The 70438-nt window shown below is 41.9% G+C and overlaps 5 protein-coding genes across 5 annotated transcripts; 3 read left to right on the top strand and 2 right to left on the bottom strand.

The window, feature by feature from the left end:
• Positions 1-19260: 19260 nt before the first annotated feature.
• Positions 19261-21588, bottom strand: LOC310996997 (microfibrillar-associated protein 3-like). The gene is made up of 2 exons (XM_083986564.1): positions 21465-21588; positions 19261-20075 (listed from the first exon to the last, which is right to left on the bottom strand). The coding sequence occupies exons 1-2, from the start codon at positions 21508-21510 to the stop codon at positions 19315-19317; spliced, it is 807 nt and encodes a 268-aa protein (XP_083842690.1). The 5' UTR covers positions 21511-21588; the 3' UTR covers positions 19261-19314.
• A 1706-nt stretch (positions 21589-23294) lies between these two features.
• fam114a2 (family with sequence similarity 114 member A2) lies at positions 23295-32215 on the top strand. The gene is made up of 14 exons (XM_083986291.1): positions 23295-23549; positions 24220-24428; positions 24737-24836; positions 25278-25379; positions 25478-25581; positions 26706-26843; positions 27332-27496; positions 27618-27741; positions 27834-27919; positions 28228-28326; positions 28789-28913; positions 29005-29077; positions 29913-29966; positions 31004-32215. Exons 2-14 carry the CDS (start codon positions 24240-24242, stop codon positions 31103-31105), a joined length of 1461 nt encoding a protein of 486 aa, XP_083842417.1. The 5' UTR covers positions 23295-23549; positions 24220-24239; the 3' UTR covers positions 31106-32215.
• A 1425-nt stretch (positions 32216-33640) lies between these two features.
• Positions 33641-37930, top strand: cnot8 (CCR4-NOT transcription complex, subunit 8). Its single transcript, XM_083986068.1, has 7 exons — positions 33641-33754; positions 35032-35239; positions 35332-35525; positions 35690-35851; positions 36062-36206; positions 36337-36447; positions 36684-37930. Exons 2-7 carry the CDS (start codon positions 35123-35125, stop codon positions 36810-36812), a joined length of 858 nt encoding a protein of 285 aa, XP_083842194.1. The 5' UTR covers positions 33641-33754; positions 35032-35122; the 3' UTR covers positions 36813-37930.
• A 510-nt stretch (positions 37931-38440) lies between these two features.
• Positions 38441-54226, bottom strand: gemin5 (gem (nuclear organelle) associated protein 5). Its single transcript, XM_083986156.1, has 28 exons — positions 53993-54226; positions 52954-53108; positions 52075-52256; positions 51831-51982; positions 51577-51675; positions 51291-51423; positions 50567-50732; positions 49125-49337; positions 48499-48584; positions 47493-47575; positions 46266-46402; positions 45642-45715; positions 45242-45423; positions 44020-44159; positions 43731-43902; positions 43426-43632; positions 43280-43336; positions 43065-43199; positions 42796-42891; positions 42312-42449; positions 41886-42033; positions 41574-41693; positions 41248-41458; positions 40672-40938; positions 40415-40577; positions 39788-40241; positions 39195-39282; positions 38441-38612 (listed from the first exon to the last, which is right to left on the bottom strand). The coding sequence occupies exons 1-28, from the start codon at positions 54132-54134 to the stop codon at positions 38448-38450; spliced, it is 4365 nt and encodes a 1454-aa protein (XP_083842282.1). The 5' UTR covers positions 54135-54226; the 3' UTR covers positions 38441-38447.
• A 278-nt stretch (positions 54227-54504) lies between these two features.
• On the top strand, positions 54505-57631 carry mrpl22 (mitochondrial ribosomal protein L22). The gene is made up of 7 exons (XM_083986562.1): positions 54505-54535; positions 54634-54676; positions 55316-55451; positions 55614-55679; positions 56354-56431; positions 56540-56609; positions 57329-57631. Exons 1-7 carry the CDS (start codon positions 54511-54513, stop codon positions 57538-57540), a joined length of 630 nt encoding a protein of 209 aa, XP_083842688.1. The 5' UTR covers positions 54505-54510; the 3' UTR covers positions 57541-57631.
• The last annotated feature ends 12807 nt before the right edge of the window (positions 57632-70438 follow it).

The following is a 70438-nucleotide window of genomic DNA, read 5'->3' on the forward strand; positions in this document are numbered from 1 at the left end:
AGGTGGAAAAAGTAAATGAACCCTTGGGTTAAATAACTGGGTCAGACTTCATTTGGCACCAGTGACCTCAATCTGAAACAAACTCTTCCTTTGAGAGCTTCAGCTAAGACATGTTCTCAGGCTAGTGTGAGCGGGTCACCTCGGTCCAGTCTCTATGGATTACGTACAGTAAGGTCTTGGCTCTGACTGGACCGCACACTCTTTGTCTAAAGTCATACTGTAGTGCATTGATCTTTAGGGTCATTGTCCAGTGGACATCATCCAGATTATCTTGAGCTGCTAAGGCCCAGAGGCAGCAAAGGCCCTTTCATCCTACTTCATCTTTGGGGTAATGGTTTCATGTCAGTAGCAGTGTAAGATGTATTTTTCAAATTAGCAGATAGTTCTTGTGAATAACGAGTTTGTTCTTTTTTTTAATCTTATAAATTAAGAGCAGCTCTAACCCACAGCTCCTGTCTTTTTTCAAGGACTGGGCTCATTAACATTGACTCGTGACTCTGATTAGTGTTTGCTGATAGCAGAGGGGTTTGTGTCCTTTTTCTACAACATACAATGTGAATGTTTGAATGATGTGTTTGAAAAGTGTTGGATAATAGCAAAGTGGTGACTTGTGTGTTATTGGTTAAGAGACTGTGTTTTCTCATAGTTGAAGCTTATGATATTGATTGACATATAAATGTAGGCAACTTCCTTCCCTCTTCCTTTCTTGTCTCTGCATTGTGTGTTATCTAAGTACATCCACTCTCGAGTATCTCTACAAATTGCTCTTTTGTTTAAAGGTCTAAAGGATTCTATAGCATTCCCCAGCAAGACTGAAGAGACTCAAGGTTTAGCAAAGCAGATTGGGTAGTCATACCTTTTACAGACCCCACACAGCTCTAAATCTGTTTTCATTCCAATTATATCTAAACTTTGCAAAGACAATCTGTTACAAACTGACTGTTTTTTTTGTTTTTGTTTTTTTAAATATCTTACAGTTTCATATCGCTCCAAGCTGCAATGGCCAGATATCAATTGTAAAAACCTACCATTGTTGCTCTCGCTGTTAGCAATTTTTGTGATGGGTCACACTGTTCTGACAGGTCACAAGCATTGTAAGAAGCTTTGATTGCATTCACATTGTGGGTTGCAGTTTCATGCAATACTTTTTTCTTTTTCTTTTTTGATCTTTGATTCTTGCAGTGAACTAAGAAGCTGAAAAGAAGCCTCAGCTGCATGGCTAAAATTAACTCCTTCCTCGTTTTGCAAAGAAACAAGTAGATATATCTTACCAAGGCCTGCTGGATGATAAATTAGACACAAAAATACAAACCTGACCCTCGATATATTGGATGAGTTCCCCTGGTTTCCTAGCTCTGTAGGAAATAAATGGATTAGTGTGATGCTCCGTCGTGTGTCTCTGTGTCCCTGACTTCATCTAACCGACTAAATTTCTCTCTTTACATTTTCACAGCTGCACCTGCTTCGTCTCCGTCCTTGTGTGTGCCAATATGACGCTGTGGCACATCACAAGCACTAGCATCTGTCAAGATATCTTCTAAGACTTCCATTTCTGATGTTCGGGGACCGAAGGTGGTTAATGTTTAATTAATGGCAAAAGGTATCTCTGTAAAAGGCCGGGGTTGTCTGTCACGCAGCATCTGGAGGAAAACAAACAGTGTGAGTAAAAAACCTGCTGCCTTGTCATCTAGATCTCTGGAGCCTCTTTTTGCCTCCATCATGTGCTGCGCTCTCTGCCATCCATCACTGCTCCCACCGCCGTGTGTTCATCTGGATCCATTTCCTCTCCTGCTGATTTAGGTGTTGATGATGAAAACATAACTGTCCTTCTGTGAGCTGATGCATGTGATTGTGTTTCGGCACTGATATATTTATTTGTGTGTTTTGTGCAATGGGGAAAGGTGACTGCGTGCGTCGACACATCAGCATATGTGAGTAAATATGAATGCTTAGAGCTGCGTGTACTTCTCAGCGCATATGGTGCTGAAGTAAACAAAAGCTAGAGGGCCATATGTCATCCTGCAGGTGCTGAAGTGCCTGAAATCCTCCAGATGCCTTGCAGTAACTGCTGGGTTTGTGTGGCTTTCTTTGATTGCTTTCAAGTTTAAGTACGAGCGATTAAGAGAAAGCACCTAAGATGGGAAATTTAGATTTAGGGCCAAATCACACAGTTGTGCTTTAAAAAGTCTGTGTGCGATTTCTGCCTTAGCACTGGGCTCCGTTTTCTCAACTACTTAGATACTTGACTTTATGTCTCTTCAACCACACACTCTATTGAAACGTGGATGAACTTGTCTCAAGTCGGTGTCACTTACATTCTCGAGTTTGGAGTTATTCAACCAGATTGGTCCTTGACTGGTACTTTTCCTTCAATTGCCGCCTTGCTAAACTCATCATAGTTGTTGACATGATAAATCAGTGATCCTACTATGCACACAACTTTAACTGGTATTTCTGGTACAGTGCTGCTAATGCTGGTACGATCAGGGATGGCGCATAAGTGTGCACCACCTCCCTTAGTGCAATTATCTGCTCACATGGTGTCTCTTACCACTATAGGTAGGAGAGCTCCCCTTTCAATGTGGTCTTCAGGAAACCAAAAGTGCCGCAGACAACTATCCCTTCTCTGCTATACAGCTCGGTTTTCCATTATAACTGCATCATGTCTGCAGTAGTGGGTGTAATAGAGATGGGTGGAGGTCAGAGTTCAGGGAGCTGGAAGCCAATTTTGAAAGCTATTTCTAATATCTTGTTACTTGAGATAGACTAGACTGGAGGACACTGACGCTGTATAAGAGGGGAATGAGCAGACTACTTTCTGACCTTTTTAATCCTGACCCTAACCCGTCAGCAATATGCACCATAATTCTGGAGATACTCGACCAGTCTATGGTAGTGAGTGCCTTTACTGTGCTGGGGGAGCTGCACCAGATCCATACACTTATTCACAAAGCCAGAGCCTGGAGATGTTTGATGGGCAGGTAATCATAATCTATTTATATCAGCCAATACCTTTATTTATTAAACTCTGTCATCTTGCACACCTTTCTAAATTTGCACATCATCCTGGATGGCACAGGATCAATAACCTCTGTCTGTCTGTCTGTCTGTCTGTCCCTCCGGTCCGTCTTCTGGACAGTCAGTCATTAGTACCCAGCTCCGCTCTTCCTCGTTCTCTCCAACAAAGTCTGAGGAAAGAAATCTGGGCATTTTGATTGATGAGCAACTCAGGACTTTGCATCTATTTCTCCGTTAAACATCAGACACATCAGGTGTGACTCAGTATGCCAATCACCTCCTTGTACACTTGCTCATCCTCCTGATATGCCCAGAAGAACTTTTGTAAAGAGAGTGAAATAAACAAATGGTGCCTGACTAGTTCAGTCTAATGCGTGCCGCCCGGCATGGCCACTACCACAGGCTCCACCTACCTAAAACCCTTAATCAGAGTTCTCTTTCACTGCAATCTCCTAATAAAAGCCCATTAGCGCTACCTTTCATATACCTCAGATAGAGGTCTTCCATCATGGGGACTGTATACTGTGTTCCAACACTATACCAAGAACATTACAACATTGAGACATCAAATGTAAAACCTTTCTAGGCAATTACAGGTTGTTATAGCTCCTATACAGTATAAAGGTAGATGTGCAGTGTGATTGCAGGTCAAGGTTCTATATTTGTACTGTATCAAAGCCTCAGTCCACAGAAAAATGTGCACATCAGTATTCAGAAACTGAGTCTTTAAACCAGCTGTGAGGACTTCCTGCAACTTTGTGATGTCACAACAAAAGCAATCAACACCACTCAGTTTCAAATCACACCCACAATCCAACCCTGCAAGATTTGGGCTCTCTGAGCTCTGATCTAGTTATGGATCAACACTTGAAATAAAACATAAAAACATTTAATACAATAACAGATTGGATATTCAATGACCTTTTTGAAGGGAGGTCTTCAGTACTTTACTGTTTCCATAGGTGACCGTTTTGGTGATAGATCAGCCATATCTGATTTATTTAACAGGTTGTTACTGTTTTTTTCAGTGTTGTGGCTGATTTTCAAATGAATATTTCTAGGACAGTTATTGTTGCTGTGAGAGGGAGGTAGATATGTCCGAAGGCCGCTACGGGGATATTTTTCAAGTGTAAATGTTTGCTACCTCTGCAAGGGTGAAAAAAGCAGTTTGTGATATCAAAAGATTCTGTCCTTGTTCAGAGAGCGGCTCTCTTCATCGTTGTCTGATTGCTGTTTCAATTAACATATCTAGTATGGATCTCAAAGAGAAAAGCCACATGCTCTGATCAAAGGAGAATCCACACCCTTTGATTAAGTCAGAGCCAAACAATGAGCCGGACCTGCAGTCCTTTCATCAGCAGGTCACTGACAGCCTTTGAATCACAAGCTTTGTTGGGGACTTTAGCCTTGATTTATAAAGACCTTCAGTTTACAGATTTAGTAATTAAGAAAAATCTATATAGGGCATGGGAACTACGCTGCAACAATGAATAGATACCACTCACATAGATTTATAAAGAAAATCAACACAAAACCAGCCATGATTTGACAAAGAAAAAAGCAAACCATCAACCACTGTGCTGTCATTCGTGGGTTGGTAATGAAACATGAAAGCCCCAAGGAACTTTCAGTTTTTGTTGATTTTGGCGGCCGCTTTTGCAAAAGCGGTAGCATTTTGTCAGAATGAAGACTGCATTTCCCATGAGCTCTAACACGTATTGTCGTAAATACGCTTGTCTGGCTCGCGCGTCAGGGCTCGACTACTTTTTTGTGCGCAGTTTTAGGGAAATTACTTTGGAAATGTAAAATACTTATGAACAGCCTCTAGCAGGACAGCGGAGCAGGCTGACGTTATAGCCCAGGATGGGTGCTCTGTGGGTGAGAGGAGTGGAGAGACTCGGCTGGCAAGAGCATGATAGCCGCCTCGCTTTCACCCACCGGGTGTTTGCAACTCGGGGCCAAGGAGTAGAACCGAGGCTCGGTCTGTAGAGCACCAGACCCACTGAGGTTAGTGAGACCGAGCTGCCCCGCCTGCCTCAGCTATCTCCGGTGCGGAGGAGCTTCTCACTCTGTGGCTGCAGCTGTAGCATGACAGGTAGTCTGCAGGAGTCTCCTGCTGCAAGAAGTTGTGCACCATTTGTGTAGCGACAGTGATATGCACATTTTCAGTGAAAAGGAGGGGGAAAAAAACATCCCGATTGAGCCCCGGGGGGTTATTAATTATGATCCTATACATATTTTACGTCCGCGGGAGGACTTGAGGTCTTGAGCCCTGTTGTGTGTGCCGTGACGTCTCTAGTCTGAGTGCCGTAAATAGTTTTGTCTGTGGTCCAACTTGACCACTGCCTCCCGGTTTCACTATTTAGAAATACATCTTCACACCGATGGGCTCATTTGCTGTTGCAGGTCACACAGAGACATCAGCAGAAATGAGAGACTTTTGCATATCCGTTTAAAAGTTCATTGTAGAGGCTTTAAAATGATAGTGTGATCTTTTTGAGCACCTATTCGAACTGAGAGGGATTTGGGGTCAAACATTGCCCTCACACAGTAATAATGAGTTTGTGTTTTGTACTGTTAAACTTTTTTCCAATAGCATTATGGTGGCAACGTAATCACCGGCTGGGTTCTGTGCAGAGGCAACTTTTCTACAACATTTGTACTGAAGACCTATATGCACACTTATAGGTTAGAGGACTGCTTGAGCTTACATAATGTTAATATATCTTATTTAAATGTTTTTTATTCATTCATAAGTGTATTTTTTGCAATTGTCTTGTGTCTAATTGGTATTATACTACGTCACTTATTACATACACTTGTCCCTGTGGACAATTTAGGATTTGTTTAGTATCGATAGTTACGACTTACCATACTGTACAATATGAACAACATTTCCTCATTATTTATTAGTAAACATATTCCCTTTACAGTTACATTTCCATCAATCACATTTTCTGCTGCAGTGCATACAGTATTAGTCAGATGACATTTGGAAGGAACAGGATTGAATTTTGACAAATGCACATGAATCTCTAACTAAACTCCTCAGAGATCTCACAAACTACAGAGTAGAGGGTATTTTTTTTCCTCATGAGTGTGTCGCAAATAAAAGCCTAAAAGAAGCTGTCAAAATAACTGTAATTCCCTCTGTCACACAGATAAATACAGTGATGCAGTGAGTAATAGTAGCTTGTTTGCTGTAGAAGGTCAGATGCACCGTTCTCTGCAGCTGCACTCAAGAAGGCAGCAACGAACAAGAAAATATATCTTAAAATAGCCTTGATCCATTTTGACCAAAAACTTTGTACCTCTCTAAATTTTGTTCAAACAACCAGAGAATGTTTAGATGTGTTATGGTTTTGTTTGGGCAGATGCTCTGCTCCTCAGTGAACTTGTTGCACCTGCAACTTTTCAATGTCAAAAAAGTCAAAAAAAGTCATTGGAATTCAGAAAGTCACAATCTATGACACAAATGTAAATTAAAAAATTGAGAAAAAAAGTGCTAAAGGTGCAACATTTGAACATCACATCAGCATTCAGAGCACGAGCCTCCCCCAGGCCACATTCATAAATATGTTATGAGCAGGGCCTGCCATGACTATACAGACCGACAGTGATGGATATGCAGGGTGAAGGGGGTTCTTGTGAGAGCAGCATGTAAAGGATGACTGGGCTGGAGTTAGTAACGCACCATTAACTGACTCCTCAGGATGTTCACAGACTGGGAAGAGAAAGAAACTCGGCCAGTCAGGAGGAAATCAATATGAGGTACATCAGTATGTGCGTCGGTGAAAGAGGAGGGTGTTGGCCATATCAGGATCACTCACAGCAAAGTGTGATGAACACAGTTTTCTATATGCTTCTACTGAACAGGTTTGACGCCACATGTGTGATGTAAGATGGAAAGACAACTGAACCTAACATATTGCAGTGGAACACACAGGCTGTATACACACAAACATACACCAGACTTAGAAAAAAAACATACATAGTAAGTGATCCAGAGCTGCTCCAAAATTGAAAGACTTCTTCCCTCGTCCATGTCGCACACCTTCTCAAAGTTTAGTCTGTATCGGCTCAGTACTTGTGTAATTCTGCTGACAACTCATCTTTTAAAATTTTGTGCAAATGTCCATTTGGACTCAAGACAAACACTTTGAACTTAGTTGGTCAAAGGTCACAGTGACCTCAGGAAAGATGGTTGAGCCCTTTACAATTTCACATTCTTAATATTTTATATGACTCTGTATAAACAGGACATAAGATGCAGAGGCAGAAAACCATGAGGCGCTGAGTATATGTAAAGAAACTGTGTTTGTGTTTGCAGTGTGTGCATGCGTGTATGAATCAGCACAAGGTCTGGAGATTACAGGTGGGAGGTTTTTATTTAATGTTTTGTTTACATCAGCTGTTGTTCCAGTATGGCGTTGCCTCATGTATAAAAGCTTCCTGAAAATACTGTATGTATGTTTCAAAATGAAGCCAAAGGACAAAACATATCCTGACAGGGTTTGACTCGAAAACCATCAGATCCGTTGTGTAGGATGATATCCCTATATACTTGAGGCACCGATGAGACTCTGTGGGACAGTCAATTGAGTGATGCCATCAAAGTGGGTGCCCTCCTTCTTGGGTGTTTCGCTGATAGGCCCACAACATCCCAGAGGGTTCAGCAGTAAATTCCAGCGTCCCAGGTTCACTCTGTAGATGCCATCAACTCATTTGAAGGCCCAGGTGGAGTCCTTTATTTTCATCCACAGCCACTGGCTCCCCTTTTCAGCAGCCTTAGAGAGGTCTTTGACTGCCTGCCCGTGGGCCTTCCCTCGAACTCCCACAGCCTATCTCCACTGGGCGTGTCTTCGCTTTCCAGCCTTGTTGTTGAGTATCGGATGCGAGTCCACAATACCTCAGCTTCTTCTGCGCATAGGCCTCCTCCACTGCACCCTCCGAGGACATCGTGAGCTCAATGATGTAGATGAGCTTGAGCGAGACTGACCACAGACATGGTCTGGTCGCAGGTTGGTGGATGCGATCTCAGCTGGGAAGCAGAGTTTCTTGTTCAAGTCTGCCAGCAGCTTCCAGTCCCGTGCTCTGCCCAGCTGCCCGGTGTCTGGTCTTATGGTGGTGAGGCTGGCCTGACCCTCTCCCTCCCGAACGAATGGTGTTGGCTGCCAATGGGATGACGGGGGAGGAAGGGTGTTCACGCTTGTCTGTTGACTTTCCAGCACTGCTGCAAGACACTTTAGCACCTGGTTCTGCCACCAGGTGTAACAGCCTTGGGTGAGGCTGGTCTTGCATCCCACTAAGATGTGCTTCAGTGTTGTTGGACTTGGACATAGAGGACACGTGGGGTCTTTGCCATACCACTGGCTTAGGTTTGCAGGAAAAGCCAGGACATCGTCGGCAGCCCTGATGGTAAAGCTCGCCCTGAATGTCTTCATCTCCCACAGCTCTTTCCGGGAGATCTTCTTCTTCTCCACTCCTTCCCATGCCATCCACTGCCCTTGCTTTGCCTGTTCCACAGCTTGTGCACACCTTCCCGCTTCCTCTTCCCGACGTACCTCCTGGACCACCAGCTTGTGTCTCTGAGATGGGGTGGCCTTGCTCCAGGCTGGTGTGCTGGCCCTAAGGCCAAGACCACTCCTCCCCTCCTGCACTTGGCCCATGCTCTCCCTGTGTCTGAATGCTGCCTTTGCCTGCTCAGTTGCGGCCAATGGGGTCCACTTCCTCCCGGTTGCCAGGGTGGGGGCAGCTTGGGGTACAAATGGACCACGCGAATCCAGTAGCATCATCTCAAGACTGACTTTGGCGCACTTGTACTCCTCTGTCAGACCGGAAATGGGCAGGTGTAACTATGCTGTAGAGCCCAATACTGCTGAGGCACCTGGGAAGACCAAGCCACTTCCTTGCTGCAAAAACCAAGTCATCACAAAGATGGTTGCTTCATCATTGCCAAGATCCACTTTAGTTTTCAGGGTATGATTTTTCTCTCAGACACTCGGGAAAACCTTGAGTAAAGACAATGTAACCTAATCGGTGGAGATGCAGCATCCACTCTGCAGGTAGAAGAGACTGATGTTTCTCTTCACATCTGAATAGTCTTTTCACTGAGTTTCCTGTGATTCACCGTGGCTTATTGCGCATTTGCCACCTAAATTAACTGATACCAACAGTGAGCGAGAGGCCTCCCAGGTTTTCCGTACAGTTTCGCACGAAATAAGACATTACAGAAATTGTCAATGTCATACAAGAGTAGCCACTCAGGGGAGCTTAATGAGAACATCAGAGAAATGAACCTAAGGCTGTGGATGGTGAAGAAATGAAGCATTAAAATGATAGCACGTCTCGTGGGTGCAGAGAGGAAAAGACGGCTTTCATTCAGCTCAGAGTAACACAAGGACACTCTCCTTTAATCTTAAAACCCAGGATTCATATCCCTCTCATCTGCAGCCATCCTCACTGCATGAGTCCACTCAAACAGTCCTGCCACGAGGGAAAGAGCAGCCAGTAAGATTTAGCATCTTCTTTAGATCAAACTTTAATATAATTTCTGGTCAGAATTCTGTATTTCACACAGGGGGCTGCCTAGCAGTTTTCTCGTTGTTTCCCATGTCTGTGTGGTAAGCGTTATTTCACCACACATTGTACTAGTGTATGTGACTTGTAACTCGTAACTTGCCTGGATCGCTACAAACTCGTAACTGGTGACTTGAAGTCGTGACTTACGGGTTCAAAAGCCTGCCTGGAACGCACCATTATTTCTGTCTTCAAAGTGTTCCAGATGCACCATGTCAGAATAACCAAAAAACATAGCAGACTAAGGGACAAACAAAGCATTCAAAGAGCTTCACACGTTAAAACATTACAAAGGCACAAAAACAATTAAAAAAACATTTTCTAATCATGAAAACAAGTCATTTAAAATCAAAGAGAAACAACAACATAAGTAACAATTATAGCTGATGCGCAGCAATGGTTGAGGCCGGGCATTTTAAGAGAAACATTTGCGGTAAAGTAGGTATTAGGCTACCTCAACATTAGACAATCTCTGTTGTCATGGTTACAATTATTACTATGAGTGTTGGTGGATGTAATAAAATAACATGAACTGATACATTCAACTGAATACCATTGTCATGTGTCATCTTCACCCACCCACTCCAACCTCCTCCTGATGTGAGTCTTTGTCTCTTTTATACCGTTTCCCTTTGCTAATGTCGTAATTAATACAACCACTAATACTGCCTAAGTGACAGTCGAGGATAAAGAGGGTCATTTCAATCGGTAACAGAGGGGCAGTTTGAGGATGTACGTTTCTCCATGCATGACATATTTATGCCATCACATCAGTGTGTTGGTGCATGTACACATAAGATCATATTAACTCAAATCTCATGTGATGGGTTCACCAGAAATCTAAAGAGTGAAATAACATGTGTTAAGAGCAAATACGACACAGATCCATGTGGTTGTATGGTGTATCTCAAATGCAGTGTGCTGTGATGCAGAGGTTTAACAAAACCACAACCCTAAAGCCTCGCTGTACTATAGCTTCCAGAAAACCTCCTTAAAACACAGTGTAAATGCAAACTGTATGTTAATGTAATGCCACCAAACACACACACTAAACTCAATTTGTCTCGTGTATTTGAAAATTGGGCACAGATTGTATAATTGACATGCCAGTTGCCATGACCTAAATATGACACAATATTATTGCCTTGCAGCTCATATAGAGCCCATGTTGGCAGGCCCTAAAATAATGCCGTGCAGCCTGGGACTGCCTCTGACAGCCTGGCTTAGACTGATTTATGTAAATATATCCAGAGCTAAAATCCTCCATTTGAATAGTGGCTTGAATAGTAACTTGCAGACATTACAGTAATGTCATCCAGCAACTTCCAGAGTCTTATTTCACAGAGGACCACATGATACCTGCCTGGGAAAAAGATGGAGAAAGAAGGTGGTCAATAAATATTTCATGAGTTTCATTATTGCATATTTATAGTGTGTCTGCCACTCAGTAAATCTGTCTGAGTCTGTGCTGTGAAACAATCTCTAACCCAACCACCACAAAGTCATGCGGTGCGGCGCAGGGATGGGCCGAGTTTTCTCATTTAACTGTCCTGCCAAGTGAAGCCCATGGAGCCGTAACCGCCAACGAAATGACAACCAGGGCGGACGCTCACTGGCTGATCTGCTACGGTGTGAGGTTTTGTCTTTGAGAGAATCAGGTCACAATATGCAAAGGAGTAAAAGCCTTGGTAAATGAAACTACATTTTCTATGTGGCTGCTTTTCACAGCTAGTCTTTAATTGCTCAGCAGCAGAGTGAAGAGGAAATTATGTGGAAGTCTGTCAGTAAAGATTTGAGCTCGGACAAGTGAGGAAGCCTTGAATGACTGAGCAAACCTGCTTTGGGGAAAAAAAGATAAGTGGAGTTGTACTGAACATGATGCATATAAAAACCCAGCACATATTTATTTATTTATGCCAAATGAAAACTTAAACAAAAAATGGATATTAAAATATGGGTGTATATTGAAATGCACTGACACATGCAGATGTGTCTCAATTGGTTGGCTGTTCACTGATACCACCACATGGTATCAAATTTGATAAATCCAATGCAGATGTCTGAAGTAACGCCTCCAGAAAATGTCAACTCTCTGCAAGGAGGCTGGAGGTGAAAAAGAAATGAAGTCAGGAGGTTTCAAGGTAGAAACCAGAGCTATAGCAGAGGATGCTATGTCATGTGTTCGGCAGCATGAATGAAGAAAGAGAAAATGGGAGCATAACATGTGCAATAACACGGTTTGAACATTTTAAACGGTCTGGAGCAAAGGACACACGTCACAAAAATCATTACATCTGCCTTTGTTGCTGGAGAATGATAATGGAAATGAAGGGGCCTCTGGGACAAACTCTACACAACCCACAGCCCTACTTGCAAGCACTTAATTATAGTCAGAGTAATACTCACATAATGCAACAAATTATAGGCTACAACAGGCTTTGTTTGCTCCTTTAGGACTCTAATTGCAATGGTGCAACGAACAAACCAAGAGCTCTGAATACAGGTAATTTCCTGCTCCAGTTTTCATATTTCCTCCCCTTGATAGTTGAAGCATTGACCATTCGTCAGTTTTCTCCAGCCAAGCATCCTCAGATCTGCACAGGAAGTCAAACTTTCACCATCACCAGGAAGTGAGTCAGTGAATTGGGCTCAGAACGATGAGCCTTTTTTGATTTGAAAGGTTTCAAACTGAGTTAAAGGTTCTGTGGGACCAGCGGGACCATCATTAATGAAGGGAAAGGAAGTGATACCTTCACAGAAACCCTTGATCCATCAGTGGGTTCACAGTGTGGCGGCTCTCAACGTACCTCATCCATCAGATAAAGCATGATTCATAGACATTGTCAAATTAATATGAAAAAAATGAAATGTCCTTTCTATATGTTCTCTCAAAAATAAGACTTAATTTAGACAAAGAAACCTTAACCCAGGGCACTGTCTGGGTTTTTATTCATGTTAATAGATCAGGAGTTGCTTTTTCTACACAGTTCTCTCTTCATCCTCTATTATGAGTCATATCCCAATCCCTGTTTACTGGAAATGGTGCAAGGAAACATAAAATCTGGCTGTAAAAAAGGTTAAATTGATTGGCTCTTGATGCTTGTGCTCGAGGTTTCTGCCTCTTAAAGAGAACATTTTCCATTTCCCAAGCCAAGTGCTTGTTCATGGTGGAAATCATCAGGCTACTGTAATCAGTGTCACAAAGGGTACAATCTAGAACCGCTCTGTGTGACTAGTGTCTTGACATAATTTGTGTTGTGATGTGGTGCTTTATATGTAAATAATTAAATTGACTTGACTTGTATCTTCCTTTCTGACTCACCATTACACCACTGAGTTCACAGCTGTGATAAATTGATTTCCGGTTACTCTGACAACAAGAACAGAAATGTCACACTGTTCTTTGCTTCTGTATAAATTATTTTTAAATTTTATTTTATTAATACTTTTTCTGTTTATAAAGAAAAAAACTGTCAATGAGATAGTGATAGTTTCATATTATATCATGTTCCTAAGCATCTGCTTACCTAACATGCACTTAGTTATAACCTGTACAGAACACGATTCAGAACATAATGAGAATAACAAATTAATAAAGAATTCATAATTACACTGGAATAAATTGAGCTTTATTTTTAGTTAATGTTTCCACTGCTATGCTCAGTTAACAGTGAACCTAATGGGAGATGTTTAGGACACACAGACCCATTAAATAAAGTGTTTAAAAAATTCAACTAACACGTCTGTCCTTGACCTCACGAGATTTGAGGAAAAAAAAAAACACCCAGAAGCTTTTAATGTGCAGCATGGAAATGATGCTTTACTAAAAGAATCCCATGGTGCAGTGGGCCAACGCTCCAGGTACTGGTGACCTACATCTCCCGTCGAGGCTTCATGGTCGCACAATCAGGCCCACTCTCTTCCTCCTAAGTCACAACCTTTCAGCTACAACCTTGGACTGACTAATGTCATCGCCTTCCATTTCCACACTTTCCCTCCAGATGTTTTCTCTCTGTGCAGTGTGTATCTGTCAGACATTGCAGGAGCCGTCAGAAGACCTGACCCCAATACTCTCACCGGGGTCCCTGAGAGCCCAGAGAGCCCAGTCGAGTCGTCGTGATGCTGCAGAAGCCATTATTTCCCATTAGTGTATGACGGCAGGGCCGTTTGTTACAGCGAGACCCTGTGGAGTATCAGGTAAGTCACTGTGCCCCTGTCCCTTTCTTGGCACATCTGCTGTTTGTGGGGCTCCATTGCTGGACATTGACCAAACTGGAGCTTCTATGGTCACACATTTTGCTGAAAGGTTATTTAAAAATAATTTTAAGCTATTTTTAAGTTTTCTGTTCCATGGTTTATTGGGGAAACCCATTAGAAATTTGAAGTCGGAATTCAGAACTGGAAAAGATATCACAAGTGTTGACTGACTTTGAGTTAGCCTAGGATTTGGTAGCATGTCAGAGAAGCAACTCTTTTGTTAGCCATCATCATTGTTAGCTAATACAAAGTATGGGTAGCCTAACAATGCATTTAGACTTGATGACCAAAGTTAAGCCACAGATTCAACCATGAACCAAATTAAGCACCAGTTCAGTTTGTGGAATGTAATATCTGTTGCTGGTCATCCAAAAACAGACAAACCATGACACATAAGACATAAACATAAAAGTACAATATTTCTTATATTATTATTAAAGCAGAAGTAAGCGGAATATTTGTGTTAATCTAAGTCTTAAATAGTTATATCTTCCGACGGCAATCACTTACATAGAGTGTTTGGTCCGAAACACAGGTCTGTCAGTCACTCTGCTCTGCTATAGGCCGAGGAGAAAATGTCTTGTATACTTCCTTGTATCCTACAACCTTTATCCAATGAGGAGAGAGAACGGCATGAAGGGCTGTGTGTGCAGCCAAGGGATGCGCGTGAATGTGGTGACATAGGGACGAGGACCAATAGATCCATGACGAGGGCGGGGGCTGCTAACTAACGAAGTTAGCCAAAACGACCGGATTGCTTACTTCTGCTTTAAGGTATAAAATCTGCTGTCTGTTGTTTATTTCCTATTTTTAACAGGAAGTTCTCATAATTTGTGTAATTTGTAAGATTTTGTTTTCCATTCGATTTTGTTAAAGCCACCACAGAATAAAGTAAAGATCATGGCTAAACCATAGCCTATTGATATCCCATCCACATATTTTGTCTATTCCAAGTCTTGATCACCAGCTGTACGGCCTGCTCTGTGTTTTACTAACTTGTTTGATGTGTCTGAAACTGAAACAGTGATGATTATTTGACCACCCACCTACTTTGGCCATGTATAGGCCTAATGTGTTTTTGTCTATGAGATTAGTCTGACGTTGTTTTGCCTTTGTCCGAGCAGAAGGACAAATCAGCTATAACCCGCTGCACCAAAGGTAAAGCAATTAATCTGTTGTCTTTACAGAGGGAAGTTTAGAGTGTTTGTCTGTCCTTCAGTGCACAAGACAATCCAGCTCAGAGCTGAGAGGACAGCACTCTGTTTGGGATCATGCCAGAAAATTATATGAAAGTAGACACACACACACACACACACACACACACACACACACACACACACACACACACACACACACACACACACACACACACACACACACACACACACAGACAAACACAGCAGAGCTAATCGCAGCTGCTGCGTCTGCACCAAGCCCTCTTGTCTAATGACCAGATATGACAAGCATTTCTCTCTTCATGTCATTTAATTCATAACTGTCCTTGGATCTGTTTTTTTCTGGCTGCTTCCTTCAAGCTGATTGGAAATAAAATAGAGGTAGCAGCATTTTTTTTCCGGACCCAATTTTATGAGCAATTTAAATTCAAGAGGTCCAAATGTAATGTGCGTGCTGACTTCATTCATTTATGTAAGTGTGCATAATCAATCTCAGGGATGTTCTGTCTTGGATTTGGACACACAAAACACACAGGTTGATTTGAATGTGTCCTCTAGGCTAACCAATCCTTCATATACCCCCCCACCACACACACACACACACACACACACACACACACACACACACACACACACACACACACACACACACTACCTGTCGCTTTCAGCCCGATCAATTTGTTCAGTTTACCCTGATGACACAGAGGACCCACTGGAAATATCCTATCCTCAAAATCTTCTTCCCGTCCCCCTCCTCTCTCTCCTTAAACGTCTGCCTTGGCTCTGCATGATGAATGATCACTTGGGCCAATCAATTCTATTTAGATAAGCCCCAGAGAGGACAGGAGAGGGAAGAAGGATGGATTTGTGGAGGATTCAGCATAGAGGCCCAAGGTTATTGTTGTTTGGGCTGCTCTCCAACCTGATACTTCACAGGTGAGGCGAGATTACTTCTGTACTCCAGGAGATGAACCTCTGGGAAGGTACAGTGGGTTTATGAAACCTTGATGCATGATTTACTCAGAAATGAGGAAAAAGCAAAAACAAAGTGTTGTTATAGGTAAAATACAACTGAATTTCTTTATGGCGTTCTTTTCATGCTTTGAAGCAACCTTTAGTAAGCAATTTTTACCTCATGTTTAAAGCCAAATCACTATGAACTTTGAGTAATTCCCTTCAACAGTCTGCAGACTCATGAAACATGTCCACAAAGGGCTTAATGTGTCTTCAGAGAGCCCTCATCACCCCCATGCCCATGGTTGGACATGAGGGACAGCACTCAGCCCTCATGGACTCAAAAAGGAGCACACTTCAAAGTCTGCGAGTCAAACTTCTGCTTCTTTTCTTTTTTTATTTAAAATGAGCTCCTTTGCACACTTTACTTTCTTCCTCCCTCGGCTGTCAAACTTTTTCAGTGCATTTTCATGTAGACTCATTCACCCGAGGCTTGTTCAGCTGTCAGTTCCAACACTGTCCTCAACACTTTGAGTGAACAGGATCTTGAAATCACTTTGACCTGAAGATGTGACACTCGGGCTTTCAGCGGTAACTCTCTCTCTGCTCCTTCAGTCATGAGGTGTTCATCAACAGCTGTTAATGTGCAGAACAACAGCTTGGGAATGTTTTAGGCGTTGTATGAACCTCGGCTGTAGAGGTGATGTTTAACCCCATAGCTCCACCCAGTGGCTCATCAGCAATGGTGCAGGGCGAGGACCAATGAGACAAACATCTTTCAAGTTTTTGTGTTTATTTAGTCAGGTAGGCTATAGTTGTTTTTTTTTCTTTTTTAACAGTTCATGATTTTTAAATATAAGCACCGTTAAATATGAAATAATTTCACACAGCAACACCACAAACAACCCAGTGCTACAAAACAGTGTCACAAAAAACACATTTTGTTCAACAACAGTGAAAATCTTGATCTGATTCACAGTTTAGACAACTCGCATGAGGTAATTGTCTGACTTGTAGCTCTGAGGCACAGGTTTTTATTATTAATTGATTTTTATTTCATTTTTTTTGCATTTCTGGTCAGTTTGGTCTGTTTTATTTCTACCTCTTTAATTTTAGCATCATTGAAAATCAATAAATAAAGATTAACCCTTACATACTGTTTAAATTTGATACCTTCACAGTATGGTTCGGGTCAATTTTGACCCGGACCAAGAATTCCCTCATAGTAAGTGTCTATATTGAATTTTAAACTACAGATCTATTTAGAATGTTTAAATAGCCTATGACACATAAATTAATGTATGATTAAGTGTTAAAAAAAAAAATCAGAGAGCAGGGAGAGTGCATTTTTTAAGTTTTACAACACTCGTTTTTGGAGAAAAACTTCTACTATTACACAGTATTACATCCTGTTCTACATAAGGCATAAACACATAAAAGCCACAATGATTTAAATATATTTCATTGAATTTTAAAATGGCATGAACATTGTGGAACTGTTGGAATTCATAATATGACCATGTTTAACCATTGCGACCATTAGGTGCTATATGTTATAAGGTAGATGCTATATCATAAGAAATCATAATTATCAATATTAATTCAACATTTACCACTTAGAACACAAAAACATTAAATAATAAAATGCTTATTATTAAAAAAAATGCACTCTCCCTGCTTTATATATAATATGGTTTTCTTTGGCATTGTCTTCCTGCTCTGACACATCCTCCACCAAATCACTATCAACCTCCTCCTTTTGGAAGATCAGATAAAGGGCCTGGTTGTACCAAGTCTTGTTGCCATGATGTCAGTCACTGAAATGGCAGCTCAGGAACCTCTATGTCATGACCCCCCACCACAACCCTCCCAACGCAAATTGATTCAAATTTGTTACTTTATAGATTATTTTATTACATTGCAGGTGCAGGTGCTTGCAGTTGCAGATCTCGTGTCTGTGTCAAGGCACCCCTTGACCTCAGATGACCTCTGTTCCATTTGTGCACCATACTGTATGATCACTACTATGCTGTTTTACTATTTCACTGTTTCGAGGTTTCCCCATGCCCCCTCAAAGACCAGCAGGTGTCTGTCTCTGTGGGAACCTGGGCAAATGTGGTGGGAACACAGGCAGTTCTCGTGACAGTGTCGAAGTCCCCCTTGAACTCTGTTTCTGTCACCACTGTCCCATAAATTATACACACAAACATGGCCTGTACAGTTCCACAGTTTCAAGATTCCCTAAAACCACAATTTTACTTGATTTGACCCATACTGGTGGATCTAAAATCCATCTAAACAGATACGGGTCAAATTTGACCCGAAACAGCCTCAGTGTTTAAAAATGTGTAGCACCTGTTCAAAAGTATACAATTTAAAAATATTTTCATTTTTGTGTATTTTGGGTCACTTTAGGAAAAGTCATAAAATTTCAGCCTAAAAGAATGATGTTTAGGGTATTTTTTCTGCTGTCAAATGTCAAAACGGGTCAAATTTGACCCGAACAGTATGTAAGGGTTAATGTTGTTGTTGTTGTTGATAATGATTATGGTTTAAAAACAGAAAAAGAAAAGGTGAACCTGCAGTTTTCCACACAAACAAGGACAAATAAACTGAGAGATTACACTCAGAATTTAAAGAGAACGTTCCCATGTCTCCGTTACGTGACTGACATGAAGCAGCGCCATGACGACGACTGACACAGTAAAATGAGGATATTTCATTACGATGTTTTGTTTGCGGAGGCTGAGCGACTGTAACAGTGAACAAAAGTGAAGCGTCGTCATGTGGAGGAGGAGGAGGAGGAGATGAGCTCTGATATCTGCTGCTGCTCAGACTGAGAGCAGACAAACATAAAGAACACAAGATAGAAGGAAGGAAGTCTGCACACAAACAGGAAAAATAAAACCCCCATCTATATTGATGACGAGAGGAAATAGAATTGTGGGCTTGGATGCGGCGGTAAAACTTTACGCCATGAGGCCATTAGGTCTTATCTGGAATCACAGAGAAACAACTGCAGCTGTTGATCTTTAGTTAGACGTTCTGCGCTTGAGAACACAGTGTATGTGTGTGTTAAAGTGGCTGTAAGAAAACTCACTGCAAGGGAATGATTTGAAGCGAGAGGGAAGAACACGAGTGGTAGTTTGATTTCCTCAGATAAAATCAAGGTTTTTCTTTGACGCTTTCAATAGAGCAGAGTTTTAACTTTTTTTTTTTCCTATAATAGCACAATAAAACTCAACATTAATAAGCACAAAATCTAAAGTATGAAAAAACCTCACAGTTATTCTTCATCTCTAATTTGCAGGTAGACGTGGTCTGACACAGGCTACATGCTGCTCTCGTAGCTCACACTTGTTCGTGAGCCAGGTGTCAGCACGTGGAGGTTCTTCTCCGCCTCTTGACTCTCGCTGAACACGTCCTCAGAAACAGTGTGGACTGACACTTTGACGCCCACGCTGCGTCCATCCTCCGCTCGCCTTTCACTCGATAGCAGCGCCCGGCACACCTCCTCTTCTTCCTCTCTGTCCCTGTCGGAGCAGGGCGGGCCTAAAATAGCCTGACGGTTGCCGGGCAATGCTTTCTCTGCGTGGTCAGCCGGCGTCTCCGCGACCTCCTCTGCGAACGTCCTGCAGTTCAGGATGAGCGGCGGCAGGGGGACACTGCGCGCCAGCTCCTCCATGTGCCGGGCAAACTCCATAGTCTTAAACTGCGTGACCTTGGCGAGCTCCAGCGTCTTGGCCGACGTGATGATGGGGATGCGCTTGGCGACCTCGAAGGCCTTCTGCAGCTTCTCGGCGCCCTCGGTGCGGAACAGCTCGTTGATGGCCTTCTCCGTCTTCTTGAGGTGGCTGCTGACCATGCAGAGCCGCGCCACGTTCAGGACCATGGTGATGGCGAAGGCCACCAGGCAGACGATGACGTAGTACAGCCCCAGGCCGCTGTCGGTGTAGGCCACGCGCACAGTCACAGTGTAGTTCTGGGTCCCGCCGGCACCATCGGAGGCCACGCAGGTGTAGCGACCTCGGTCCTCGAAGGAGACCACGCTGATGTTCAGGGCGCCGTTCTCCTGGATCTCCCATTTTCCTCCTTGAGTTCAAAAGAGACAAGACAACAAAGTTTGACCAAAAACTTTTAGAAGAAAGAGCAGAGGTTTTCACATTAATAGCTTATTTAATGAAGCATCAAAATCATTTACACAGGCCAACAAACCCAGTTAACTGTAATTAAAGTTCAGTTTTACATTATTGCATTGAAACTCTTGCACGAGTGATTTTTATACATTAGATTTGATTCAACAAACAAGACAAGCCGTGGCAGCATTGAAGTGACTTGGACTGAGGAAAGGCAAGGCAAGGCAAGGCATCTTTATTTATATAGCGCATTTCATACCAAGGCAACTCAATGTGCTTTACATAAAGACAAAACATTTTAAAAAAAAGAAGCTTAAGACAGAATAAAAACAAACAAAACACTAAAAACAGAGTTAAAAGCAAGAGCAAATAAAAGTAAAAGAAAAGAAAAAAAGATAAAGTTTTAAGTTCTCAGCTATAAGCACATGAAAAGAGAAATGTTTTTAATTTAGGAAGCGTTAAACTGACAGTTAATGATCAATCACATCAACACGTGATGGAAATGATAAATCTGCAACTGATGTGATTTGACACCTGAAAACAACTGAAGTTAAAAACATGATAAAAGTTTAATCTTGTTGATACCAAAATAACACAAGTAATCTTTGTTTGTCTTATTACATTCAACATGTAAAATATAATGTGTCACTGATTACGTAACCTCATGATTAAACAGCTGTGTAGTATCAGTATCATGAGCAGACGTTTTTGACAACTGTAAATTTTGATGTTGTCCTATTGTGTTGTATTGCGTTCCCACTGGTCTGTAGTGTTTGTTGTTGGGATTAGTTTCTTCTGTTTGATCTATTTTATTGTGTAATTACTCTGAGTTATTTTCAGGTTTAATCCTTTATATGATGCAACAAACTGCTTGGGTTTACTTCAATTTATTTGATGTTGAAAATAACCGTAATTTTTTGCCAGGTTTGGTACAGTCTAAGTCTGACACATAGATGTATTCTTAGTTGAAATTCAACACATTTACAGTATGTGGTGTTTCAACACTGCATAAAAATACACATTAAAAATCAAATGTCCTTCCCTTTTCCTTGTGCAACAAACATTAAACAAAAGTTCATTATATAATTATTTTGTTGTATGTTTCTGTTGTTTCTTTTGATGTGATAATATTTGGGGATTTTATGGTTTTGGTATAAGGAATGTATAAGTCTTATAAGTCTGATGACATTTCTTTACCTTGATAATAAGGATAATGGAAATACAGCTCATGGCTACTGTACTTGTTTTGACTTCCACCTACTTTGACAGTGTCAAATTCTTTTATTTTTGTGTAGCCTTAACATGCCAGAGTGGTTTATGAGCTTCCATGCAGGACTCGTCCTACCTGCTCCCTCGCCCAGTAGATCTCCTTTTGGGCTGTACCACTTCATGTCATCATGGCCTCTGGTCACGTTACACTCGATCAGCGTGTTGGATCCCTCCTTGACCACGATGGAGGAGTTGTTGGACGGCTGTAGGAGGGACGCTGCCCTCTCCTCCGACCCGTTGTGAGCTGCTTCTGCTGTCCAGCCACCAAGCAGGAGGGCTGTGAGGAGCAGTAGTGACGGGTGGCGTTTCTCACGTGAAAACATGTTGAGGGCAGACGTGGTTTCAGCTCAACATCTAGACAAGACAAACCTGCAAAACCGGAAGTATTAACGGTTACAGCTCAAGCAACACAGGGAAAGTTTGGCCTTGTTGATTTTCTTGAGGAATTACACCAGTTGTCCAAAGCCCTAAGTCCATAGCTAATGCAATCATAAACACTGAGACGTTATCTACAAATGTAGCTAATAGATTGTATGATAAAAGTTTTAGTCTGTGTTTGTCTCATCACTTGCCATGATTAGCCTACTAATTATGAGACTTAAAATTGTGATGCAAAGGGTTTAATAACTTGTGTTTTTTGTCCCTTAATAATGTGTTTGGGCTTTTAGCAGATATATGATTGGTTAATGTGACTTTTGAATACCTCATAAAACTGCTGGTAAAATGAACTTAAGATGCAGTATGGAGACAACTGGTAGTAATGACATGAAAACAGCAGTGAGGAAGCCAGTTAATTGGCACAACAACAAAAATGACAACAATAATTATAATGATTAAGTAAAAATAACAATTGTGCATTAAACTGCTTAACCATTTCAATTGGGCTACAAACTGAGTTTCTCTATGACTAAGCTAAAGAGTTATTTAAAAGTACTATTATTTAATTAGTTCAGTGTTAGCCTATTATGATTTGAGGGGGAAATCGTAAATCATACAAAATTACATGAACACTGACCACTGAGAGCTACAGTGAACACCCACACAAAATCAACTTCATCACAACAGCCAACACCCAGCACCTGAGGTAGCTACCTGAACCCACCTGCTGCTCCAACACCAACAAAAGATAAACTCCTATTAACTTCATGTAAGTTTAAATATATTTTTCTATTTCTTTCTTCTTTTTTTTACTGCTATTTTATCGTTTAAGGCAGAACGACCACGATGTCTCTAAGCAAATGCGGCCACTTCCTTGTTCAGAACAGGTAATGGTAAGTAGCAGGTGAGTGGGCGTGGCTTACTGTCAAACAGGCGCTTTTACAAGTGTGACACACTACAATGAGTTTTTGCCATACTTAAAAATGACAGAAAAAAATTGAGTTTCATAGTTTTGTCTATTTCGATTTAGCAGCCTCTTATAATTTATCATAAATAACTGTTGCACCTTCTCAGAGCTTCTTCCTATTCATTAATGGGTAAAGTAAAATCCCCAGCTATCTTCTTCAGCCCAGAGGAACACGTAGGATTAGTGAATGTGGTGAATGGAAGCTGTCCTTCAGCATATATTTTTTTGTCATTATTCAAATATGCTAGAAGAAATCAGTGGTTTTATTTTGATGTTTCCAGTCTTACTGTAATCTATTTCCGATATTTGCAAACTACGTGATTGCGTCAAGCTGCCTACTGAACGGTAGTGATTGTTGGGTAGTAGGGATGCTTTACTTTCAAAATAAAATCACAAAACTGTGCTACTATTTAAATGTCCGCCTAGCTTTTCGTGTATTGTTTGATTGTTTTAGAATCAAAGCAGTTTTCGTCTTTGTGGCAGTACATATTCCGTTTCAAATCTACCTTTGTCATGAGAAAACTTTTATCTTGAAAGTATTGAAACGGAACTCGTCGCCAACTGTGAAAACAAGCTCAGTGAAAACAAATGTGACGTGGCTAATCCCGTTGGACAAAAAGAGAGAGAGAATGTGAACAATTTATTGGTTTTCTGAAAAGTTTAAAGAAGTTTAATGTGTATGAACTGAGCCTAAAACCGAAATAAAGAAGATAAACATTAATCGTCGGGGATCTTTGGGAGAGAAACTGTTAGCAGGCTGAGGTTACGGTAACTTAACTGCTAGCATCGAGACTTGACAGCTGAGCGACAGACGGGGTAAGTTTGTAGTTTAACTGAGTAAGTATGTGATGTTTTTCCTGAATAAACGTGATCTTGAGATGAGTAAAAATGAACATGCTGCCAGAAATAAACTGAAGCTTCATCTGCTGGTAGTCGTTAAGTACAGGCACGGACCTAGCTCGCCTCAACTACTACCAGAGCCCACAGTGAAGCCTGCATGTGTCACTGTGCTTAAAACATAGGAGTGATAATGCAATAACACTGTAAAATATTCATAATACAAACCAATAGAACATTAAACCGAGTTTATATTATTTCATATTTTATATTCCTGGTTATCAGTCATGTGATTGTGTGGTGTTTGCTTTTTTTTTTAGCAAACACCTCCCATGTACAGTAGCTACACAAGTCATAAACAGCTGTGTAGTTGACTGCTGTTCCCTGGGTCTCGAAATGTAATACCACTGGATGATTTTGTAAATGTGAAGAATACAATATTTTATTTCATCAGATATCAGAGTATTTTGGATTTAATCATGGAAGAATGATTTACTTCAGCTTCATTTTTCCATTTGGACTGTAAGCACTTGATGGCTGCACACAAATCAATAAAAAAACACACACTGTACTGTATGCATGAGGTAAGTTGGATATTCATTTGGTAGCTTTGATAGCTATTAACCTTGTTCTTTTTTCACATTTGAAGGCATGTGCTAAGATACAAAGATGTCTGACAGTGAAGCTGCAGCAGCAGAGGATTGGGAGATGGCTCCAGAGACTCAGGATGCCTCTCCTACTGAAACGCCTGACAATGCCACAGACGTGGCCCCGACGAGAAAGGCCAGGAGGAGACCGGAGGCCACACCTGCAGCTGAAGCTGAGGAGCCACCAAAAGTAGAGGAGCAGCAACCAAAGGTAGTAATGAAGAAATCATAGTTTATCTGAGGCAAAACTACAAATTACAAGGAAACGGGTGCTTAACTGTGACCTCCTGCTTTTACACTGAAGACCACCCTGTGTTTCATAAACATTCAGTCATGTAAAAAACGATTTAACACAGAAATGTTGTATCAGTAAATATTCCATCCTCCCCAGGGTCATCCCAAATGTCGCTTCTGTTTGTGCACAAATTAATTGATTTTTTTTATTTTTCTTCTTCCCCGTGTTTCCTGCTTTCTCTGTATTTTTTCTTCCTCCTCTCCATCCTCCCACCCCTCTCTCAGGCCTCCGAGGAGTCCACTGTGGCTCAAGCAGGTTGGGGATACTGGGGCAGCTGGGGAAAATCCATCTTGTCCACAGCAACAGCTACTGTTGCCACTGTGGGTGAGTAAAGACCACTTACCACAACCCTTTTGGTTTATATACAATATATGATGTGTTTGGTTACTTAAAACATTTAATTGGAAAGCCAAATCCAGCATCTGTCCATCCATCCACTGAGAGGTGACAGTTCTTACCACTGTACCACCATGCCACCCCATGAGCACCTGGTCGTCTTTACTGTAAATCATATGATGTGTGTTAAGTAAAAGATTTAACAGCTCAGAAAATGATGTTTCAACAAAATCCAGACTCATCATTTTGGTGTGAAACATAATTGCATGAATGCTTGTTTCTATGTTGTTACTTGAACTTGAGCAAGTGAGGTAAGGAGAATAATCTGAGTAATATTTAAAATGCTCCCCCCCCCAAAAAAAAAACAACAACAACAAAACCTTTTCCTACACTGTGTATTGTTATATAACATGTCTCTTGTCTGTCCAGGCCAAGGACTCACTCAGGTGATCGAGAAGGCTGAGACGTCCCTGGGAATCCCCAGTCCGACTGAACTGTCAGCGCAGGTGGAGGAGGAAGAAAAACAGCAGGGTAAGACATTGACACACTTTTCAATCAGTGAGTCCCTCTTAGTGATTAAAAAAAACAACAACTTTTGTAACAAGATCGATGTGTTTCGTGTCCTGTAGGGGAAGCCAGCAGTGAGACAGATAATACAGCAGGAGATGGATCCTCAGCGGCGGGAGGAGCAATGGGAATGTTGTCATCACTTACCAGTGTCGTCCAGAGCACCGTAAGATTTTTGTTTAAATTCTCTTTGAAATCAGTGAATGTACTAGAATATTTTTGCTGAAAGGTTTAAGTTTAAGTTTTTAAATAACATTTTGAGGAACCTACTGAGCTTTAGTGGGGAGAGGAAAAGCTGATTTTAGTGACGGCCAGACGTGAATTAAACCCTAACATGACCCAAGACGTAAACTGATCTGCTTCAAGAACTCATTTGTTCCTTCTGCTGAACAGCTCCTGAGGCAAGGTATTCAGACTGGGGAGAGAGTGCAATAACCTATCAAAGGTCAAAGGTTTCTCAGGGACTCAAAATACGCACATATCCACTCACTTATAAAATATAGAATGAGATTCTATAAAAATAGAGAGTAAGGTTTCTGAATAAATAAATAGATTAAAAAAACAACAACCAGTTAAGTGCAAAAAAAATGCAACAGTGTGAACGGTGGTCAGAGCAGTGCAGTTTCAGCTGTTCATTAGCCTAACAGCTAGTGGGAGGAAGCTGTTGGTCAACCTGGTAGTTCTGCACTTGATGCTTCTGAACCGGTGTTTTTACTGGGTCATGTCTGTTAAATCTGTTTTTAAACCTGTTTGTTTTAAACTTGTTTTTTAATCTTGTAAATTGTTGCCTGTGTCTGGCTGCTGTTTATGTGTATTTCTTTTTTTATTCAAATATGTGAAGGCACTCGAGTCCAAGACAGATTTCCACATGGGGACAATAAAAGTATGCTCTATGTTCTAATCAGAAGAGAGAAAGCTTAATGCCTCTCTTTTGATTGGCTGACTGTTGTCTGAGTGATCAAATTAAAAAGAGCAGATATCAAGTAAAACCTCAGATGAACCAACGACAGCAAGTTAGGATGGTGGGTCCAGGTGGGCAAGGCTTTGTGGAGTTTGTTCTGACATCACAAAGTTACAGGAAGTCCTGACGGCTCGTTTTTTAGGCTCAGTTTCTGAACACAGGCTGTGTGTATTTCTCTGTGGACTGAGGTTTTGATACTTTCAATCATAAAGTACAACAATATAAGTAAAACAATATAAAACTTAATCACACTACACAGGGAGATCTACCTTTATGCAGTGTGAGACTTAGTGTGAGACTATTAAGACTGTGACCAAACCTTTTCACAGGGGAAGACGGTGATAACAGGTGGGCTGGACGCTCTGGAGTTCATAGGGAAGAAGACGATGGATGTGATAGCAGAAGGTGATCCCGGCTTTAAAAAGACAAAAGGACTGATGATGAACAGGAACTCCACTCTGTCTCAGGTAGGCGGAAAAGAGAAGAGATTGAGCTAAAATAAGAAAATCAATTAATTAAAGCAGAAGTAAGCGATCCGGTCGTTTTGGCTAACTTCCTGTCAGCCGATGGAGTTAGCAGTCCCCGCCCTCGTCCCTACGTCACCACATTCACGCGCATCCCTTGGCTGCACACACAGAGAGGACCGCCCCTTTATGCCGTTCTCTCTCCTCGTTGGATAAAGGTTGTAGGATACAAGGAAAGTTTTCTCCTCGGCTTACAGCGGAGCAGAGTGACTGACAGACCCGTGTTTCAGACCAAACACTCTATATAAGTGATTGCTGTTGGAAGATATAACTATTTAAGACTTATATTAACACAAACATTCCGCTTACTTCCGCTTTAATCTTAGATTCACTACATCTAATTCAGGCGAGATGACACAGCTGGTTTTAAAGCTTGCTGGAGTTACATGTCATCTCATCATCTGTCACTTCTTCACAACTCTGTCTCTCAGGTGTTGAGGGAGGCAAAGGAGCGAGAGGAGCTGCAGACAGCAGAGAAAGAGTCATCAGACTCTGAGAAGAAGGTGGTGGCTCACTATGGGATGCTGTTTGATGAATTTCAGGGTCTGTCACACCTGGAGGCTCTGGAGATTTTGTCAAGGGACAGTGAGTCCAAGGTGTGATGAAAGCTTCCTTCCATAATATGACACCTTCAGTGGCTGAAAAAAAACCAACTGAAGATGTTTTTATGTTTCTGGCTTTGTTTCTGTGTGTGTGTGTGTGTGTGTGGGTGTGTAGGTGAAGTCGGTGCTGACCACCCTATCAGGAGACGAGCTGGTGCAGCTCAGAGAGGAGCTGGAGAATATCAAGGAATCATTCTCCCTGGTCGAGTTCGACGATGAGGAAGTTGATGAGAAGAAAGGTAACGTAACGTTTCTATGCCACCGTGCCACAACGGCGGCATCAGCTCCGTCATCATCTGAAAACAACTGATTCCCACATTTCTGATTTCAGATGAAGACGGCGCCGAGTTTGAGAGAGAACTAACGGAAGCACTGGAGGGTCTCAGCGTCTCCACCACGGCCGACAAACTCAGCAAAGTAAGTCATCAAAGCTGAGCTTGTTAATCTGTCAGTGATTCAGCCTCTAACACTTTTTGGGAGGCTAAGACTTGTGTTGTTGATCTGGTTTGACAGAACAACAGCAACATGTAACAGAGAAGTTCAATCAAAGATAACAACATCACAGATCTGAGCCTTAAAGGTTGAATCAAAAGGTCTCTGACAGTCCGGACATGTTATTAACTGTGTCACTTATTGCAGACCTATTGTTCCAGATCCCATTAGATTGTGCGCGTCCTGTTTTTATTGTGTCCACCCTAATGTTGTTACTCTGTGTTCTCCAACAGGCCTGTAAGAGTTCCAACAGCCTGATCGGTGACATGATGAAGCCAGAGAAGGAAGAGGAAGAGAGCGAAGAGGTGGAGAGGAAGACGCTCTCTGTGGAGGTGTGTCAGTATTACCCCCCCCCCCCCCCCCCCCCCCCCCCGCCTTTGGACATAATTTGCACACTGTCTGACAGGACTTGGTTACAGGATGTCAGATTCAGTCATCTTGTTTCTTAAATCTTGCAGTCCAAAATCTTTTGACATCTTTTTCATTGTTTAATCTTCAAGACACAGTGAAAATACACATCACAATTTTATTTCCTCAAATAACCAGTTTCATCTGATAAAATCCAGAGATCAAAAAAGGAGGTGGAAGCAGAAAAACCTTGGTATTAAAAAAATTAAAATTGAATTTTTAGATAGCTTCTGGTAGAATATTCTGTTTTTGGAGGGCAGGGGCTTCAGCTTTAGTCAGCATTTTAACACAGCTTGTGATTCATGCTACTTTTTATGTTTCAGTCCATGCACTGTGTGTTTCCTGGTTCATTTAGCTGTGTGTGTGTGTGTTTTCTACCCTATCAGGAGGTCCACGCTGCAGCCATCAGGAGTCTAGCGGAGCTGACGGCTCGCTCTATTGAGCTTTTCCACAAACTAGCTGAGATGATCCTCTTCTCCAACAGCAGGACAGAGGCCGGCATCCTGTCACAGTAAGACCAGCTTGACGTCCAATCGCTGCAGAACGTTGACTGTGGTTTAATCTGTGCCCTAAATGAATGTATCTGTGTTTGTCACTCTCAGGTTAACTGTGGTTTTGTGTAAAGAGATCTCTCTACTTTCTAAGAAGTTCACCTCCTGCCTAACAACTGCAGGGGTAAGTATGACCATCATAACTTCTGAGTATCAAAGAGTGTTTATGACGTAAAACATATCACTTTGTTTTAATGTGAAAATGATAGAAGACAGCAAAGGCCCTGTTCTCTTTGGTTTTTGACTTGGACCTTAAAGTGGCCAACAGTGACCCACCAGAAGATGTCAGAATGTGTCCTGCCTCATAAGGGGGATGCAATGTCTAACATATGAGAGGAGACCAACTCAAGTCTGGCCTTAATAGTAAATAGAATAATTTTTAAAATCAATCCTAAAATGTAAAAGCAGCCTGTAGCGCTGCAAGAACTGGCATTATGTGGATGCTCTGGACTAACTGCAGGTGATGGATTGATTTTTGACTGAGTCAGGTGCAGAGAGAGTTGCTGTAGTGGAGGCAGGAGGAGATAAAAGCCAGGATATGGTTCTCTAGGTCTGGGGCAGAAATCAGACAGTTCACCTTGGCCATGTTCCTCAAATGATAAAAACATGATTGAACAACTTTTTTCACAAACCCTGTGGAACAGAAAATTAAAAATACATGTAGCGAGTTCACAGTAAGTCTAGTAAGTCCATGGATGTTCACCTAGTTCACCCTAATGCCATTTAACCAGTTAAATAGGATTTGTTCCATCCTCTTTTAAATCAGATTCATTCTTTTGTTTATTTCCAACCACATTTTTCCATCTGTTAAAATGTTGGTCTCTTTGTAACAGAGCTCTAACACACGCTGCTCTTTCCACCTTCAGGATTTTCACTTTCCAAACAGCTTTTGTCATTTTGACACATGATTGTTGTTGTTCAAGCCGAGTCTCATTTGATCTCAACATTCTGTCTTTCAGTCGCATGAGAAAGGAGACGTCCTCAACCCGCTGATAACAGGTGTCTTCTTAGAGGTATGTGTCATCGTGTCACTACAGCAACACACACAGACACACACAGAGGTTGCAGTTTACACACATCTCTTCTCTGGCCTCTATGAACGGTCAGTTTGACCTTGAAGAGCTTAACAAAGCATTGATGTGATTATACAATGGAAACATACAGAAAAAATACTTTCATAATTATACAACTCTTTTCCAGTTTGTGCAACAACTGCACAGTTCACAGTTTTGACTTACTTTATTTGTATAGTACCTTGAAAAACAAAGTTGACAAAGTGCTTTGAAAACAAAGAAAAGCAGGAACAGGCGAATGGCAAAAAAAACAAACAATATAACAACACACAGCTGGAGAGTTGGGGCAAACAAAGGCACATCAGAAAGAGGCACAGACAGGAGAAAAGACATACTATAATATATTCAATATAAACATCAACAAAATTTGACACTGTAAAAAAAATGATACAAAGGTAATAGAATATGTGAGGTGTTTGAACAGTCGTTTGATTCTGGAGATGGCAATCTCAGCCAGTAAATCTGACACAGTGTGGAGTCCCACAGGGTGTAATACTTAGTCCTCTTCTCTTTGCTCTACTTCTAGGGCAAGAAAAGGCAGCAATTTATAATTATTTTCATTAGCAATTAATCTGTTGACAATTTCCATTTCTCATTCTGTTTGAAATCACAAGATCAAAATCAAAACCTGAGGAGAAACAAAAAAAAGTGAATTGCACTGAAAGTTTTATTTTCTTACAACAATTTTAAAAATCTCTAAAAAGGGCTGAAATAAATTCCCCTGATGAAAAATCTTTTGTTTTGATAGAAGTAAAGAAATCTACTGTGCTTGTTTAATGATTTTTATTATTGCAAAAGTCCTGTGTAAAGTGGACACAATAAACAAACATAAGTAATATGGTAAGAAGATGCCTATTTTCCTGTTGTGTTATCTCTGCATATAAGTTATTGGGATACACAGTCACACAAATGGACACTTGAGATTATTTCTTATACATCATGCCTCATGTTTACATGTTTGTGTATCTTTCTCGCAGGCATCCAACAGTGCTTCCTACATCCAGGATGCGTTCCAGCTGCTCATGCCCATACTGGAGATCTCCCACATCCAGAGGAGAGCTGAGTCCACGGAGCAGTGAGCCACCAACATCTCCTCTGTCCTCCATCGCTGTCGTCATCAGACCAGGACTCATAACTGACACGTCTCTGACACGAAACTTTTCTGAAATCAACTGTCAGCGTTTATTCTGTCTGGCTTTTCAGCTCAGGACAAAATCAATTTCACAAGAAGAAAGAAGAAAGTGTGTTCTTGTCAAACAGTGTTAACTTTTTAGTGCATCACATTAGATGGACTCATGTCCATTGTAATGGGAACAGAATGCATTTGTGATAAACAAGGAGCAGCTTTCAGTTCTTTGTTTTCTTCCAATGTATAAACTTTTTTTTTGACTGTACTCATATTTACTCTATTATGTCTCAATTCTGCCTCAGAGAACACTTATCTTGTAAAAAAAAAAAAAAAAAAAGCCACACATGATGTAAATGCAGGTGGGAACTTGTTGGAAAAACATGTTTCTCAGTCTCAACAAAATAAATAAGACATTTTAATGAAGTATTATCTCTTTAATGCAGGAAGACTGTTTTTGACTTTGGTTATCTATGCATACTTTCTTAACATACTGTCACTGAACATTTTGCTGGTCCTAGAGCAGTTGAAGTGTCAAACAGCTGAGTTTTGACTGAAATCCTAGAGTCATGAATCAGACAAACAGACAAGAGTTGCTCAGTCACACAGCGTGGATGTATACTAACAAGGCCTCAGCTCTGAGAAGATGCCACTTCTTAAAAACACTAGTAACAGCTGTCAGTGTCGTGAGCGTCCAGTTTGCATGGAAGATGTGTTTATTTTTCAGACTATAAGTTCTTGTATCTGCAGCTTCCTAGACCTGTTAAAGACTTGAGACAGACAGACTCTGAAAGACTTGGACATTTTAACAACATTTTAAATCCATCTGTGTAAAAGTTTAACATAATCTCAGAAGTTCAGGTGTTTATTTATCTAATAGAGGAACTTCTTTTTGAAGATTGTGGTGGTCGACTTTCAGCCTTTTACCTACAGTTGGATTCTGGTGTCTGATAATCTAACAGATGTGTGTCGTGGCTGTGTAAAGTGATCTATTTCCAAGCAATATATTGCACTGTGTATCAGGTATTTGACATGGTTTTCAAATAAATGTGCTTTCTTATAGACCCAATCTGTCATTGACTTTTATTCTTGGTTGTGGAGGCTGCATATACTGTATTGTGTAAACTAATTTTGATACTGGGGCTCCTTTAACAATTTGGGTTTTTTTGTTCCTGTTCCCATGTAGTGAAATCATAAAAACTTCAGACAGCAGTAATGTTTCAGTAGTTTGAAGAAGAACATTTCCTTTACTGAGCACAAAGCCAGACCCCCAAGAAAGATGGTTTTGGTCTGGACAGTCTGGATTTTTCTTTTATTTATTTTACCTTTATTTTACCGATTTGGGATTAACTAGAACATCAGCTGCAAAGTGAGATTTCCAGGTGAAAGCATCTGACCTCTTGATCTCCAAGGTTTCAGGGGAAGCAAATCTCTGCACCCAAGATCCAAAATATCCTGAAGCCTATTATTAATAAAATCTACTTAACATTTTTTGGCGCCTCTGGTTGTACCTGGGTCTAGGCAGGTGTCAAAGGGAGACAGCCTATGTTCCCAGACCCTGAAACAACCTACCAGTGGACCCCAGGTTAGCCAGTTCACTAAGTAATTTTAAATAAATTGGTGGACATATCTTCCATTTTCTGTTGGGCTTTCCCTACTGCAACAGATTTGTTTTTATTTATTCTGAGAGGATTCTTACTTTATCAGATCGATTAGTCAGGTCATATCAAGTTATATCCTAGCGGCAATTCACAATAGAAGTTATCTCTTAGCTATCATTCCGACTATTATTTCATCATTATTCCTCATGTTTTAGATGCTAATTCTTATTCTTTTATTATTATTATTATGTAACTGCAGATCTCTCATGGACAATAAATGTGGAGGATAAAAGCAAAACATTTTTGTGTTGAATGCTTTTTATATACAGTCTATGGTTGAATGTCATTTTGAGCAGTTAAACATATTCAGTTCATATTCAGTTCATTTCATGCTCTGTTGCGGAAATTGATGTCTAAATTCATCTGTCAACTGAATGACACACAAAATTCTGTCTTAATGCTGTTGTCCAATCCTGGTCTCAGTGCTGTGAGATACCAGTCAGCCATGTGGAAACACTGGTGTGACTGTCTCTTTTAAATTTGTATGTGTGTGTGTTTGTTTGTCTTTTTGAATGGACCTTTAGTCTAACAATAAAAGTCTATCTATCTATCTATCTATCTATCTATCTATCTATCTATCTATCTATCTATCTATCTATCTATCTATCTATCTATCTATCTATCTATCTATCTATCTATCTATCTATCTATCTATCTATCTATCTATCTATCTATCTATCTATCTATCTATCTATCTATCTATCTATCTAATTCAGTATCTTTGGGGGAAAAAAAGTAACAAAAATTGAACCCACAGGACATAAAAGGACATAAAGGTTTTTGTCGTGTCACTACTTCCGCCAGGACACGAGGCGGCGATGTGCTGACTCAGCATCCGCCAATAAACACACCGAAGAAGCAGCAGCAGCAGGAGAAAGCGAAGAAGAAGACACAGTGGCGCTATCAGCTAGCTTGGCAGGTTACGTCGAAGAAATTATCAGGTAAAACCGACTCATTTTTCTACTTTTCTCATTTCCACATCAGCTCTCTGCCGTGTCCGCCATGCGTGTAACTGTCTACATACACCATTGAGTGAAAAAGCAGAGGCGCTGCGTTTAATGTTGTTTAGCTTGCTCGATAGCGCGAGGATTAGCCTGCTAGCGTTAGCCTCTGATGCTAAAGCCACCAGCCAGCGCTTTAACCGCTCGCTGCAGCGTCGTTATCCATTATTAACCAAACTACAAAATGCGCAGTTACTAAAACCTCCCGAGCCGAGTTGTTGGACTTTATTGACTCTTCTCGCAGAGTTTAGGTTAAAATGAACGCTCTGCAATGTGGTGCCACTTTGTTCTTTACATGTTGGGTCAGATAGCCTGATGGTATAAACAGCCACCAGTTAGTTCTCCTTAGTGTAACTTAATGCTAACACAAAATCAGTTCTTTCAAAAGAAGAAGTTATTCTTAAGAGCCATTTAGATAGAATAGTATCGACATGTTTTGTCTGCGGCTGATAGGAGAAGTTGAGGGTTGAGAGAAGTTTCAATATTGAGACACTACAGCAGATGTTGTAGACAGAAGTACAAACTACAATTTAGGCTACTCTGTGGTCATCAAGTCCAATCATCACATCTCTTAAAACGGTTTCAACTAAAACTCACACTACCATTTCGATTTAAGATTAATGTTTGTTACAGGGTTGTTAAATGTGTTAGTTTTAGTTAGGTGGTGCACCTGATGTAGCCTAACTGAGCGTAGTGCACCAGTAACAGCACTGCATGTGTTGACTCTGATCTCTAGGCTTTCACCTACATTAAAACACCATCACAGTCTTCACAGTGTGTTTTACTGATGTACAATGTGCACTAAAGGCAACATGATAATCAGGGTTTACCGAAACTAAACTATCCTCTTTGTGGCTGCTTTGAAAACCCACTTGCTTGTAGCATTTCAGCCAATACAGTTTCGTTGATTATGAATTACATAGACTGTTTATTTGACTGCCTTAAGATTATTTAAATGCTGTCAAAGCATGACTCTTGATATAAGAAGGACATCATCCATACATTTAACTTGTTTCACACTAGTACTCAAATGAAGCCTCCTAAATACGTTTGTATTGCTTATTTAAACTCTCGTTTTAGCACTATAATTGCAGTAATAGACTTGCAGTAATAATGTTTTGTATTTACTCCTTATTTTGATGATGTTTCATATTTGATTTCTTTAGTTGTCAGACTTCTCTCTGCTTTTATTAAAATTGACTTTCTTCCTCTCCCAGAGTTGTCTTTCCTCATCACACCGCCTCAGCTTCGTCACCTTCACGAGCACTGCAGGATTATTGGAGTATCCACTCTCTCTGACCTGCCAACATGCCAGCCGCGCTTACAGATTCGAGTCAGATAATCTGTGAAGTCTGGGCGAGCAATGTGGAGGAGGAAATGAGGAAGATCCGGCAGATTATTCAAAGCTACAATTACATTGCCATGGTAAGCAACGTTCACGTCACGAATGTTGAAGTTAAAAGGAACAATAACTGCAGGATAAGTGGAAATAACCCAGTTAAAAATGGTTTCACCAGGACACAGAGTTCCCCGGCGTTGTCGTCCGACCGATTGGCGAGTTCCGCAGCACGGTGGACTATCAGTACCAGTTGCTGAGGTGTAATGTCGACCTCCTGAAGATCATCCAGCTCGGGCTCACGTTCATGAACGAGGACGGAGACTATCCCCCCGGCACGACGACGTGGCAGTTCAACTTCAAATTCAACCTCACGTAGGCGACCTCATGCTCTCCTTTTTCTTTCCCCTCGTGTTGAAAGGGTGTTATGTTTTATTTTGTATTTTCCATTTCACACTGTTATGGCTTTGTTGGCAGAAGTTGGGATCAGCTGACAGTTGATCTTGACAATGACTCTCTGTGTTTTTTGCCCTTCATAGAGAAGACATGTACTCGCAGGACTCCATAGACTTGCTCCAGAACTCCGGCCTCCAGTTTAAAAAGCACGAAGAAGAAGGAATCGACACGTTGTACTTCGCTGAGCTGCTCATGACGTCCGGTCTGGTGCTGTGTGAAAACGTCAAGTGGCTCTCTTTTCACAGGTCTGTTGTTTGGGCTGATTTCAGCTTTTATACTTACTCTGCATCCTACAGTGTCTTTACTGTTACACAAACAAAACTGCTGCTTAATGTCACTCTCTCGTAAAACAAGTATTATACCATTACACCCCTTTACGCATTTAAAAGACTTACAGTTAGGATTTATATCAGCGACTGAGGCAGCAAACATATCCCTGGCTCTGTATTTTGCAGCGGCTACGACTTTGGTTACCTGGTGAAGCTCCTGACAGACGCTCGACTCCCTGAAGAGGAACACGACTTCTTCCAGATCCTCAACCTGTTCTTCCCGGCCATCTATGACGTCAAGTACCTGATGAAAAGCTGCAAGAACCTAAAGGTGCAGTTGCCTGGATAACAAATACACCGGGGAAGGGGAGAGTAATAATTCAAGTGTGAGACTCCACACTGAAGTCATTAACATCCACCAAATCACAATGTTGATGTCTGACTGCTGTGTGTCTGTGCAGGGAGGGCTACAGGAAGTGGCCGACCAGCTGGAGCTGAAAAGGATCGGGCGGCAACATCAAGCTGGATCAGATTCTCTGCTCACGGGCATGGCTTTCTTCAGGATGAAAGAGGTACGAGCACAAACGTCCACTAGCCTGGTCTCTGTCATTGTTCACTGCGGATGTGTCAGATGTAGTTAGATGGAGTTTTTCTTCAGGATTGAGCTCATAGAAATGTATTAACCACACATCAGAATCAATGTTCATAGTACAAAATAAGACTAGTAAAACTATAAATAATTGTGTTAATTATGTTGGAAAACTCAGCCAGGTGGTCAAAGTTAAACTTTTTTTCCTCTTTTGTTCAGCTTTTCTTCGAAGACAACATTGACGACGCAAAGTATTGTGGGAGATTGTACGGCCTGGGCTCGGGCTCCACCCAACCCCAGAACGGCATCTCCAGCTCGGGCCAGGAGGAAACGAATAACAAGCACTGACTGAGCGCTCAACCTCTCAAGTGGAACTCGCACTTGTTTTAAAACCCAACCAGCAGATTCCTCTCTCCCCCCCTGAACTCCCTCAGCACTCGACCCCTGAACGAGACACAAGTAAACATTTCTTTAGATTTCCCTCCTGAGTGACTGTAAAGTGGACTCGCGGTGACAGTGGACCCTTCACTGGCTCACTCGTTTCTTTTTAGTCACTTGTACCGAGTGTACGACAGTGTACTCGGGACACTTTTTAAAAAGTCCTTCCTCATTTACAGCATTAGTGACGCCCTTCTTTACAGCATGGGACCAGCTCCTGTTATCACACTGTGATCTCAGACCAAACTTTGACAGGAACAGCCAGATCCTTCAGTTCAGACCACAGATCTCATCACCAGGGGGACTCATATCTTGTTGCAGGGATTTTATTTTTTTAAGTTAATGCTGGAAGGGCCTGTAAATTAAAATGTATAATTTTGATGAGAATAAAATGTTTTAGCTCTTTTTCCACTTTCAGAAACTTTTAACAGTGTATGACTGTGCTCGGTTATGCATGTGTTTCGATGGGGAAAAAAACTACTACTACTGTTCTGTATATTCACGCACCAAACCAAACTGTCCACCGTCAGGTTTACAGATCTTGTGGTTACTGTTGTTTTTACATTCTACATTGTTTTAAACAGTTGTATATTAAATTGTTTTGTATTTTGAATGTAAATGGTAAATATTTGATGTTATTTTCTTTCTAAAACTTCGCTGTTGCAGCTCGACTAGCATTTATTTTTGAAAAGGTTCATGTAGTTTGTGGAGCAAATCCAACCTGAACCGGACACAATTATCTTCAAAAAAGAGATTCTTGAAAAAAATAGAATACAATCAGTGCTGAAACAATTAGTTGATTGACAGAAAACAAGTAATTAATTTTGAAAATCAACTAATATCAACTTTTGTTCTAGCTTTTCTCCTTCTTACGTCTTAATTTCTATCTAAGGCTCTGGAACTTAAAGTTAAACTTTGCTTCACTTATTTGATTAACAGGTACTCAGTTTTTCAATCACTGAGCAAAATGTCTTGTCAGAACACAAAGATGTTAAAAGTTGCAAAACAAAACAACAGAGCTTCACATTCGAGAACCTGAATTGATAAGAAATGTAAAAATAAAGACATTTGTTGATATTTTAAAGAAACTTTTTCAGCTGTCCTAAAACAAAATGTTTCCGGTAAACAGAAGACAGAACGGAAACTACATCTGACTGACCAATAATTTAGTTTTTTACAATCTAACCTGACATTTTCACAACTTTGAATAAGCCTGTGATTTAGACATTATCCTGTATAATGATCCCTCTGGATATCTGATATTAAATCTATAACATTTACTGAAGGTACAAGCACAGTATTTTTGAGAATCTCAGGCCAGTAGAAACCCGTTTACCAGTGTTGACAATGGGCCATTAATGGAGGACATGGGAGTAAATTAATTCACCATTAAGTCTTTCGACAAATGACATAACTCAGCTGTAAGAGGTCAGCCTCCCTCACGCACATCTGGATGTAGAATCAAACAGACTCAGGACGCTGTATCACTTTGTTATTAAAGATTTTTTTTATTCAACAAACATCTGTACAGTGGAAGTGCTTCGTTCAGGTGAGGAATCGCTGGGCGGCTTTTAGGACAGACGGCGCTGATCCGTATTTACGGAGCAGGTCTTTGGCCTTGTGTTGCATGGACTCGGAGGCAGACTGCAATGACTTGGTGAAGTGCAGGAGAACCAGGCAGCATTCAACAACATCTGGATGAGGATACATCTGCAAGGAGACAAAGACACATATGAAGATCGAGGCAAAGAGGTGTGGTGCATCCTTAAGGAGTTCATGAAAGAGGTTGAACACCGTATGCATATTTTTCAACATGATTTCATAATTCCCACAGGGGACTGAGTTTCCCTCTAGCGCCACCAGCAGGTTGACATTTACAGTTCTCACTAAAATCGAGACTTCCTCCCAGGATCTCTTAAAACTTTTCATCTGGTGCTATCATCAGGTCAGAATTTAATTTTCCTTCATCACCAAATACCCAATAAGATAACAAAAACAAATTTCATCGCTATTGGTCTCAGCCCCACCTTTTCTTAAATGCTAATTAGCCAATAGCAGCATGCTAACATGCTAAAATTCAATAGAGAATCTAGATGATCAGTATGCTGTTGTTATTGTGAGTGTTTTAGCTCAGTGCCCTGCTGTGACGAACTGGAGCCACACTAGTAGCTCATGCTGGGTCATTTGATAAACAGCAGTTCATACAGATGTTACAGATGGTGTTCACTTCCTCAGGCCGTCAGCCTCTTTTAGCTGTAACTGACGTGTGTGTGTTGTGTACTGGGTTTGTACCTTGACGGTGTGTGGCAGGTCGGCCAGATGTTTCTGCTGCTCCGACATCTTGCTGGACAGAGAGAGGAAGGTCTCCTGGTCGTCAGTCCTGAGGGGGAGGAGAGAGAAGAACGGTTGGACACCATAGCAGGCAGCTCAAACATATGAGATCTTAACTATATCACTGAGCTTTATTTCAGAGGTCTGCAATAGCTATAAATTACATTACCAAACTATATTGTCAGATATCAAAGGTCAAAGTTGAGTGTGCTAACTATTTTACACTATTAACCGTTTCTTTCATGCATCAATGTACAGGGGTTAACTTCACCTGATTTAGAAAATATTTCATATCTCAAATCTTAATCTGTAATCAGATGAATGTAGTGGTGTGAAAGCTACAATATTTCCCACTGAACAGTGGCGGTACAAGTAAAGTGTGGCACAAATATTTCAAGTATAAGTTCATGTCTTGAAACATCTGTATTTCCTGATGTGCACTTGCTGCATCAAATCTTTTAGCTACCAGTGGTATGAATGTTTAAAGCAAACATCATAAAATGGAAAAGAATAACAAATTAATTGGTCATCAATCATCGATAATGGACCCTCACCCTCTGTTCTCTGATATCTGTGTGGATGTGTCGGCCTGTGTCTCCCCAGCGTCCAGCTGGCCTCCCTGGAATTGGCTGTGCTGCAGCACCATGGCCGACAGCCGCTCCTGGAGCTCTCTCACCGTCCTCTGAGAGGCCTGATACGCAGCCTGAGACTCACACAGGAGACCTGAAACATCAAAGTCCAGTTTGTCAAGCTCGCCGTTCAGCGAATGGACGCTCTCCCCCGACTCCGACAGTCCTCCGTTCACCACTTTGTCCATCGGCTGGTCTCCAGCACTGGACTCGGCTGTGCCGTTGTGGACCTGCTGGTTGTCGTCGGAGCGGCTCCACCAGCGCTCGTACAGACGGTGGTAATGGACAAAGGCCTGCAGACTGTCGGCAGCAGCTGTGGCTTCTTCTTCTGTGAGGTGAAGCATTGTGGGATATTTCCTGGAGCAAACCATGACATCACCTGAAGAAGAGAGAGGGTGAGAGGAACTCAGATGGTGACGTGGCGGCTTAGTAATAATACACAAAGGCTGCAACTGATGATTCTGTTGCACCAATGCAGAAATGCTTAATGACTTATTAGTAATTAATTTATTGATCAGACAAATAGACAGTATAATAGACGGGCTCGCGTACCAGTAGGGAACAGCAGCCCGCAGAGCTCTGCAGAGACACACAAGTGTCCGGAGTCTCTTGGCCAAGCTACGGCCTGCCACTGCTCCTTCATCATTTGTCCACTATCATCCAGTAACCAGCTCAGTACAGAGCGGGTCAGATGGAGGGATGAATACAGCAGAACCTGAGGGAGAGAAGTGAGACAGAAGGAAGACAGTCAAGACACAGGAAATAATTGAAAAACAAAAAATCCAGGCTGCAGTCTGAGGACTCTCTACTTGTCTGAGGAGGACGTTGGTCGTGGGCGCTGGACTCTCTGCAGACTTCAGTTCCTGTAGGAGAGCTGTGGCGCTCTGATGTTCCGCTGACTTCTGGGAAACTCCGAACTGCTCCTCCCATACGTCTCTCACTCGGTCCAGGATGCTGACGTGACCCTTGCCTGGAGACGCCCACGGGTGAGCGGAGACGCAGGACTGAGGAACGACCCCGGCGTCAGCCAGCATCACAGACAGCAGCTCGGCGACGCAGAGGTGCAGCCTGTGGACCTGCAGACAAAGGAGATCACCATTTATGTCCGTCACCTGAAGATTTCACATTGTTTCACCTTGAATTTTCTATTAAAATCTGCTACTTTTTTCAAGAGTCCCTCTTTTATTTTTGAAATAATGGTCCAATATCCCAATTTTGAACGGTTTCTCCTGTCTGCACGAATCCTGATAACCTTGAACACTCACATTACATATTCTTATGACGGTGAAGCTCAGATGGTACATTTACTGACTTAAGAAAATGTAAGTAAAATCCAAAACCAACAGTCTTGTGTTTCTGATTTGTGATGTTTTCTTGCCACTGACCATCAGACCCTCCTGTGAGCTCAGCACCTCCTGGGCTGCGACCCAGTTCTCAGCACCGGCCAGGTCTTTAGCGCACCTCAGCGCCAGCGACTGAGCCAGAGCGACCTCCCTGGAGATTCTGGCCAGGCTGGCCGCCGCCCTCAGCGAGGACACATCGTTCTTCCTGGCGATGACTTTGGCTGCATCGAAACTGGCGCCGGCAGCCACGTAACTGGGAGAAGAGGCGAAGCGGACGAGGAAAGACAGGTTTAGATAATGTGTGTAAAGATATATACTTTTTTTTTTTTTTTTACCACAACAGAAAGATGAGATTTTCCAGTTCTCACCATTTGGCAGCAGCAGAGAAATGTCCGTCCTTCTCCAGCACCGCGGCCCAGCAGGTGTAGAGCTCCTTGAGGACGGGCTCATCTGCTGGCAGCCTGGCCTTCACCAGAGCTATGGCCTCCCTGACATCAAACACACACGTGAATATCACCTGGAGATTCACCGACAACAAGAAACAACCTGCCATCATCTTGATATATTAAAAAAATAAAAGTAATTGTCTTATTAATTTAACATATGAACATAAAACACTAAAATTTCAGTTTACAAATGAATAACTGTCCATTAGAAAGTGAGGGATCAGGGAGGTGAACCTGTAGAGCTTGTGAGAGCGCAGCAGGTCGACGGCCTCATACAGCTTGTTGACTGACAGCAGGTGGGACGCTGCCTTCAGGTACTGCTCCTGTAGGCACAGCTGCTTGACGTAGGCCTCCACCGTCCGGCTCCACACCTGGAATCCAGCTGGATAAACAAGTTTCAAAATCAGAAGCTGAACTGAAGAGCGTAGGCCAATTTGCCAAAATGTTGAACTATCCCTTTAAAGCATCATTAGTCAAAATTATGATTCTAGGATCAGAAATTGTTTCATACCAACTTTTTAATGTGATATAAAAGCACTATTTGTTAAAAATTTTGAAGATATTCAAAAAAAAAAAAAAAATCTTGTACTCGTTGCTGTTAAATAATTAAATAAAACAGTTAAGCGTTAACTCAAAATAAGTCAGTATTAACGTCATCACCCATGGGAGCGATGGAGAGCAGATGGTCACTCAGCTCTCCCTTCTCTGTTGCGAGCTGCAGCGCCCCCTCCAGGTCTCCACTCCACAGCCGCAGGTACACAACAGACTCGTAGTGACCGGCCTCCACGTGTCCCTCCTCTGAACAGCAACACACACACACACACATTAGACAAGGGCCTTTAACACAAGGTGGATATCAGAATTGAATTAAGTGCTGTATATCACAAACACAAGTCAATGTGTGAATGTAGAAAAGTAAACCTGAGCATTGTGACGAGGCTAATTTTACTGATGTGTCGGTTACACTTACACAACATTCACTAAAGGGCATTTAATTAACATCATTCAAATTTTGCAAATACAACAAGAGAACAGAGGTTTTATGAATTGTGTTGCGTTCATCTGACGCACAATAACTCAACAAGAGGAAATGGTTCAATTAATTCGACCCCAAGCTGAGGAAAAGTAAATAAAACACACTCACCCTCCGACTCAAACATGCGCTGCAGAGCTTGTCTGTCGGAGAAGAGGCCGAGGTGGATGTGCTCTCCCTGGCCTGGCACACAGCCTGCAGGGGGCGCTGGAAGTCAAACACACACAGTTTCAGTGACGTGACACACGCGCTAGCCCGTCACCGTCATCACTAAATGCTTCTCCATTTGTTTCTCATATCTGGTTTCAGTTAGATTATCAGCAAAGTGTGTCATGCCGCAGGTCGTCAGGGTGATGATGCGACAGCACGCTCAGTCTCACCACTGTTGTGTGTGACGGAGGCCAGAGTGACACAGTCCTGCAGCAGCTCCTCTTTGGGCCGGTGGTCCATGGACGTACTGAGGGGCAGCATGGAGCGAGGTTTCTTCTTCTTCAGCAGGTTGGAGTCTAGAAACACTAACACACATACACAATCCTTCACAGTCACACACACAGCTTCAAAAATAAGTTGTATAAGGTTTGAGAACACACCATACCTGGTTTGTCTTTGCTCTTCGCAGAAGCAGAGGTTTTTCTTTGTGTCTCTAAAGTGGCTGAAACAAAACATTACAGTTAATTTGTGAAGTTTTAAAAAAAAATGTCCCAATTGATCTGTCACATCCGTTGTTTCCTGCTCAGTTACCTGTTGGAGGTACAGAACTGCTGGTGGAGCTGACCTCGTCGTCCCCATCGTCACCTGACTGCTCCTGTCCCGTCGCGCTCTTCTCTCCTCCTGTAACCGGACCTCCATTTGTCTCTGACGGCGTGAATCCTCCTGTTGCCTTCTTGTTCTTCCTTTTCTGTTTAGGATTAGCTTTCATCTTTTCTTTCAGATCCACCATCTTTTTCCCTGAGAAGTTAAACATGTGAATGTTACAGTCTAATCTGTTGGGTTTTGTCTAATTAGAGCTTCAGGTTCTGGATGTTTGAATAGTTTTTTTTTTTTACCTTTAGGTGGTTTAGTAAACTCTTGTTTGGAGACTGTCCACTCCTGCACAGTGAAGTCCTTCCCTCCGGTCCAGATCACATCTGGATCCACGGGCGACCAGTCCACACCGAGCAGGTAGCCGATGTGACCTCTGTAGTTAGAGAGCGGCGCCTCCTGCAGCACGTCCCACACCTGAACACAACGACATCCTCTCAGAATCCAGATGTTCCTCTGCAGTCATCTCCTTCAGACAGACTGGGATTCATCCAACAGTATCTTGTATTTTTACCCATAATGCCCCGTACTGACCTGAGCTGTGCCGTCGTACGAGACCGTGACCAACCGAGCCTCGTGGTGCGGGCTCCAGGCCATGCCGGTGATTTTGCCGGTGTGACCACACAGCCTGCGGTACGGCTCCGTCAGCACCACGGGGCTCTCAGGAGGATCCTCTGCACAGACACACAACACTCACAGTAAAACCTTCAAGACCTTTAAAATGTTTTACATCTACGCTGATATTCAGCTCAGAGTAAATATAATTTACTCCAGTGAAAGTTTTACTTTGCAGGTGTTAGGGAGAAATTCTGAGGTAATGCAGGAAGAAGGAGCACCAGAGCTCTGGATGTCTTATACCGAAGAATTTTATGAGGCTCGATCGATCAAGGAGAACAGAAGAGTCATCAACACAACATGAGTGCGTGATGCCACCTCAATTCTGAGGGCCTAGAAAGGTGGAGTGAGCCTGAAAGGGGAGATGTGTTAACATCCTATTTGGAATTGTGCATAAACATTAAGATAAAGATTCACACCTCTTAGATAAGGGGAGAGAAACAATCCAGTGCCGGCGCCCATTATCAGCTCACTCTACAGCTGTGTCTGGAACCCGACAAAGAGTGAGATTTGGGACGCAAAAGGAGGGAACATGGTCTTGGCATGTTTCTGGGAGAAAATGTGGGGCAGATAACGGTCTCTAGCAGTATATCTCAGAAAGGGACATCTCATTCTTAGCTTTCAACTATAAACACAGAGAGTTTGACCTTTTATCAACAATTATCTAATCTTATTTTGATTCACTGTTGTATCATATTAACTGGAGGTTGCAGCAGTGTTGCTGCGTACCACGACCAACAGTGTGGTGAGATACAACTTGGCAGCTAGCCTGACGCCCAGACGGTTTTGTAATATTTTATCCCTGAGTCGTGCAGGTATATGTAAAACATGTGGCTGTAAGTGTTTAGATGGAGACAGTTCATAGGGCACTGGTGCAGCCTATAGGAGGTGGGAATAAGTTGTGTAAAGCTCCTTTTCCAGATGCCAAAATACCTCACATCAGACATTTATTAATTGCCTATTTAGTGGGTTTACCAGCATTTAAAAAAACTGATAATATCTGCTAATTTGGGTGTAAAAAGGGTGTGAGAGATGGTGCTAAAATGCAAGAAAGTTGGTTTGTTTGTTTTTTTGTTTAGAGTAGACAGTTGTTCCTTAGACATAGAGGGGTAATGTGTCTAATGTGTGTTTCTGGTCCCACCTATGATGGAGCGGAGATCGTGCACGTAGACGATGGCGTTGCTTGAGCCCGAGGCGAGCAGGCAGTGCAGCTCAGGTGGGGAGCTGTGGTCGTGATACCACCGCAGCGTGTTGATGATCTTGTGGTGCTGCTGGATGCTGCAAAGCAGCTTCAGACTGGGAGCCTGATACACGTCGATGCACCTGCAGCGGAGACAAGAGTTTCGGACGAGTCAGTGGAACGGTCGGTCAGACACTCAGAACGTGACCCAGTTAACGGAGCACAACCGCTCACACAGAAGCTAATCCATTTCTCTGTAGCCTAAAGACTCTGCCCTGACAGTGGACAGTTGGTCCGTCCCAGGACTCCGCAGCCCCGATGCTCTATTATAAGAAAGGTCAGGTCTGGCCCGTTCACTCACCCGTCCTCATTGCCGATGGCAACCACTTTCCCATCTGGCTTCCAGCTGAGGTCAGTGTGTGGAGACAGCTTGTGCTGTTGGGAAGCAGAGATCACCTTTATAACCTTTTCGAATCACCTCAATTTGCATTCAGACATGACACCCAGAGCCCAGAACCACAATATCTGCTCCATTAACGCCTCAACACTGACAACCTCACGTCTGATGACTTCTCAGGCGAGTGTTCAGAGTTTGTTACCCACATACAGGCGTTTGACAGGTTCTATTGTGGCTGTTACTGCTGGTTTACATGTATGAGGATGTAAAACTGGCATCAGAGGAAACAGATAAATAATGATTTGATTGATACAATTGATTTAAAAAATGTCATTCTATGACAGTCAAACTATTTCCATCCATTTGAAACCCTACATAGACCACAACTGGACCCTTGTGTGCTCACACCATCTAGCTGATGGAACTTACTTGCTCTGAGCAAAACTGAAAGTTGTCTCATAAAGTGTCCAAACAGAAACATGCACCATTTGCGTGAAAACGTATGCACTTCATAAACCACAGGCCATCCAACTCATATGACACCAACTACAGTGAGTTGTGCGACAATATCATCATCTTCACTCCTACCTTGATGTTGTTGGTGTCTCTGATCAGCCTGTCGATGTCTGTCGCCTCTCCGCTCAGCTTAGTCGGGTCGTGTTGCAGGATGATGCCTTCTCCGGCGCAGCTGTACAGACTGTAGGACGACTTTCCTCCTGATGCACCTGAACATCACACACACAAAATTACAGAATAGTTTCAGGCTCAAGGGAGAAAGAAGGTATAAAACAAAATTATTAAACCCTAACCCTTAAACACTTGAAGGGATAGTTCAACATTTTGGCAAATTGGCCCATTGCCATAATCCTCATAGCAGTAGATTTGTTACCTTTAATTGTCAGTACAAGCTATTTTTAGAACGGCGGAGCAGAGTCGCGAGCTGTTCAGAGCTACGCTACGGAGGCTAATGGGATTTCTTGGTTTCCCTCATCAAACTCATCAGATACACAATCCAACAACTCCAAAACACTCTCATGGACAAGTTGTGACCTGCACATTCATCACGCTGTAAGATAATAACAGAACGTTATGAGACAGAGTTGTTTTCAAGGCAAATGCAGAGACTACTTGCCGAAAAACTGCCCTCGACAGGAACAGGTATCAGCGGTTTTGCATGAATTTACCCATGGGCAATGGGCTAATTTGCCAAAATGTTGAATTATCCCTTTAAGTTTCACTTCAAAGCTACTTCCAGTGTGAAAACAGACCCAGGTTATTAATAATAAAGAAAGATACAAGATATAATTGGTCTTCACTGATCTGCTTTATCAGATTTAGTTAAAGAGCAATGGTTGTCATCACTTTCATCTGTTTCTGCTCACTCAACAGAAAACAGCAGGTCTAAAACATCTTGATTACACTGCATGTGTGCAAACTCAGAGGACTATAATATAAAAAAGCAGGAGAAACAGATTGTTGGCACAGCAACTGTTATATTTACAACTTCAGAGCTGAGAGACTGATACGCTAATCAAGATGTCATCTAACGACAGCTGGTAGAAATCAACTTCCTGCGTCTTAATTTCTCCACGAGCGGCCAAAGCGAAGGTGGTGTGAGCAGTAAGTATTTGTCTGAGCTCATACAATTACTGAGATGATTTTAAAAAGGGCGAGCACAGACGTTTTAGCTCTTTTTTGTTTTTTTTTTGTTTCGCTGACTCGCTGCTTTTCCAGCTTCTCGCCACCAGTGTTTTTGCTGGGTCAGAGCGTTCAGGGCAAACGGCAGCAGTTGCTAAGAGTTCATTAGGAACTTACCAAATGACATCGGGGGCACTGGGGGTCCCCAAGCCAATGTGTACACAGTTTTTCGGTGATAGGAGCTGGATATCTGAGGAGGCCTGGGAGGAGATGGAGCAGAACAAATGACCAGTCAGGAGTAAAGTACGTGGACGGCTCCAAGAAAATGGAACATCGAGGGGTTGTGGGAAGGATTCGCAAGGTCCCCTGTGAAAAACAAACTTCCTGACTTTCACTAAAAGTTTTACAACTTAAAGTGCAACATAAATCTCTACAGTCATCTGTTTTTGCAGTAAGGCGGGAAATAAACACTCCAAGCCTTTGCACTGTTTTATCAGCACATCGCTACATTTCTTTGCACACTAACACCACCAGCTGCCAAACAGTGGAACAGCAGGAAACTAATCAAGAGAAAAGACATAAAACACACAAGGATGAACCCAACCCTGACAGTTTCCTGTTATGTCATTCCTGCTCCCTCTCTCACCCCGATTTTCCTTGCCATCTCTACGACTGCCTTTAAATAAAACCAAATCTTCAAAAAATGATCCGTTAAAAGAAAAACACTCAGTGGTACCTTTAATGAGCAGCCTATAAAATGTTTTTCAGCTAATTGCTAATTAGCTAGCTATCCTGCAAACAATATCAGCAAGCAGTTAGCTATTTTCTTAGTAAACATTTGTTTGGTAGCGCTTTCTGCAACATAAATTTCATGTCTGTAGATAAATAGCTACTGTAAGTAGTCTAAGTTCAAAGTTGAAAGAGGTTGTCGTGTGCAGTGATTTGATTAACCTAGCTATTTCTTTGTTTATTGGACAGAGATAATGCATGTCTGTGCATGTTATAGCTTCTACCCACACGCAGTAAGACTCATCAACAGCTCGATGTAAAGATTTTGGGCTGTAGTTAGAGAGCTATTTTACATCTGCAGTCTCTTAGCAGGGGACATAAAACAAAACACTACTGGAAGACATTAGGTGACAAAACTCCAGACAAAGGCAAAACTTGAAAGGATGAATCTCACTTGTTTGAGAATACGTCGTAGATTCCCACTTTCCCATCGTCTGTTCCAAAGGACAAAGATCCCTCTTTCCTCGGATGCCACGCCAACTGCGACAAAATAAAACGTCCTTTAATGCATCTTTATCTCAGGCACTTATTCGGCATTATCTCAGAGCTTCTGAAAAGAGTAATGGCTGAGCGGACCAATATCGTTCAGCCGTTGTCATTAACCTCAGACATGACTCAGGTTTCAACATTACAATGAAAAATTTTTAGGAGACTGTGTGTGGCCTTATCAGCAGCTCGGCTGAGGGATTTATTAAACAGTAGACTTTTTGACAGCAGAGAAATGTCATTGTTTTCTTTTTCCCGCTGCTCTGAGATTTTCTGCCTCTAATATATTTCAGGAAACTCATGGACCCTCACATAAAGACTAAATTAGTTATATCTACTCTGTTGTTTCCATCACTTCTAGATATATAGTGGGCTAATACCATAGATCAGTGTAGGCAGCTTGTAAATATCTTTTCTATATAGTTATAAACCACACAAAGTCAGTTACAAAAGAACAGTTCTGTTGCTCTTTGTTCCTGTAGAAGTTATTAATATTTTCCTGTGATAAATTCAGACTAAAACCAAACATCTTACCGCTGTGACCTTGGATTTGATGCCCTGCCAGAAGGACCTAATGTCGTACTGGTTCTGGGTGGTCAGTGTGTTCCAGACCCGGATCATGTTGTCGCCAACGCCCAGTGCCAGGCACCCTGTACCTACGGGGGAGAAGGTCAGGGAGTAGACGAAGCCGCCCAGGGTGGGAAGAGTCCAGCAGCAGTCCAAAGAGTCCAGGTCCCAGCATTTAATCTGGAGGATAAAGACAGTCAGGGTTGTTTGCAAATACACCACCCCTCTATTACAGCAGCAGCTTTTAATCAACCTATCTTAGCACAACGTCTGGCATAAAACTGTGTGTAGAACGTTAAATTAGGATTAGATATATGCAATATGTTAACCAGTAGGTTTAGAAGGTAGCCTGACAAACCAGACTATATCAATAAAAAGTATAGTCTGGCAACAACCAGTCGACCTCGGCTCAATCCAGGGGGCGGGATGAAGGCTGTCTTTCAAACTGCCTCTGCACGCAATAGGGTAGCGCTACGACTAATCAGAGCAAAGAGCAGGATGACGTTAGCCTGACAAGCCAATTAAAATGTATGTCGTCATCGCATTAAGCCCGCCCAACGACTCTCTAAACAGATAGAGCGCTGTGATTGGTGAACACAAACGGTGTTCGAGACTCAAAAAGTTCCTATGGCTCGTTTTTAGACCCACCTACGGAGCAAATACATTTGCTGCCCCTAGGGTGCGTCTAGATTTCTAGGCTACTTAAAAGGTGCACTAGTAGGTGGATTTTGTAACCAATGGACAAAATCAAGCTAGTTGATTCTCCAGGTTCCAGTCCAACTAGCTGCTGAATTCATATTTACCAGATGCAAGAGAGTGGTATTGATTTTCTCATTTGTACTTTGTAAGGGCTAACACCACTGCACACAATCTAGATGTAGCAGGACCCAGCAGCTAGTTAGTCTAGTTTAGCACAAAGACTTGCATATTATGTTTTTTGTAATAAAACAATCACGTTAGTTAGAGTTCTTTTTCTAGCTAAGCTAAGCTAACAAGTTGCTGGCTGCAGCTTCAGATTTGATGGACAGACCAGGGCAAGAGTTCTTTACTTTGTGAGACCAACCAAATTTACTTAATCCTCCACCCCACCCCGAATCCCAACCCTCTTTTATAAAACCACAGACTTCCTGGCTTGAACTAAAGGTCAAATATCTCCTGTTACTCAAAGGTATTCATTTGTAAAAGAGCAGTGTAAGCAGGACTGAAACCGCTGTGAATGCCAAGCAAGGACTGACTGATGATTTGGTATTTCAGCCCTAAAAAAAAATCTCTACCTGGCGTGAATGAAAGGTCATCAAAGCCCCATCCAATAATACATTAATATATATTATACAGCAAACCTAAAAAAGTGAACTTTCCCTGTGTGTGTCAAACCAAAGGTCGTTAAACACTCCTGCTGTGGGACTCACCTCTCTGTCCATGGAGGTGCTGATGAGCAGCTCTCTGTCGTCCTGCAGGTAAACTGAGCTCATGTTGAAGACGATCCTGCTGTGGTTCTGGCTGTCTGAAGACGTCCCCAGCAGAGTCCACCGCTGCTTCCCTGACTTGGTCAAGTCCCACAACACCAACTCACCACTGAGGACACACAAAGACACAACGCACACAGAGATATAATCTCATGCAACCTCATGAGTGATTTCAACTTTTGATCATTAATGTCTCTGTAGAGTATGCATGCTCCTTTTGTTTTGCAGTGTTATTTCCTCTCAACACATTTATATTCAGTCATTAATCAATGGAGTCAATAGTCCACACTTCCTATTATATATGTATCATTTGTTGTGTATTTTATCCTGTTTATTCCCCATTCGGTAAGAACACTCAACAACTACATTTCCTAATCTCAAGACAATGTCCTGCATTACCATGAGCCGTAAGAGAAAAACACAAACCATGCTGTCCATACTGTATGTAAAATATATTGTAATACTTAATAGAAATGAAGAGGAAAACACAGTAAAAAAACAACAACTTGTATTTGCTTTAGGAACTGACACATTATGGGGTTAAAAAACAAAAATCTCTTTGTTCAGGATTGTTTTTCTCAATCAGCACTTCTGAAAGCCACTACATACTAGCTCTGCTGTGTCATCAAATTGCTTGTGTCATCTAATTAAAAAGACATGTGTTTACCCGAAGCAGCTGGACACCAGTTGTGTCGGCCGTCCCTTCGGCCAGTGGACGCTGAGCCAGAGTCTCTCTTTGACCCCAGGGTCGACAGCAGAGCCTCTTTTCTTCAAATAGGGCAGCTTTAAAGTCATCACACCTGCGAGAGGAGGAAAATTGGAGGACACAGTGATCCATCTTTCTTTTTAAAAAAAAAGCTGTGGCAGGGTGTGATAAATGACGACGACTCACTGTACTCCAACTAGAATCAATAGAGAATATAATTTAGGTGAAACTTGGCTGAATTGCTCACCTTTTCCCTTCACTGTGCTCCAGATCCTCACTGTCTGGTCTTTGCTCCCTGAGGCCAAGTAGCAGCCCTTCTCCTCCACTGCACGCTCTCCATTTGTTACTATAGGGTGAAAAAGGTGTTCACATATCAGATCAACTTTCCATCACCACATCAGTGCCCATTTTACTTGTTATTTGTCCCACCAATATGTTGCCATTTGTGTCAAAGTAACACAAACTGATAGGAGACTGACGTTTCTATCAACTGACTGATACCTTCACTGTCCTCAGGTCGGCTGCAGAGGGCGTCCTCGCCAGGCAGCGGTGACCACACCAGAGAATGGATCTCATCATCGTGTCCACGGAGACGCTGCATCACCTCGCCTTTCTTGCTCACGTCGATCAGCACGATCATCCCATCTTTGTACCTTGGACAGTGCAATGACAGCGTTGTCACAATCAGGAGCTTGTGATCAACTGTGGTGGTTTTTTACGGAGCTGATCGCTGTGGTCGTCTTACCCGACAGCCACGATGTTCCAGCTGTGAGGGGAGCAGGTGAGGCAGAAGATGGTCCTGGGCTCGGGAAAGAAGCTGGCAGTATCTCCTGTGTTGTACCAGTGGCAGACGACGATGCCCTTCTCATCCCCCGACACCACCAGGTTTTTGTCCACCGGGGACCAGTGCACTGCTGAGACTGGGTTCTATTTGTAGACAACACAGTAAATGACTTTGTGCTCATGCTGTACAACAAAATAATGTATTAGGCCAGATGCAGTGAACTGTTTTGTATCTTATAAAGGTCCACATGCTTTTAGTTAGTCTTACAGGAAATCATTGGGAAAGCTATATTTTTTTTTTGCCTCAATAAATGGATGTACAGATTGTTTGTTTCATTCATGTTGTACAAAGACCCCCATTGTTCACTTGGACTGGATGGATGGAGGCCCAACAATCCCATCAGTCTCATTTTCCAGATCAAACAGAACACAGAAAAAAATGTATCTATCCCCTGAAGATATAATTTGAGGCAAGAATAATGACAAGAAAACAAATACTAGCCACTTTGACAATTGTTTTAAAATGCCCTTCAGACACTGTAGAGTAGCCAACGATATAAATCTGTTGAGCCGTTTGTTCCCCTGCAGAGTGAAAATTGTCCTCTACATCCTGTTGAGTTCCGATGGTTACGTTTCTCTCCAGACTGGGTGAGCAGCCCAATGTCTCCATGGTGGCACCACAATGTGAAACCAAATTGTGTGACAGTGTCTGAACAGAGAAAAAAAAAAGTGCTTTTGCCTCAGAGCTGGGAAATCTGCCTCCCACTCGCCTTGTGCTGCTGGTGCAGAGCAGCCTGCAGGGGGAGCCAATGAGTTTTCTCTGCTGGCAGTGAGACCTCACCTGATGAGCTGCATGCTCCTTTATAAGAGTCTTGTTGTCCGTGTCCCAGAAGCGAGTGATCCCATCAGCAGAGGAACTGACACAGATGTGACTCTGTCCTGCGTGCGGGCAGAATGAAAACCCCGACACCAAGTCTCTATGGCCGACGAGCTCACCTGAGAACAAGAGGTTTGGACATCACAGCCATCACAACGGATAAGGTCACTAGACACTGTAACTGAGGCAAAAACCAAATGTATCTCTGCAGAATAGACTGCAACCAACAAAACGGAACACTTTGTCAGGTTTGCAATTCACACTAATTCTTTCCATGACCAAATAATCTCTTGAGTATTCTCAATTAAAGGGGGCACTCCACTTATTGTATGAATCATAATGAAGATCTATTGAGCTAGCCAAAAGGATCATTACCCTACATTAAGTGGCTGTTTAAGAGCTGTCTACAAACTGGAGGTGTGGACAATTTATTAGGGTGAATCTGATGAAAGATGCTTCTCCCCACTGCATTATGGGAATGCATCCTCTGTTTCTAGAGGCCCATGAAAACGCAATTGATGAATCATAACAGGTTAATTAGTCTTAAAATGTGGTTTGTTGTTCTCCAGTCGTCAATGCAGCATCCTCACATTGTCTGTATGAATAATCACAATATTTAGTTTACAACTGAGCTGAAACCAGCAGGTTTGGATCATTTTAGCTTGTTAAATCGATTAAGAGGTGCACTGATTTTCTCTTTCTGTGTAATTAAGTAGTTGATCGTCCCTGCTCTGGATCAGGTCTTTTACCTTTAGACTTATTTGGTTTTTCTGTGGATGACGAAGTGATACATCAGCCGATCATTTTCAGCGCTGGACTGTTAATGTGATTATCTCACTCAGATAGGCTAATACTGATACTTCTGATTCTCCGACCCCATACATTTGGACAAAGACACGACTTCTAGCAGCGTTTTACACATTTTGAAGGCAGTTGCCTGACGGACTAACACCGGAGTGAGTCGTGTGCCGTTTATGAAGCCCAACAGTGACAGCAGACTCACCTACGACCCTGCAGGAGGATGCAGACACCTCAATCAAATAAACGATGTTTTTAGCTCCGACGCCCAGTAAACCTCCGCGGCTGACATCACTGCAGCGCGAGCAGTACCAGTTGGGGGAGGCGGGCAGCGACCTCTCGTGCATGGTGCCTCTGATACTTTAAATGTATTATTTTCTCAAATAAAGTCTGATAAACCAAAATCAAACTTCTCACATGTTACCCGCACTATCGTAGCTACAACATTTACTGCCGTACGGCAGCCGTGCACTGTCGTAAATCTAGCCGGTGTCGACTACGGCATCGTCGTTGGGTCAAACCGTGCCAAGTTTGCCAAATCACCTCACATGCACATGCCAATAACGTCAAGAAATAACGTGTTATATTAAATTAAACTATTTATATGTTACCTGAATGTATATGTTTTATTACATAAACATCGACGCCGGCGAATAACAGCAGATTCGCACTTGTTGCTGTAAACATCACGGACGTAAAGCGACAGGGTCGTAAAAATCCAACATGGCGGCTGCAATGACAGGACGTGGTGAGAGAAATGCTGTCCACCTAAATACAAATTTACCTTTAAATCACGCTAATTACATCTGACGACGACATTTCTAACGGTGTTATTCTTGTTTTCAGGCATGGCTTTTATTAGGAATATATCTTGGGCTTTACACTCAAGGTAAGATGTCATTAAAGCATCTCATAGATATGTATCTCACTGCAGAAGGACAAATGGTGTTCATAAGGGTGTCCACAAACTAACCAGTGTTACATTAGAGTTATTTTTGCATGAAAATACTGACAATGTTCCGTGTAACGCACTGAAATACGAGGGAAGGCTGCGAATTACTAGCATTACATTTCATTCAAATCATCATCGACTTAGGTTAACTTTTGTTTCCTCTTGTTCTACCCAGGCAATATTGATGTGTGTGTTTGTTTAACGTTACTATGAAGAAATATCGACAGGGCAAATTGTTTTTCTTTTTGGAAGCCCTTGTATAGCATGGCGATAAGGGTCAAGCCACAGTGTCCGTACACAGAGAGTCTGGCATGTCATGATAATCAGTTACCTAGGTGGGAGTAATTTAGTTCTGAACCTTTGTAGCTGAAGTTTACAGTAGTATGCTCATTAGCATCTCTCAGAGGCACAGACTTGGAATAGACACTTAGCAGAGTGATTGATTGTATCTTTTCCTCTTATTTTCTGTTTGTCAGACTGACAGATTGATGCACCACAGATTTTAAGAGCTGGCACAGCATTCACTGACACATACAGTCACACACCTTTGTCCTCCCCTTTCTCTGATCTCTCCAGGCTACAGGCTCTGGGTGGCAGTCCTCAGCAGCTCTCCTGTCTCCACACAACCACTTCACTGGAATCAAAACACTGGGAGAGGAAGAACAAGACAGTGTATCCACCTCAACTGCAAGAGGAGCCTCGCAGATCCGCAGTGAGTCTTTCTCATTGTTGACAACATGAAGTGCAGTGTTAATGAGTGTAATGATTCACAATTTGAGTGGTTATGGATGTGTATATGTTATTCATAAGCTGTGAAGGCATCTGTGTAAGTCTAAAAACAAACACCTGATTCCTCCCTATCTCTTCTTCACAGGAGATCCACCACAGTAGAAGGCAGATAAAGTACAGCAAAGACAAAATGTGGTATCTGGCCAAAATGGTAAGACCCACAGCAGTGATCTGTCTCAAAAACACCAGTATCAGAATGAGCATGCAGAGCATCAAACTGTATCATATTATCATATCTCTCCACTTTAACAAGTAATCTTGCACCCTTCACCTCTAAATCTGCTTGTTTGACAATTTTCTTTATGTTTTGTAACACTTGAATTCTAAGAACATGAGCAGTCAGATGAGAGGAAATTTGACAAACCTGTAGGAAAATAACAGCGGTTACAAAACTACCAGTATTGACAGTGTCAACAAATCCTAATGTAATGTGTTTGAAAATCAGAGCATGAGCCAGGACAGTATCCAGAAACATTTTAATATTGTCAATTAACAGTGTGAGATTTTTGTGTTATATATAATATTTTAACTGTATGCTTAATGAATAAAAAAGATTGCCAGAATTTTTCAGTATTCTCTGTATTTTGATGCAAACCTACACATTTTTGGGTGTTTGTTTGTTTGTTTTAGTCATATCTGTTGTCTGCCCTTTTTTCCCCATGGTTGTTTAGTTTATTGAGCCTCTGCACTCTGGATTGACTAAAGCAATGGCGCTGCAGATACAAAGCAACATCCTCAGGCAGTGCAACACCCCCTGCTGTCCTAACAGCTTCGCAGCAAAGGCTCATTTTGTCTTTTCATCCCTCTGTTTGTTCTCCTCCACAGATCCGAGGGATGAGCATTGATGAGGCCATGGCCCAGCTGGAGTTCAACGACAAGAAAGGGGCGAAGATCATGAAAGAGGTTTGTGCCACTGAGCTTTCATTTATTCATGGACTTTTTTAAAATGTATTTCACCCTCCATCCTATTTATACATGAGGATGAATGTGACATCTCTTTGTTTGTTTCAGGTTCTTCTCGAAGCTCAGGATATGGCAGTCAAGAATCACAATGTAGAATACAAGTCCAACCTGTATGTAGGTGAGTGTCTGTAGCACTAAAGGCTTTAATGGGAAAACAGCTGTACAATAGAAAAACAACACAACCTCCTGCAGCTGAATGGCTAATTATCAATGGGTACACCCTGCTCTATATCTCTATATAGAGATATGTTTGAACCTTCTCTCTGATATAACTGCTAGAGGCTTCAATCCCCATATTCCCTGCTGCTGGGAACCTTCAATAAAACAGCAGAAGATTTTAACAGTGTCTGAACACACACTGTCAGTGTTGTGGTTTTTCTACTTAAGGTGGAAGCTTAGGGCCTTTATTTTTTAATGAACAGTTCAACAGGCAAAGTCGCTGATGTCCCGCTCACTAACCAGAAAAGAAACAGACAATAAACCAAATCTTCTGTGTCTATGGTATCCTGTATTTTAAATATGCAGTGCTATTTTAATGAGTAGACTTATTAAAACATGTATAATCTCGTGTTACTCATCACATGCTGTCAGCAATCCTGCTAGAGGAATATAATTTTTAGAGTTCAGATGCTGTGCAGAATGAGTCATTTATGTGGAGTTTCAGACATAATTACAGATAAGCCTAGAGTCACTTCCATTTTTATTTTGACCTGTCTTCATTCAAAGGCACCTCCACAAAGTAAATGAGTCATAGTGTCCCTTATCGCTCTTTCTGTTTATCTCATTCGCCCACCATCCCCACCCCTCCACCTCCTCGTCCTTCTCCTCCTCCCACAGCTGAGTCCTACTCTGGTAAAGGGCGGTACCTGAAGCGGATTCGTTACCATGGCAGGGGGATGTTTGGCATCATGGACAAAGTTTACTGCCACTACTTTGTTAAGCTGGTGGAGGGCCCGCCGCCAATAGTGGAGGAGAAGAGGACTGGCTTCGACCAGGCCAAAGAGTATGTCGAGAACCTCAAGAAAAGAACCATCATCCACAGCCTGTAGATCATGTGACTGGGTGCTGTGGCATGAGAGCTTTTTACTGTCTGTCTCTATTGTATGTATGTATTATTTGACATTTGTAAATAAAGAAAAATGACTGAATAGACAGTGAGACCATCTAGTATTTGTTTTTTCTTTGGTGTTTGTTCATGGTAATTTTCGAGATTACATATTCTATACAATTGTCGTTATTGTTAGGTTAAGGAAAGAGCATGAGGTTGAGCATAAAGAAATATTAATCAAGTGACAAAGTATAAAATAATGTATGGTGACATCATTCCACACATGGCACATTTTTCTTTTAAAGATAATTTCTAGAAACAATTAGCAAATGAAATGAACAGCATTCATATAGTTGATATGTAAAAACTGATGGAAAGGAAAAGAAAATCAAACTGGGATAAAAGCGCTACTGGAAGAGAAGGAGGCACATCAGAGAAAAGAGATCATAAGGAGAATTTAAGTGGAAGAGATTCAGGATGAAAGAGATTATCCAGACATGATCATAATCAGGGGAATGGCTTCATTCTCTCTTTGAATCACTGTAGAGAAATTTCACAAAAAAGCAGCAGCTGGTAAACCCAACATTTGCCAGTCCTGAACTTAAAGCAGAAGTAAGTGGTCCGGTCGTTTTCGCTAATGCTGCGTTCCAGGCAGGCTTTTGAAATCGTAAATTACAGCTTCAAGTCACAACTTACGACTTTGTAGCGTTCCAGGCAACCCACTCGTGTTTCTCCGACCTGTTTTACCGGTGAAAGTCACTATAGCGGCCACTCGTAACTTCTGACCCGTGAACTCGTACCAGATCGAACTGGTACGACTTCACGGTCGGAAAAATACGAGTTTCCTTGAACGCACCATAACAGTCCTCGTCCCTACGTCACCACATTCAGGCGCATCCCTTGGCTGCACACACAGCCCTGCATGCCGTTCTCTCTCCTCATTGGATAAAAACTGTAGGATACGATAAATGTTTTCTCCTCGGCTCAGAGCAGAGCAGAGTGACTGACAGACCCGTGTTTCAGTCCAAACACTCTATGTAAGTGATTGCTGTCGGAAGATACAACTATTTAAGACTTATATTAACACAAATATATCACTTACTTCTGCTTTAACATATTGTTTCACATTATATGCTGATAGTGAGTAGGTGTAAAAATTGAAGATTGGTGATTTCTTTTTAAGTGAAATTCAAAATTAAGTAGAGATTTTGAAGAAATGGGGCTGTGTGTAAAACCTGCCACCAGTGACCCTCCATCGTCAGCTCCCCTCCTTCCACTGCGGCTCATACCTGAAAACCACCTGCTTACATCTTACTGAGACTGTTTTGTACCACACACACATACAAATTGAGTCCCAAGTGTTTGTGAGTCAGTCTGTCACTGCTTCACTGTGATGGGTTTGGTGGTTGTGTTAGGGTGACAGCAGTCACCAGAACTCCTCCCCCCGGGTCCGGACCTGTCAGCCTCGCTGTTCTTCATCCCTTCATTTCGACGGACACGCTGCCTGCAGACATTCTCCCAGCGGTTGTCACATAAAGGCATCAAACAATAAGCTGGAAGTGATTGGCTTTGCCGGGAGGCTGTAGTCCGGAGAAAAGACGTTTTAGAAATTAGATTTCATTGGCAGAGGTAGTCATGGAAATACAATTAAAACAGTAATTTTAACATTAATTTTAATTCATGTTTAACTGCACTTCCTATTATCGTTTTAATGTTTTTCTGTATCTAAAGACAGACATAATTTGCTTATTCATGTATTTTGCTGCTTCTTTGGTTTTGTATTTAAAAATCCCACAGTGTCTAATTATATTTTCCTACTGAGATAGGAGGATTTTTTATGTTTTCATTGATTCATTAGCCTATTTGCATTTCTCAGCTGCCTACTAACCATTATTACCTGTTATTCTCATAATAAACTGAATTTAGAGGAAGACAAAGGAACACTTCAGAGAACAAACCTTGGAATTTGTATTTTCTAAAGGTCAGTGGGTGTCTGTGTTGTTAAGGCCCAGAGCTTCGGTCTCTGCTGTTCCTAATTGGCCTTTAGCTTTCCTCTTCCCTGTGTGAGTGATCCGGCTCATGTGTTTGCCCGTCACCATGTCCCCTCCAAAGCCCTCGTCAGCTCAGAGCAGCTCAGAGTGTATTTTCCAATAAAATGCCATATGCTGGCCCCAATTTCAGCAGACAAGTGCCCTCAATCTCAGGTTTGAGTCCGACTCAGTCCCAAAGCAGCACCAACTTCTGAAAAGAGCAAAAGGGCTTCATCTTCCTCCTTATTTTTCCTTCTTCTTGTTGTTCTTAGACTTTTCCTATTTCCTCCTGCTCTCCACCTCCCTGAGCACAAACATGCTGAAAACATTAAATGTTTTTTTTTTTTTTTTTTTTTTACAGTTTTCCCGCTACAGACACTCATTCAGTGCTCTCCACTCGGGGCAGTATTTGCTGGTTTTTTGCTCTCGCAAACATGAACCTAAAGATCCTATACAGTATGTATTATTGTAGATGTCCATGTTTAGTGTAATTCAAGATGGTTCTGTGAAAGTATCAAAGCCTCAGTCCACAGAAAATTGCACCTGTATTCAGAAGAAACTGAGACTGAATATCCATTGCCAGGAGCCTGTAACTTTATGATGTCACAACAATGCAAAGAATTGGGCTCACTATTTATGATTTGGGTTCTCTGAGAGTTTTACCTAAGATCTGCTCTATTTTGATTCACTGTCTTCACTTCAAAACAGTCAGTCAATCAGGGGAGAGGTTTGGAGCCTCCTCTTTTCTGATAACAACCTCTAAGCTCCAGAGACAAGCTTGAGAGAAGAGAAACTACTGAGATTGTCTTTTGTTCTTAAAACCACAGATATATCCCCTGATGGTATAACACTTAATACAAAAGACAGAATAAGTGTCCAATATGGGATCTTTAAGGGCTAACTGAATGTTCACTTAGTTTTGGTCTCTCTCTCTCTCATTTGAACAGTAGAGACAGATTCATCCTAGCATGAAATATGCTCCCTGGAGGACTCACTTTTATGGGCCAAAGCCTTCGGAGCTTCCATCTTCTAAAATGGGACATGGCAGAGTTAAACAATGGACTTTTGGGCATGCACAAAAAATCTGACTTGTCCTCTGCCCGGTTGCTAATTAACCAAATGAATCCCTGTAAGCAAAGGGAATTAAACATTGCTTTAATCACTACAATAGATCTGCAGCTCAGAGTCTGTCTGTTTTTTATTTGTTTTGTTTTTTTGTTTGTTTTTCCGAGTGAAAAACCTGCTGAAAAGCTATGGTCTGACTGGTTAGTAGCTGCTTTAAATAGACCAAGACTAATTGAGAGATTGAATGAATCCATGAAGTCAGTTAACTAAGCAGTGAAGCATTCAAGGGCACTGAAGGAAAACAAAAAACAAGAAAAATACTGCATTGACTTTTGATTTCCTTCTCAGACTATAAAAAGACAACCAAATACAAACACACACACACACACACACACACACACACACACACACACACACACACACACACACACACACACACACACACACACACACACACACACACACACACTTGTGTATGTTGTCTCTCCCAATTAGTCTGCATTGTACAGATGACTGCCTCTGCCCGGCGGCTACGGACGCACAGTTACACACTGAGATTGAAGTGAAAAATGTTTGGCAAAGCTTCGGCCAATAAACCTGAGAGGTTTGGGGTCCATCTGGGCTTTCTGTCAGATAAGAGCAAGTTTCAGTGAGTCATGTTAGTGAAGGGGCAATACTGCTGATTAATGGATGTTAAGATACTCTCCCATTTGTGTGTGCGTGTGTGTGCGTGTCCAACAGGGTGAACAATGTGTGTGTGGTTTACACTCAGATTTCAAACTGAACCTATTTTTTAAAATAATTTACGTTGTCTCTTTCTTCTTCTTCTTCTTCTTTTTTTTCGCTAATCATGCTATTCTGATTTTCTTTTTCTTTTTTTTTTGCTATACTTTAAAGGAGTATTATCGCAAAATTCGGCCACTAGATGGAGCCAGGCGGAGCTTATCAGATATAAACAAGTGGGCAGCTGTCAGAGAGAGAGAGCAGCCTCGTTTAGTCCCCCCCCCCCTCCTCCTCCTCCTCCCTCCCCCCTCCTCCTCCCTCACCATGGCTGAATGAACGTGCAATCGCGGGAAAAAGAAAACTCGCTAGTGGAAGCGGCAGCTCTACGTCGCGCACAACCACAACAACGACAACAACAACTGAAACGTCCTCCTCCTTAATAACGCTGAGGACAGCTGAAGAAAGACACAGGGACGTGGAGACAAAGTGTTCTACCAGCGATTCAGTGACTGTGAGCACCCTAACACTGCTACATTACTTACTGTTGCATATTTGTCCGGTTCGGAGGTCGGATTTGCGAGTTCCGAGTGCATTTTAACGCAGCAAGCGCCGGGCCGGCTTGGATCATAACAAAGACAAATGCTGCATTTGCCCCACGGACACTATACTGTTGGCGATTTTTTTTGTAAATTTAGTTATGGCTCCCCCCGACCCATCTTTTGCATATGTCAGCTTATTTTATGCTATTACTGCTGTATTTGCGATAATGCTCCTTTAACAAAAGTCCAGTGATTTACCACGTTTCTTTATGGCTTGAGGATTGTTTGGTCAGATGACTATTTCCAAGCTCAAGAATACACTTTTAATGGAATAATTCAACATTTACTGAAGTTTCTTGGTTCTGGTCAGGTTAGACCTAAACTTTGTTTCAACTGCAGTCAACTCCAGGGCTGAAATATGAAGCCAACATTAAAGTAAAAAAAAAAAAAAAACTGCAGTTCCACAAATGGCCACTAGAGGTTGACATCAAAAGAGAGTCAGTCCCCATAGACTTACATGAACATTTTTACAGCCTGCATGCACAAAAACTGTTTTAATCTAGACCTAATAATATGACTTGGAATTGGACACTTCTTTGAGGTTAAGCATAATTCATTCTCAACCCCAAAAAAGCTCATATCAATGCAGAACTTTTGTTTTGTTGTGTGCTTTGATGTCATGTCTGTCAATGTTTGTATTTTCACTCTAGGATAATTTACCAATAAAGACATCAGTATCCAATTAATCACACGTGATTATGTGAGTGTCTCTCAGTAATCCCAGTTCCACTCCAGTGAGAAACTATTCTTCACCATCAGCCGTCCACCAAAGGTTGTAATGCCAAAATAAACAAATTAACAAACAAGAAAATGTGACTGCAGAAATAACACATCAGCTTCACATTTGAAAATGGTTGAGTCACTGGTGAAACATTTAGTTTCCTCCACTGTGGTTCAGGAGAAGTAACATGAATAAATGATAAAAAAAATGAGACACTAAACTTCAGCTGTTTGCCCCGCCCTCCCCCTCCCCTTGCACAACTACCACCACCCCCCACCGTGACCTCAGGGATACCATGGTGGTGCTCAGTAGTTACATGAAGTGAATAATGTATGGTCTCGAGCTCATCATCCGCCACCAAGACAAGAAAAAAACGTGCTACCAGTGCTGGGAATTATTTGCTACAAAGATTCAAATCCATTCAACTTTATTATTCATGACGGGTGAAACTGCGCATTGAAAATATTCTGTAGACAAGCTCACGCTACACTGCACAACCCTGGCCACTACACATACCTGGATAAAACAATGAGATGTCATGATGCCTCCTTTCATTTGTTTTTCATGTCGCTTGTCGGTCATTGTGCTGTGCGGCCCAGAGGAGGCTCAGATTGAGAAACAAATAGAAATCAGAAGCCAGTTTTGCAGGGAGTGCCTTGGGGTGTTATTCATTTCCTTTTAACTTTCCCATTTTATGTTCTCTCTCTCTCTCTCTCTCTCTTTCTCCCTGTCTCTGTTGGTGTGCAGAGAACGACAGCCACAAAATGGTGTTAGCTCCCAAATGAAAGCTTCGGCACAAACACCACGGAGCAGGCTGCCTGCTGGCCCGCACTGGATGCTTTGCCCTTGAGAAACAAATCCAGACACGAAACACTTTGTTAGCTCTCTGGACAGCCTCCAATAAAACGACATTCACCTCCTTTTCCACCAGAAAAAGTTTACCGTCTTTATCTCTGTAAAAGAAATGCATCTGTTTCTAAGAAAAGACAGGAAGAAAGTAGCAGAAATAAACAAATGTGAGCTCAGTGTTTTGGTTTCTATTGGAAACAACAACAGCATTTTTTCTTAAAGATGTAATATCCGCATAACACGATACATCACTTCAGATCCTTGGATCCATTCAATCTTTAGTTTTAGCCTTGTACACTTGAATGGAGGTTGTTAAAAGTTCATTGATTCCTTCATGATGATGCCATCTGTGGTCACTTGTGTCAGATTCCTCAGGAAAAAATCAACTTCTGAAACTATTTCTGAAGTATCATCCACCTCTTCACTATCTCTCCATTCGTAGATCCATTCATTGTCTATTGCTTTCCTATACTGTATGTGACAGAAGTATTTTTTTGCTACAAAGCGAGCATTAGCATTAACAGTTATTTCTATAGGCAGAAAGCAGCCATTTGCTTGTAGGCTAATGTGTTTCTTTCACTTAAGCTAATCACCCAGCCCAGGGCTGTTCTCATCATCACCTTCCGATACCGAGTCACTGTAGTGTCCAGGCTGCACTGAAGAAGTAGCAATCAGTCTCAAAGGTAATCATGGCACTGCACACTCAAAAAAGTGATATATTCTTGGAATCATGGATGGTAGCCTTCTTTGTACCATCCATGATTCTAGCTCCTCCTCTTGAGCCCCAAGTTATTCCCATACCAGATGGGGCATACTATCTCTCATATTGGATCTACCCTCTTAGGCTGGTTGGAATATCTCCATGGTAAGTGTCCTCAGCTACCCCGAGAACCACTTTCAGTTTAGGCAGCTGCTCTACTCTGAATTTCTAAACTCCTCATTTATTCCACAAGCACTAGCCTATACTAACATGTAGTCTGACCCATGGCAGTATAAATGGTTTTACAAGAGGGTAAAACATGATGCAGAAGAAGCCGACATTGTGATATTGTCTTTTTAATTCAGCTTCTTCCTTTATCAAAGCCTAGAAGAACATACATTACCCACAATGCTACTTGATCAATGTGACCAATGAATCATTTTCTCTCTGGGCTATTTCCCAAGTTCACAAACATGTATGATTGAACAATGAAAAGCCAAGAAAATACAGATCAGCAGAGCAGGGGATCTGTGTGCTAATCCTCAGGCCTCCCTGTTCTGCTTTTATTTGTGTTGATGCTTATATTTCAAGAAATGCAAAGTATGAGTAGCCTACTCTTCTGCAGAAATGACTTTAGCTCCTCAATAATGAAGCTCAATGCAGGGAGTCAATGTATGCTGAAAAATTGTTGATATATAAATGAAATTGAAAAATTAAATTGTGAGCTGAACTTACAGATGTGGGGGTCAGGACAAGGTGATACATTGCCCTTTGGATAAATCTTTGAAGAAATTGGTCATAAATATTCAATCATGTCTAAATTTCACTCTGGCTCCGAGTTTGCTGTGTTCAGATGTTCATATTGATAAAACAGAATGTTCAGACTGGATTATGTCAGGATTGATGCTGAGAATTAATTTCCATGTTGTCAGAAATGTCAATGTAGGTAACTACCGAGTAGCTGCCTGGTGATGTGTGTCCTTCTGCATAACTCAATGCCACCAGGTGTCACTGTTGCATCACATCTGAATCCTCCTGGTCCAGGCTGGATGTCAGAGGCTTCAGCCATAGGAACCCACAGTCTCGCAATGCCGAGGACAGCTTTGCTCAATATGTCTGCAGACTTCTCTAACGGATCACATCCCACATGAAACCAGAAGCCCAGAGACACAGAAAACCAATCTGAGACAAACCTGCTGGGTATGTGCGCTGCATGTCTTTCAATTCATCAAGATGAATTTCAATATTTCAATTCGTCACGCATGCTGCAGCTGTCAGCACTGAGTCCTCTGGTGCAGGGACGATGTGCAGCAGGCTGAGAAAAAAGTACTATTAAAGACTGTTACAGTAAAATTGACTTTCTGTAACTCTGATCCTGTGTGTGTGCATTTCAATATTTCATTACAGCTGTACAATAGTTAATCAAATGTTGAGGTATGCAGCCCTGAATGACAAAACTACTGCATTTGCACTGATTCTTCTCACCTGAGTTTAACGTTTACACTGTCAAAAGTGTAAAGTCAAAATTATGAGACAAATAATAAAATGTTTGCATCATTTGTCACACCAATATTTACCAGGCTTGCTGTTACCTAAATCTGATACTTTTGGCTACAAAACTGGATCGTCCACTTAGAAACCTTTGGGTGATGTGACAGGCTCTCCATGTTTTTCTACCCTTTAAGGTACCATCTAGCTGGACCAGACAACATTTATCTGGGCTAAGAGCAGCAGTCCAAATGGATGGTGGTGCGTGCGTTTGGTTTGCACTCAAGAAGAAAGTTATCTTTAAGAAAAGCGGTTGAGACCTTAAAATATACAGACTAGAGTGAGGAAAACGCTGCAGTTTAGATATCTTTTTCACCCAAATGCCTTAAAACTTTGTGGGAATTGGAGCACTTGTCCTAAAATGTTATCATTCAGCTTCGTCCCTGTGCAATCAAAACCATTTTCTTCAGCTCTGACGATGATGACAATCAAATTTGGCAAAAGCGTTATTTACTTAATATCAATAATTGTCAGCTGTTTCCCAAATATTTGAATGTATTAAATCCCTCCCCATTTCATTTTTGTCTGTGAGGAAAAGTCACACCATCAGTGGACACTTCAGTGAGAATATGTTGTGGCCAGAGAGAATATGTTGTGGCCAGAGAGAATATGTTGTGGCCTAGCCTACAATGTTATTCCTTTTTTTTTTTTTTTAAAGAGAGTGGACACGTGTTGAAAACTCATTCACTATTTGCTACATACAGGGATTCTCTTCTTAAAGTTCTAAGGCATGAAGACAGATGCAGATGTTTTGTGGGGTAATTAGTTCTGCTATGTTTCACAAAGCCAGTTGCTACGTATTGTTTTGAATTGTCTGTTAATTAATGTCTGCTATAGCTAAGCAATGGTGTTATATTTGTTTGTCCAATATGAAATTGCATGTCCAGAAACATTCAGCTGACTTTGCAGTTTAGTTTTGTGATGTTAACTAACAGGATAATTATGCGTAGGCTATCTCTGAGTCGGTCCTAAACTGGTGTAGGTAGCCTACTTACTATAGCAACAGTTTACGGTCTTCTTTCCTTTCCCGCTGCACTTTTATAAAATTTTCACTAGTTTTTACTCTGTTGTGTTTTGGATGATGCGTTAAGTATGTTTTTTATTAATATTATTTTTTTTGTACAGGTGCTCTTGATTCAAAATGTTGATGCCATGGCAAAAGCACGTCCATGACTTTGAGGGGTCAAAGAGTATCAGTTATAATCTACTAGCATCACTTCTTATACCTTAAACACAGAGACATATAAGCACAGTGATGGTACTGTTAACCTCAGACACTGCAGTCCAGTGCAGCTGCTGTCATCTCTAATGGATAAATATTAAAAACAAACAGAAAGCAGGGGAGTAATTTAACATCCGACTGGCTTAAGTGCTGTTGCTGGGTAAAAACCCGCAGCATCTGCCCAGGATCACCTGGGCTACACATCCGCTGAATGTTTTAGGGATATATTTTTAGCCATTTTAGACAGGCAGAAAGAGAGAGAATGGTGACATGAGGGCATGGAGTCCAAAAACTGAGCCTCCAGGACATTTACTTCAGAGTACTTTCAAAGCAGAATTAATTATCAATACCATAGCACAGTTCAACTTGTGCATTGTTTTTGGGGTAGACATGCTAAAATTGGTTTTTACTACTGTCAACATTTAGAATACAGTAATAAATGAAATATTACTTCAGCAAGATCATCTCAAACAAGTAACATTTTACTGTAGCTGAATATAAAATTTGAATGCTGATTAGGCCGTCACAGCTGTGTGGTTGTTCAAATTAAAAAATGATGCACCCCCTCCAGCCAATCAGAGCTGAATATTCTCAGTGATCATAAATTGGTTTAACTTTCTTCCCCAATCCCACATAGCTCTTTAAAAGTGAAGCTTAGAGGCCTGACTGTGAGCTAATTCTGTCCTGTTTTTCACTTTGTATTTACAGCGCTGTTAGTGCGGTGGTTGAACGTTCTCTGTCACTTGAATTAAGGACCCAAAGTCAGAGGAGCCCGTGTTTGTTTCTCAGTGTCGCCGCGAGGAAAGTCACCTGATGCCCGGCGACACTGTGGAGAACAGAGTCTCTCTGCTCATAAAACGGCCCATAAACATAGAAACAATCAAGGGAGGAGCAGGTGCGTGTGTGCGTCTTCGATTGTACACTTGGTGTACAGGATATACTCTGTGTGTGTGTGTGTGTGTGTGTGTGTGTGTGTTTGTGTGAAGGCCAGGTGGAACGTAATTGCCCACCCCCTGCCTGAAATTCACTAAAGCTAAACGTTAACTCTGTACTGAGCCAAACCTTCTTTATTAACAAGGAACATTGCACCTCTATCCAGTTAATGAAATATTGATTTGGAAATTGTATTGTAAGACGATGGAAAGCTTCTAAAGCGCTTAGTGCCTTTGCTCAGAGCCAACTTCATCAGTTATTATTTTTTAATGGTATTATTTGAAAATGCTCCTAAAGCGCAGAGCAGTTTTCTCCAGGCTTGGCGTGCACTGTGTCCGTGATTAGCGTCACATTTCTGTACCAAGGGAACTTGGGGCCGCATGTTTTTTTAATGAAAGATGTTGGCATCAAACTGAGTTTCATAATGACAACTACAGTGGGACATTGCTGATTTAATGATGTGTTTGTTCCTGGTCCAGACAAGCTGTTAAAAGAGAAATTTGAAAAAAAAAATTAAAAGGGGGGGGGGGGGGGGGGGGGATTAGTCACATTTCCAAATGTAGTTCACAATCAGCGAGTCAGTATAATGGGATTGTGTGTCTCTGGTGTCCAAGTTGGGCCAATTCTGAGAACCTCATGAATCAAAAATGACAAAAAAAATTTGAATGTGTCTGCACTGTAGAATCCATCTGTACAGTAGAGATAAGAAACTAATCCAAACCAAATGGAAACCACTTGGTGTTTGAATTTGGTTATTTTGGTATCTGTGTGGAGCAGCAGAGTTTGGTGAACATCACGACTCAAACTGTGAGATAAATGGAACCACTGTAGTGAATAAAAAGCCAAAATAAATATTAAATAAAACACTTTATGTGTTGGGGGAATGGTTGTAACATGGGTCAGTTATTCTCCAATCAGGAACAAGTTATGAAATCACCTGATTCACTCTGTACCTATATGTCTTTATTCCACATTTGATGGTAGCAGCCTGTGGAGACTATTTTGGAAGCAGAAACCGATTTTAAATTAGAAAGTATTTTTTTCACTGAAACTATTAAAACTTAGGCTATATCATGTTTATTGTGTATCTATGTGGGCAAATGTTTTAGCTTTTAGGTTTTCAGTCTGAGACCATGTTCACACACCAAGAAGCCGAAACCTGATAGTCCACTTTTCTATGCGTTTGGGCCTATCATCCACACCTGAACGGCATTTTTCGTCCTTAAAAAAAAAAAACAGATTGAAAAGAAAAAAAAAACATCTGGGCAGTAGACTTTTGAAAACGCCGTTTTCACGTTTACGTGTGGAGAAGGAAAACTGAGTTTTTGGTTGCACAAGGTGCTGGACCAGGGGAATTAAAGAGAGAAAAAAAAACCACCCCAAAATTCATAATTTCTCTTCTTCTGTACTGGAATGTCAGCTCAGACACAGAAAGGCTAACCCATCTCACAACATTACATCCTCGTAGCCAGCTATCACTAGAGGCAGGAACTGCCCCATGTGTCCGGTAAAATTCCCCTAGCCTACTTGTTTTCATTATGAAAAACTCATCAAATACACCTGTGAGCAAATGATGCTGTATCACACAGAAACATTCCAAAAATGGTACTAAACAGCAAAAGACCCACCTTGATGAGCACCTGCAAGCAAGGATTAAGTATTTATGTTTTAATCCAGCAGGATAAAGTATTGGGTAGATTAAAACAGCCTTGTGGACTGGATTGATGTAAGAACTGATGATGAACCCTCTCCCTTGTCTGCTTTATTTTCACTTCCAGCAGCTATGAACCACTCAACAGTTTGCAACGTGTCAATACAAACAACAGAAAATGAAAAAGTGAGGTTTTTTTTTTTCAGCTCCTTTCATAGTCTGGTTCCAATCCCAGCTGACGTTGTGTGAGGGGAAGGGTACACCAAACACATTTTGCCAGGTTTGACATAATGGGCCCTATTTTAGTGGCGCAACTCAGGGTGGCGCAGCGAAGCGAGCCCTGACGCAGCTGGCGAAGTGGTATTTTCCTCCAGTTCAACAAGGTGCGCAGTGGATTCGGTAAATTGGCAGACTGCTGTGCGCTGAGATGGGAGTGGTCGCGCAGCAGGGGGAGGTGTCGACAGATTCGCCGTGGCGCAGTGACAATTTGTTACAGATAGACCGCGCGGAGAGTGCGCCGAAAGCTCGCCAGCTCCAACCTGGTCTAGTCTCAGCGCAAGGCGAAGCGCAGCCAGCGGACTGGTATTTTGACTGCCCAGCGCGCAGTGCGCCCACGTCACCAAGACCTCACAGGCAGATTTCCACACTTCCAGGCACATTTAAATGCAATTAACAACAATAATAATAATAATAATCATCACAATAACCCCTATTTATTGTATCTGAATCAGCACATACACCTATATCTATATAGATTGTCCCGTCACACTGATGGCAGATCAAAGGCATGCGTAATGGAAACTCAGCCTGACTGAATTAACACAGATGAAACCAGGGAGGGACTGAGACAGCCGTGGA

Source organism: Trachurus trachurus (genome assembly GCF_905171665.1).
Source record: "Trachurus trachurus genome assembly, chromosome: 14".
Taxonomy (NCBI): Eukaryota; Metazoa; Chordata; class Actinopteri; order Carangiformes; family Carangidae; genus Trachurus; species Trachurus trachurus.

What these genes read in the sequence shown, in the direction of transcription:
- mrpl22 (XM_083986562.1), top strand. Translation starts at nt 54,511, where the DNA reads ATGGCGGCTGCAATGACAGGACGTG. An exon ending in TCTTGGGCTTTACACTCAAG is followed by an intron (nt 54,677 to 55,315) that starts GTAAGATGTCAT and finishes TGATCTCTCCAG; the next exon opens with GCTACAGGCTCTGGGTGGCA. An exon ending in CAAGTCCAACCTGTATGTAG is followed by an intron (nt 56,610 to 57,328) that starts GTGAGTGTCTGT and finishes CTCCTCCCACAG; the next exon opens with CTGAGTCCTACTCTGGTAAA.
- cnot8 (XM_083986068.1), top strand. Translation starts at nt 35,123, where the DNA reads ATGCCAGCCGCGCTTACAGATTCGAGTCAGATAATCTGTGAAGTCTGG. An exon ending in AACTTCAAATTCAACCTCAC is followed by an intron (nt 35,526 to 35,689) that starts GTAGGCGACCTC and finishes TGCCCTTCATAG; the next exon opens with AGAAGACATGTACTCGCAGG. An exon ending in AAAGCTGCAAGAACCTAAAG is followed by an intron (nt 36,207 to 36,336) that starts GTGCAGTTGCCT and finishes GTGTCTGTGCAG; the next exon opens with GGAGGGCTACAGGAAGTGGC.
- fam114a2 (XM_083986291.1), top strand. Translation starts at nt 24,240, where the DNA reads ATGTCTGACAGTGAAGCTGCAGCAGCAGAGGATTGGGAGATGGCTCCA. An exon ending in CCAGTGTCGTCCAGAGCACC is followed by an intron (nt 25,582 to 26,705) that starts GTAAGATTTTTG and finishes ACCTTTTCACAG; the next exon opens with GGGAAGACGGTGATAACAGG. An exon ending in CAAGGGACAGTGAGTCCAAG is followed by an intron (nt 27,497 to 27,617) that starts GTGTGATGAAAG and finishes GTGGGTGTGTAG; the next exon opens with GTGAAGTCGGTGCTGACCAC.
- gemin5 (XM_083986156.1), bottom strand. Translation starts at nt 54,134, where the DNA reads ATGCACGAGAGGTCGCTGCCCGCCTCCCCCAACTGGTACTGCTCGCGC. An exon ending in TGGAACATCGTGGCTGTCGG is followed by an intron (nt 51,983 to 52,074) that starts GTAAGACGACCA and finishes GCACTGTCCAAG; the next exon opens with GTACAAAGATGGGATGATCG. An exon ending in CTCCGTCACACACAACAGTG is followed by an intron (nt 42,892 to 43,064) that starts GTGAGACTGAGC and finishes TTTGACTTCCAG; the next exon opens with CGCCCCCTGCAGGCTGTGTG.
- LOC310996997 (XM_083986564.1), bottom strand. Translation starts at nt 21,510, where the DNA reads ATGAAGTGGTACAGCCCAAAAGGAGATCTACTGGGCGAGGGAGCAG. An exon ending in TCTACTGGGCGAGGGAGCAG is followed by an intron (nt 20,076 to 21,464) that starts GTAGGACGAGTC and finishes TTTGAACTCAAG; the next exon opens with GAGGAAAATGGGAGATCCAG.